At 48.5% G+C, this 60,948-nt stretch overlaps 3 protein-coding genes across 19 annotated transcripts in view; 2 read left to right on the forward strand and 1 right to left on the reverse strand.

Moving 5' to 3' along the window:
* Positions 1–1,166, reverse strand: part of LOC111835413 (GTP-binding protein Rhes-like) — a 7,268-nt gene extending 6,102 nt beyond the window's left edge. For both annotated transcript variants that reach the window (XM_023795704.2, XM_072711783.1), the window contains exon 1: positions 1–1,166. This exon is cut by the window's left edge and continues 1,774 nt beyond it. The gene's annotated coding sequence lies outside the window, so the exon portion shown is untranslated.
* A 104-nt stretch (positions 1,167–1,270) lies between these two features.
* Positions 1,271–24,360, forward strand: mycbpap (mycbp associated protein). 6 transcript variants are annotated; one of them, XM_072711781.1, is made up of 19 exons: positions 1,271–1,590; positions 4,401–4,522; positions 4,974–5,136; positions 5,468–5,574; positions 6,936–7,101; positions 7,470–7,585; positions 7,776–7,926; positions 8,095–8,213; positions 10,903–11,045; positions 12,664–12,772; positions 12,844–13,060; positions 13,512–13,699; positions 14,807–14,953; positions 18,811–19,083; positions 19,491–19,633; positions 20,495–20,610; positions 20,831–20,940; positions 21,496–21,648; positions 24,242–24,360. In XM_072711781.1, exons 1-19 carry the CDS (start codon positions 1,524–1,526, stop codon positions 24,308–24,310), a joined length of 2,679 nt encoding a protein of 892 aa, XP_072567882.1. In that variant the 5' UTR covers positions 1,271–1,523; the 3' UTR covers positions 24,311–24,360. The 6 variants fall into 6 exon arrangements, 5 of the variants coding, with proteins under 5 accessions (XP_072567882.1, XP_072567883.1, XP_072567881.1 ...); XM_072711782.1 differs by having other exon boundaries at positions 4,989–5,136; XM_072711780.1 differs by lacking the exons at positions 1,271–1,590; positions 4,401–4,522 and having other exon boundaries at positions 4,538–5,136.
* Positions 24,361–31,444: 7,084 nt separating this feature from the next.
* On the forward strand, positions 31,445–60,477 carry epn3b (epsin 3b). 11 transcript variants are annotated; one of them, XM_072711787.1, is made up of 11 exons: positions 31,445–31,918; positions 41,374–42,113; positions 49,496–49,614; positions 50,690–50,767; positions 52,486–52,575; positions 53,899–53,985; positions 54,115–54,236; positions 54,568–54,744; positions 54,884–55,020; positions 55,115–55,333; positions 56,712–60,477. In XM_072711787.1, the coding sequence occupies exons 2-11, from the start codon at positions 41,399–41,401 to the stop codon at positions 57,014–57,016; spliced, it is 2,049 nt and encodes a 682-aa protein (XP_072567888.1). In that variant the 5' UTR covers positions 31,445–31,918; positions 41,374–41,398; the 3' UTR covers positions 57,017–60,477. The 11 variants fall into 11 exon arrangements, with proteins under 11 accessions (XP_072567888.1, XP_072567885.1, XP_072567891.1 ...); XM_072711784.1 differs by having other exon boundaries at positions 31,447–31,918; positions 41,208–42,113; XM_072711788.1 differs by having other exon boundaries at positions 31,461–31,918; positions 41,208–42,113; positions 54,115–54,232; positions 54,922–55,020.
* The last annotated feature ends 471 nt before the right edge of the window (positions 60,478–60,948 follow it).

The following is a 60,948-nucleotide window of genomic DNA, read 5'->3' on the forward strand; positions in this document are numbered from 1 at the left end:
AAATCAAGTATATACATAGTTAATTGGAAGATTCAACTTATCGTCAAATCCCAAAACTTCTGAAGTTTCACTCCACGCCTTCTCCTTTCTACTATTATCCTTGTAAAAAGGATGTCTGAGGTAGTACACAATTCCGTGTTTCTCAACCTCCAAAATTAATTTTTCCTCATCCATGATGTGACGGAGAATTGGCGCATGCGCTCTGTGTTGCGTTCTTGATCCGTATCCGTCAAAAATAGACTTGATGCGCATCTCGACGGACTGCCGGACGCGTGACGGAACAGAGACGTAGCGGAGACGCAACGCAGCGGATCTGGTGTAAACTGCTGCATTGACTTTATTGGCGGCGATTGCCTGCGGCTGCCGTGTCGGAAACGCACCGCAGCGGATACGCATCCAGTGTAAATCAGGGATTAGATGCATTGCGACTTCTCACCCGGCTGCACAAACTGGGAACCGTCTCCGTGACGACACACCTTTGCCCTTATTGGCTGAAGAATTTAGTTACACGCATGACGTTTGTATCCCTGGCAGTTCCGATGCGTAATCTGCTATTTCTCCCGAATATCACGTAAAGCAGTGAGAACTGGTTTTCAGTTAATTTACCTGGTAAAATAAAGTTTAAATAAATGACATAAATGCTCTAATAGTACACGTAAGTTAGTGGTTTATTTATTGTTAGTTACTGTAATGTTGCGCTGCTTTATTTGGTTAATCGTCCAGTCTGTGAAGAAGGCATTCAAGTAAGAATTGCATTGTAGTATGACTCATTTCCTGGCGCGTACAATTTATATTAGGTCAGCGTTCATGGTTGGACTTCTGATATTCAGATCGAGTTCTAGGTCAAACTGGTTTGTTCGACTTTCAAGAAATTCGAGTTGTAGTGAGTTCGAGAACCGAGGTACCACTGTATTTTGGATTTTAAACCAGGGAACCCAAAATAAAGTCAGATCAGAGCCAGAGACCCCCGTATTACATAAGTAGCTTAAGTAAAACTAAGAAACGGGCGGGATGGGGGTGATATTTATTTAAATATTTCTTCTCCTTGAATATTTTCAAAAATGTGATTACATGTGGTTAAATAAATCTGATAAAAGTACGTACAGTTTAGTGGGCTGCTGGCACATCATTCACCGTGCACGCGTTTCAACCCGGTTCGGCCGGGAATTCCCAAAACGGTAAACTGGAGAAGGATTAGTACTCAAAGAGAAAGCGCTACCTGACTGGCCGGCGATGATCGTCGCGCTCCGACGCTTTTAGGAAACCCTGCTGGAATTCGCCGCCGCCGCCGATTGTTTGAATCGCACGGCGGAAGCGGTCATCTGGAGGCGGAAGTGAGCGCCGTCGCCATGGATACGACAAAGCGGGAAGGAGCCGCAGTGGACTTCTCAGCACCAAATACATTCGGATAGAAATAAACTTCAGTTTCTCGCTCTAACGTGATCAACGGCTAATCCGAGACATTTATAGTCGTTTTATAATTGGAACAGTAGGCACTCTTTAGCGCAGGGACGTTTTTATAAATGGCTAGCCTAGGTAAATCTACGGGAAAAGTCTCCAGGAAGGAGCTGAGGTCACGGACCCCCACAGGTAGGTGACAATGGGACACATCGGATGGAATGACCCCTTAGCAACAAAAGTCCAGAACCAGAAGAGTATGCATACTTTAAAAGAGCAACAAAGCCTTCAGGATGTGTACCCACAGGTGAAAAGATAAGTCAAATTTTCAGTTGTTTAGGTTTATTAGATACGGTAAAACATTACGGCATCTTAACACAACTAGGAATTGTGACACAACTAGGAATTTAAAAATGTGAAATTTACTGATGCATTAAATTGGTCATGAAGCTACAGGTATATCAGAGTGGTTGTTGGGAATATCAGTAGCTTGCTGTAAAATTTCTAATGTTTTACTGAAGGTGCCTTTTCAGTGAGCAGTGCTGAGAGCACTTTCTGAAGAGGAGACCTTTTATGGTGCTGGGGCAGTGGTGGTGAGGAAGCATGAGAGAACAGCAGCCTCTTTATTAGTGAAGTGAAGTGGGTCCGTATTGTATATACAACCCACAGCATACAGCAGCATGAAATAACATTCCCCAGGACCGCAGTGCAGCATATATACATGAAGTGCAGAGACTGTAAGCAAGACTAAAGCAATACATGGGGGAGAGGGGAAAAGGAGAACAATAGCTCATAAATATAAGTAATAGAGAATATACTTACACTAACACACAGGGGAGCTAGTTTTCCTAGGGGAGCTAGCTGGTTTTCCAATATAACAGATGTGGTGGCTTCTGTCGATATAGTAAATAGATGTAACAATATGGCAGATGGTACTCATGTGTCAGGCCCTGACAGCTTTGGGGAAGAACCTGGTGCAGAACCTGGTGCAGAACCTGGCAGAGGATGCTCGGCTGCTGCTGTACCTTCTGCCAGATGAGAGAGGGACAAAGAGAGATTTATTAATGACTACATTCAGCTCCTGAAGGCTGCAGCTGCAGGTCTGCCCAAATAACTGTCCTTAAAAAGGATCAACTGATTTAAATTAATAAAAGTAGAATTAAAAACTTTTCATCACTGCCTTTTCAGCAGCAGCTAAACCCCAGTCTTCCACCAGTTTGGGGATAGGGTGTTACTGTCACATCCTATGATAACGCTAACCCTACTCTGGGACATTTAGGGTGTTCCCGTGACATCCTGAGCTAAACCTAACCCTACTCTGGGATGTGGAGAGTGTTACTGTTGCATCCTGTGCTAACCTTAACCCTACTCTGGATAGTGTCAGGAGTTACTGTGACAGCCTTTGCTAATTCTAACCCCACTCTGGGACGTTCTGGGCGTTAACATGACATCCTGAACTAAGCCTTCTCTGGGAACTGTGGGATGTAAGAGTGAAATTCACCTCTTTATCAGAGAAAAAGGTATTTTGGGATTCTGTATTCTTGTGATGATCCATGAGGATTTGTTTTGTTGTGCTGAGAATGCCGGAAATGTTTCTAGCAGGGACTGCCTGCAATGAGCCCTTTGATGCCATATGCTGTCTGTCCTTCTAGAAACATCTAAATGTTTATTTCTGTTTTAGCTTCAGATTTTTCTGGGGGTTTATCTTGAAATGTGCTGGCCAGCTAGGTCCTGCTATTGCTATGAATCTTCTTTTTAACTTTTATGTGTATGTGTATTTTAAGGATGACTATTGCAGATGCTGGTGCAGACCCCTTGACTGTGTGGTATAGAGACAGCTCCGCTCCAGTCTCTGCTTAACAAAGGGCGCCACTGTGTTTGAGCCTCAGGTGTGCCAGCAAGATGGGAGACATTGGCAATAAGGACACTCTGACTTCACAGATTGTCGTGTTCTAACAGGGGAGTCCGCTAGATTTGGGCGTGGACCCGTCGTCCCCTCTTGTGTCATGGTGTCAGTAACTGCTGTTCCCCGCTCGCCCTGCGTGGACCCGTCGTCCCCTCTTGTGTCATGGTGTCAGTAACTGCTGTTCCCCGCTCGCTCTGCGTGGACCCGTCGTCCCCTCTTGTGTCATGGTGTCAGTAACTGCTGTTCCCCGCTCGCTCTGCGTGGACCCGTCGTCCCCTCTTGTGTAATGGTGTCAGTAACTGCTGTTCCGCGCTCGCTCTGCGTGGACCCGTCGTCCCCTCTTGTGTCATGGTGTCAGTAACTGCTGTTCCCCGCTCGCTCTGCGTGGACCCGTCGTCCCCTCTTGTGTCATGGTGTCAGTAACTGCTGTTCCCCGCTCGCCCTGCGTGGACCCGTCGTCCCCTCTTGTGTCATGGTGTCAGTAACTGCTGTTCCCCACTCGCCCTGCGTGGACCCGTCGTCCCCTCTTGTGAGATGGTGTCAGTAACTGCTGTTCCCCGCTCTTATTTAAAGGTGTTGCTTCTCTGGGATTCTCACACGAGAAGTCACAAGGGCTCTGGTTACAGCTGGCATCCCTCACTTGGGCTCCTCAGGAGTCTTACTGTGCACTGGCATCATTCTCTTAGACACCATTTTGTTACAGTCTGTTCTGTTTCTTACTGCAAGGAGAGAGAGAGAGAGAAAGATTCTTCAGCAGGTCAAGAGCCATTGAGCTGGCCCATAATTGTCACTGAGAGGTTGGCTACTTCTGGTAGGGGTATTTATTTTAGCTGGACTCACCATGTTTGCCTCATTATTGCTTTGTAATTGTTTAATGACCTGATGAAACTGCTCCTTTTGGTATGGCTACATTCTCTGTGGAAAATCAGCTTCAGGATCCCATAGGTGCTTTAAGGATCTATGGTGGCTGCTTCACACTGCTACCTGGGGCCCATCAAAGTCATTATGAGCGCTTCACACATAATAATAATAATAATAATAATAATAATAATAATAATAATAATAAGCAGCATATTATGCTCATCATGTCTTTTAGAGAAGCAGCAGCTGCAAGGTGGGGCACTGCTTTGCCATGTCTCGGAGGATCAAAGCCAGATCCCCAGCCTCACGGCAGAGGACGTTCAGGTTCTGGCCATCCGCCTGGAGGAGCTGCAGAAGGTGTGACAGGGCAGCTGGGGGCTCGTTCTCATTTGGGTGGAGCTGTGTCCCAAGTGGAGGTGCTTTGAACTCAATACAAGCTGCATTACACATCAGTAACATGGGGCAGGTTACCTTCTCAAGCACATGTCTGTCTTGTGTTCCACTTATCTGGTACAAGGACACGGATCATGTCCATACTGTGCATTCCTGTCTCTGCCTCTGTGTGTCTGTGTTCCCGTCTCTGCCCCTGTGTGTCTGTGTTCCCGTCTCTGCCCCTGTGTGTCTGTGTTCCTCACTGGGTCTCAGGCTGTCTGTATTCTATCTGTGTTTCTGTATGTCTGTGTTCCCCTCTGAGCCTCAGGGTTTCAATCCTCCCATTTGGGCCTCCAGGAGTCTGTGTTCTATCTGTGTTTCTGAATATCTGTGTTGCCATCTCTGCCTTTGTGTGTCTGTGTCCCTGAGTGCACAGCTGCTGCTTCCTCAGACCCCCAAAACGATCCCGAAAGCTTCCCTGATGACCCGGGTCCTGGTGAGGAGGCCCCGCCCCCCAGAGACAGGCAGACAGACGGTCCGGATCACTGTGGCCAGGCCTGTGCCACAGGGGAGCTCCATGCTGCCGCTGGACTCTACAGGTGCAACCAGGAAAAAACAACCAGTCAAGAGCTCTACATGTGCTGTTATTTTCAGGCCATCGCTGGTTGGAGCTGTGTGTGCTGTCAGTCATTGGCTTCACTGCTTCCCATTTCTTTAAATGCTGAGATTTGAGCTGTCTGGTCTATAGAGCAGATTATACGTAGAAAGTGAGCTTCATACTAAAGGCTCTTTTATCATGTACTGCACATCCTGTCATTTCCCTCAGTGCATACTTTGTGGATACAGATACCGGATGATTCTTGGTTTCACCATGTGCTGCTATTGCCTCTCTGTTTCTCTCATGTGTTATAACATCGCTGTGAGCCACAGAAGCTGGCGGTCCTCGTTTTGATACCCGAGGCATGGTCCTGCCACACAGCATCCTAGGAACCCTGGAGAACTTTAAACAGGATATGGAGGCCAGAGGAGAGCTGGAGGTAAATGAGCACATTGGTGTGCATGTTGATGGGCGTGGGGGGTTTCTGTGCTAGGTCTCAGGGGGTCCTGCTATGGGCAGAAGTACAGTGGGGGAGAGCAGGTTGTGGCCCCCAGGGGCCCCTGTGTGGAGGAGAGCAGCTCGCAGCCCCCAGGTGTCTCACAAGAGCTGCTATTTGATTGGACTACAGCGTTGACCCCCTGCTCAGCAGCTTTGTGTGTCCTGCGCCCTGCTCAGTCTTGCCTATATGTGGCTGCCTCACATACGCACTCCCCACATACATGGCCGCCCTTCAGGCATCCCTGACCCCCCTCATACATGCCCCCTTGCCCTCTGTCACAGATGTCCCCCTCTGCATCTCTCCTCACACATTCCTTGCATGCTGGGGGGTTGGGCAGCTGGTTGATCTTGGGTCCCTACAGGTTTATTTTGTCCCTGCTTGAGGTTTTGGTTCCTCTCCCTACCCCATTTTCATCTTTTTTATTGCTAATAGACCACCTTGCATTTCACTGCAGCTTGTAGTCTGACCGTATACCTTGCATGTGACAAATAAAACCCTTGAATCCTCTGTTGTCTCCTGGCATTCTTTTTCCCTTTTCCCTGTTTCATTCACCATTCTAAATTATATGATATAGTAATGATCACCACACACTCTTGTCAAATACCTTGAGGGGATTCTATTGTGAAGTGGTAAATGGCGCATATATTTATATAGTGCATCTTCTACTCCAACGAGCACTCAAAGCACTTTACAATTTAGCCTCACATTCACCATCCACACTCACATTCATACACCAGTGGTGGAGGCTGCCATGCAAGGCGCCAACCTGCACACTGGGAGCAATTTGGGGTTCAGTCTCTTGCTCAAGGACACTTTGATAGGGTCAGGAGGAACCGGGGCTCGGACCTGGAACCCTCCCGTTGCCGAACAGTAGCACTACCTCCTGTGCCAAAAAATCATCAAAATGACCTATACAGAATTTGAACTGAAATTTTCCTTGTTATAAGATTAAAGCGTCTGGTGAAGTAGTTTATGCTGATAGTAACTATTAATGAAAGTTGATTAATTCTCTTCATTTCAGCCTGCAAGGACATGTCAGCATTTTGCTGGTGTCCAGGGAGGTGAGCAGAGTGGTGAAGTTTGCCTGTCGCTTTACTCGTAGGTTAATCTGTCAGTTTATGCGTCACTTCATCTACCTGTTAATTGTTCTTACCGGGGCAGACCCCCCATGTAGTAGCCAGACAATGTTCAAATTAACAGGCGGTTTTGTTATTGCAATTCAGATTCTGGACAAAGTAGTGTGAGACATAACACAACATGTGCCGCCTGTCAAAGTGTGTGTTTTTTTCACCCCAAACCAGCTGGTGAAACGGGTGCCGGCCTCCTTAGGAGTACGCCCCCTGGTGAAAGTGGTGCAGAAAGGCAGCCCCGTTAAGCAGCACTGTCCCCTGGACCCACAGAGCCAAGCCCTGCATCACTGGGAGCATCACATGGTTGAGCGGCGGCGTCAACAAGACTTTCTCTCCCGTGAGGCTACTATCAATGGCACGCATTTTGGACACAGCAGAAAGGCAGTGAACATCAGAACATAAGTAAACTTATTGATAGTTTACTTTGGAAACTCCAAATAAAGGCAGTGAACATGAGGACAGTAACCCACACTGGATGTTGCCAGTTCATCAGCGCCATCCCCAGTGAACATGAGGGCAGTAACTCACACTGGATGTTGCCAGTCCATCAGCGCCATCCCCAGGCACTGGCAGTGCAGCTGCCAGGCTGCAGGCCACTTCGCTCATGTGTGCTGAGATTAGTTGGCTCAGAGTGCTGTTGACTGGACTGGTTCCCCTTAGGGTTCTGGTCACAGTTGTTGGACACTGTGATTTGTGTATCAACAGGACTGCTTCATAAACCAGTGCAGACGCTGTTGATGACCCAGTCTGACTGGTTGAGAGAGACCCAGGAGAGGCGGGAGCTGATCAGCCGTGGGCTGCCTGCCCTGTGCTCTGGCCAGGTGCCTGACTTACACTGTCCCCTGCTGAACTCGTCGCTGCCGCCTAGTGTAGAACTGCTTTCTCTCAATGTGTGTTGTCAAGGGTGTGCTGGCGACCCGGGTCCCCAGACGGATCGCTCTATGTCAGTCTCATATCACGTGTCAGTGTTTTGTGTCTGTCTTTAATGACTGTGCTATTTGGTGTCATCAGGGCTACCATGTGGGCAGTGGGTTCTGGAAGCTTCCTCAGAATATCGGTGATGAGTTTAGTGGTATTACCAGCACCCTGACCCGGAGGGAAAGGGGCTATCCAGAGCCCATCACTCGCATTGGCCAGCCACGGAGGATACGTTTGGAAACAGGTGCATTTCCACCTTAGATAGAGAATTGAAGAGTTGGAGATGGATTCACGTAACGTCCAGTATGTACTCTAGAGAGGAGCAGAGCAGGACTTCTACCTACCTACCTACCTAAGTGTGAGGTGCTCTTAGATGTTTTAACATTTTAGCTTACGTGTTCTCTCCATTCAGGCAACGCACTCCCAGAGGTCTCCCCTCCTGCCTGCCGGACCTGGGCCCACAGCCTGTACCTGCAGCACCGCTGGCAAGAGCTTGGGGAGCTTCTCATGGACCAGGGCTTCACACAGCCAGTGGGTTCCTGCCCCCGGTCACCATTGTGCTTTACCTATCCACTCTCTGCCACACTCACTTCCTGTATTCCGGTCTTGTTTAGTCTCATATTTGCTAGCCAAGGGTCCTGAAGGCCCAAGGAGGAGCATGCGTACCGTACATATCCCGATGCGTCCTGCCAGGCCCACGGGGGAGCATGCGTACCGTACATATCCCGATGCGTCCTGCCAGGCCCACGGGGGAGCATGCGTACCGTACATATCCCGATGCGTCCTGCCAGGCTCGAGGACCGAGGAGGATCATGTGTACCACATGCGCCCCCCGCGCATCCTGCCGGGCTTGAGCGGGAACATGTGAACTGTATGTGGCCCAGTAAGTCCTGCCAAGCCCAAGGGGGAGCATGTGTACTGTAAGCAGCCTGGCACTTGCTGTGCTTCCCCATAATTATTGGACCCCAGTGGGGGGGTCACATAACAAGACGGAGCTGGCATGCTAATTAGCTTGGGCTAATTACTGCTAATTGTTGGCACTCATGAGCACCTTTTCTAAATGAACGGTCTTTTGGGATAATTAGCTCCCTCATTTGTGTGCGCAGCAGTCACACAGAGTGACTATACACAGAAATAAATACAGATCAGCATACATGCAGAAAGCACTTGGTATCCAAGTGTGAACCCCTTGTGATTATTCATAGCTTTGTGATAAAATAACAGGTTTTTATCGCTTTGTGGAGACATTTGGTCCCCACAATGTAAAAAATATATGACCACACACACACACACACAAGCATAAACACTACATAATGGTGTGAGCAGGCTGCCTCCATGTCTGGGAACACGACGTTCTCCAAGGAACACCTGGCTCAGTGTGCTCCAGCGCTCCGGACTGCCACCATTTATTGAGAGTGTGCAAGTCAAAATTCCACCTGGTTGTATATGTGCGTTATAATCATCAGAATGTTTCTTTTTGCTGAATTGGTCTCTCCCTATCTGCACACGTGAGTATATATGTATACACACACTGATGATAATATGTGCAAAACAATCCCTTTAGCTGAAGTATTAGCATGTCCCAAGAATTCAGATTCCTTTCACATTTGCACATTTAACATTGATTTGGATCAAATGTCACAATCTCATCATTTAATACCTAAATATTAGTAATACGTGATATTTGTTTACGTAGCTGCATATTATATTTTTTTATATTAAAGTCTTGACTTGGGTACGTCATGAATCTGTCTTGGTAGCCTCACTCATGTGTTAGCTGTCTTTGTGACTGTGGAATCCCTCGTTTCTAGAAGTAAACATTTCACGGATGTTATTTTAACATCTTTAATAACTGAATAGTCCAAAACGTAGTGCTCCTGTGCATACAATACTAACCTTGTACATACAGGGACAAAATTTAGATGGTTGTATATTTTATAAAAAAGTCTAGTTAGAAAATGACAAAGTATTTTGACATGCAAAATGTAGAGTACAGTTCTGTGTGTTTAGACATTGGTAATAAATAGGCTTTTTATGACTAGCAAACTGTTCTGGGTGGTGGTTAGGGGTCCCCATGTATTAGTCACATTGGTGGAGATCTGCTGCAACCCTCACAAATGTCGAGGTTACTGTAACAAATCTTGAATCACTTTTAATCTTTCCTCGATACACAAACTTGGGTATGCAAGTTAGGACAACTGTTCATCAGCATGCAAGATCATTGATTAATACCAAGTTGCACCAAAAAAAAGGGTGTGACCAACTGAGAAAGGTGGTAACGCTACTGCTACCACTGTGAAAGTGAGTCTGGAGGCCTGTGGCTCCTTCGTCTGGCCTTAGACAACCCTGCTGGGCACCTGTAATGGCAGCGTAATTAACCAGAGAGTGTGTGAAGGTGTCCGAGCACCCAGAGGGACACAGAGACAGAGGAAGGGGAAGCCCCAATGCCAGTCAGATTCTTTGGTGGGTAGACTCAGGGCTCAACTGTCTGAAATGCCCCAAGAGCCCAGGCAGGGCTGCGACAGGTGCCTGCTCTGTCGGCCACACCCTTTAGTGCGTGCCCTCGTCCCAAACGCATGGGCATGTCCACATGCTTATGTGCATATGTGTAACACCATGACAGTACAATGTAATCCGCTATCCCTGACTGTTTTACAGCTGAGAGATATACAGCAAAAGATAGGTCATCTGTGACTGTGACCCTGACTGGCATCCAGCACCGGTTTTTCTCTGGATGCTGTGGTTGGACATGCTCAAGCTGTAATTAACTGCTATTGCCTGAGAATGGTGTGTGGAGTAACCTCAGGCAGATGGAGTGTGTGTGTGTGAGTGAGTCCCTGTTGAGCTTTCTTAACTCTCTCCTCGCCTTCCTGCCCCCTCAAAGCTACATTGTCTTCATCACTCAGGCTGTGGGGCAGGAGTCTCCACACAGATCATTTAATCAGGCCGGTATTCTCAAGTCACTGTTAGTGATTTTGAGAACAGTGTTTCTTTAGCCTGTGAATAGGGGCTTGGTGTATTTCCAGTCACTTTAAAGTCCTTCTGCTTTGTGTGGTAGAATCCGTGCTCTGTGGTCAGCCATGTTCCCTGCACCCCTCCCTAATAGGATATGAAAAAGGTGCAGATAAAGCATCATTTCATCATTTCATTATGATTCCTGTCTTATGTAACAGTCCCCCTCTCTCATCCTCTGTCCCTCCACCTCCATCACTGCCCACAGGAGATAGATGGTCTGGAGGTAATCGGGAGAAATCAGGTGTTCTCTGCTGACACTGCAGAGTGCTGCTCCCTAAATGAAGGCAAGAGGGAGCAGGCAGAGGAGGAGAAAGAAACAGTGAAGAGGGAGAACAGTGCGGAGCTGAAGTAAGTGCATTTTCCCACTTGACAAAACTGGTGGCTGTGTGTTCTTCTGCTTGCCATGGATGGTCAGCACTGTAAGTGGGGTAGTAGCAGCTAAGCTTTAAAAACATTCCCAGTTAATAATCTAGTCCGCTGGGAGAGGAGACGGATGAAGCGTGCCTCCTCCTTTCTTGATATTTGTAAATCTTACTGATATATATGTTTTGATAACAATGGGCCTCATTCACCAATATTTTCTTAAGAATTCTCTGAAATTTGTTCCTACGTTGGATTCATAATGTGTTCTCAAGTAGCAGAATTGTTCGCGCCTTTGTTCTTAAGAATGGTGAATCCCACGTCTTCGTAACTGAAAGTGTGTGCCAATTTGTCCTATTTAGCATAGGGAAACGCCCTGCAATTTCCCATAATAGGGCACGAGACTGTAGGGCCGTGTGCAAGGAATGGCAAAGAGACGCGCAGGCTGTGAGCCCCTTGTCACTAAGAGGAAAAAAAACTTCAGTAATGCTTAAGTAGAAGTATTAATACAGTAAAATCCTGTTATAGTGGACTCGCTTATAACGGAATCTCATCTATAACGGATGAGGTCCGCTGGTCCCGGCCGTGCGCTTTTAAGAACATGCAGAGAAAGCATCGGATATAGCGGACTCACAAATAACGGAATTTCACTTATAACGGACAAACAGTTTAGTCCCCAGGGCTGCTTTTAGCTGTAGTTTTGTTCGGCTATGACAGACATGCAGCTCCGTCTACAAGGCGCTTGGCGTGCAGGTGATATCCAGCGCAGATATGGAGTCGGGATTATTAATAATAACGCATCTGGTCAGGTAAAGTTGGATTACTACATGTACAATATAATAATCTATACCTCAAGTGTGTCTGCTGGGGTGTGGCATGAGTAAATGGTGTCCTGTAGTTGTGTTCTGGGCATACAGAAACTCAGGATATAACGGACTGTTTTGCCAGGTCCCTTGAAGTCCGTTATAACTGGATCTTACTGTACAGGAGGTAAATGCAAATAGACACATGTTATTTAGTAGCGTAACCAGTGGATATATAATTAAGCCCCCAAGAAAGCTGATACATGGAGAGATATCACCTTCTCTGTGAACGCTGTGTGCCTAATAAATCTAAATGATCTTCAAACATGCGTTCCCTTCTCAGAGCACGATTGGCAAGCTCTTCAAGAAGTAACAGAAATGCCATTTTGATAGCAAGGCCAATGCGCAGAAACAGACCTATTTATAATCCTCATGATCGCCGTTACTACCATGAAAATAATTTTTACACTTTAAAATTATTTTTTATATTTTACTTTTATAAATGATTCATATACTATTATTTTATGAACTGTAGAATGAACAAAACTACTATAACCGATTATTTTGAACAAACTGTCATTACTCAAATGTGCGTACGAATGGTCTTGAGTGTGCGTAAATTCTGTTCTTAGCTAAGAACAAATTCAGATAAGAAAACATTGGTGAATGTCAGAATCTTCGTAAAAAAGTGTGTACGTGGGGTTTAAGAACAAATTTGTTCGTAAGAACGGTTGGTGAATGAGGCCCAATGAGCAAAAGAAGACACATCCGTTTGAGCTGCACATTTTGTCCGCTGCTCTCAGGAATCCCCCGGCACAAGATGATGACATCACTCCAGACACGGTGCTTGTTCCAGTACTGCACTTCTGCGGGCACCGTGCCTGCTGGACTGGCAGCTCACCCTCGCACCAGGTACGGCAATCTCCGTGATGCGCAGCCACACAGGGGCACCACCAGGTGCTTTTGCATCACTCTTCCTACAGGGGGCGGTGGGCGTCACTGGCCAGCTCAGCTTCGGAGCACCTATAGGGCAGAAGACCTCCTCCTACCTGGAGCTGCATAATGAGGGCAGTACAGCCATCTACTACTACTGGAGGCGCCAGGCCCTGCGGCACAGCTTCAGGGAGGCTGATGGACATGGCTACAGGGAGACTGGCGGGCATGGGCGTGGGCAGAGCTTCTACTTCAACAGCAACACGGGTAATGCACTGTTTACATGTAGCATGAAGGACACAGAGGGGGACACCTTTTGCAGACACACTATACAGATAGAGCTACAGGTCACACACAGAGTTATATACTTTACGCACATATTATAAACACAGCTACATGAAACTCACAGAATTGTAGATATTACACACGTACACTAAATACATAGAGCTACCGGTCACACAGTAATATGTGTTACCCACACTATATACACAAAGCTACAGGTTACATACAGACTTATGCACGTTACACAGACACAGTCACATCCGCCCAACACACACAATGTATACACAAAGCTACAGTTAACATACAGAGTTATACATGCAGACAGCGGACATGCTGCATACTGACAGATCATGGCCACACACAAAGTCACACGCCTTAAAGTCAGCATTGCTGTGTGTGACCTGCCGTGACCCCACGCCCTGCCCCCTGAGCCCAGGCATCATCCTGCCCGGCGAGATGCAACGGATCCTCTTCACTTTCAAGTCGACCACGGCCGGCATCTTCCATGAGGCGTGGTGCCTGAATACACACCCAGTTCTGCTCAGCGGGGCCTCGCTGCAAGTGACGCTGAGCGGGGTGGCCTTCCACCAGGATGAGAATGTGCAGCAGAGGGCCACTTTAGAGGTGTGTGTCTCTGTCTGTCTGTGTCTGTCTATGTGTGTGTGTCTGTCTGTGTGTGTGTGTCTCTGTCTGTGTCTGTCTGTGTGTGTGTCTCTGTCTGTCTGTGTCTGTCTATGTGTGTCTGTCTTTGTGTGTGTCTTTCTGTGTGTGTGTCTCTGTCTCTGTCTGTGCGTGTGTCTCTGTCTGTCTGTGTGTGTCTCTGTCTGTCTGTGTGTGTGTCTCTGTCTGTGTGTGTGTCTCTGTCTCTGTGTGTCTCTGCCTGTCTGTGTGTCTCTGTCTGTGTGTGTGAATATGTTTGTGTCAGTGCATTTCTGTGTGTCTGCCTGTCTTTATATGTGTCAGTACATTCGTATCTGTCTATGTGTGTGTTTGTTTGTGTCTACGTGTGTCTGCCTGCATCTGTGTGTTTGTGTCTATCTGTCCTTCTGTGTGCCTTTGTGCATATGTGTGTGTGTGTGTGTGTCTCTGTCTGTCTGTCTGTGTCTCCGTCTGTCTGTGTGTCTCTGCCTGTCTGTGTGTGTGTGTGTGTGTCTCTCTCTCTCTGTCTGTCTGTGTGTGTGAATCTGTTTGTGTCAGTGCATTTCTGTGTGTCTGCCTGTCTTTCTGTGTGTCAGTGCATTCGTATCTGTCTGTGTGTGTGTGTTTGTTTCTGTCTACGTGTGTCTGTCTGCGTCTGTGTGTTTGTGTCTATCTGTCCTTCTGTGTGCCTTTGTGCATGTGCATGTGCATGTGTGTGTGTGTCAGTGTGTGTGTTTTTTTGTAGGTCAGATATACATTACATTGTGGGTATATTTGGTCCCCGCAATGTGATAAAAAATCTGTTATTTTGACATTGTGAGGACCATTTTTTCAGTCCCCACAAGGGGAAATTTTATAAAAATCAGTAACTGCAATCAAAAAACTAAAAATGCCAAAAGTCTTGTATTTGCTTGGTTACTTATGGTTAAGGTTAGTGCTGGGTAAGAGATAAGGTTGTCATTATTGGTATTAGGGTTTTGCCCGTAGAAATGAATGGGAAGTCCCCACAAATATTTGAGTACAGGTCTGTGTGTGGGTGTGTGTGCGTGTATGTCTGCATGAGGCTAACCGGCCTGTGTGCATGTGTCACAGCGGGGGCTCCTGCAGAAGGAGGCGGCCTCGGTGTGCAGGCTACTACTGTCTGAGCTCCTGCAGGGGGCGCACTCCCCAGAGAGGCCCGACTCCCCTGCTGAGCACCACCTCACAGAGGAAGGCTGCTTCTGCAGGGCCAACCCTCAGGTACGTCATACCTGCGGCTCGACCCCTGGGCTCTCATCAGCGTCATACCTGCGGCTCGACCCCTGGGCTCTCATCAGCGTCATACCTGCGGCTCGACCCCTGGGCTCTCATCAGCGTCATACCTGCGGCTCGACCCCTGGGCTCTCATCAGCGTCATACCTGCGGCTCGACCCCTGGGCTCTCATCAGCGTCATACCTGCGGCTCGACCCCTGGGCTCTCATCAGCGTCATACCTGCGGCTCGACCCCTGGGCTCTCATCAGCGTCATACCTGCGGCTCGACCCCTGGGCTCTCATCAGCGTCATACCTGAGGCTCGACCCCTGGGCTCTCATCAGCGTCATACCTGCGGCTCGACCCCTGGGCTCTCATCAGCGTCATACCTGCGGCTCGACCCCTGGGCTCTCATCAGCGTCATACCTGCGGCTCGACCCCTGGGCTCTCATCAGCGTCATACCTGCGGCTCGACCCCTGGGCTCTCATCAGCGTCATACCTGAGGCTCGACCCCTGGGCTCTCATCAGCGTCATACCTGCGACTCGACCCCTGGGCTCTCATCAGCGTCATACCTGCGGCTCGACCCCTGGGCTCTCATCAGCGTCATACCTGCGGCTCGACCCCTGGGCTCTCATCAGCGTCATACCTGAGGCTCGACCCCTGGGCTCTCATCAGCGTCATACCTGCGGCTCGAGCCCTGGGCTCTCATCAGCGTCATACCTGCGGCTCGACCCCTGGGCTCTCATCAGCGTCATACCTGCGGCTCGACCCCTGGGCTCTCATCAGCGTCATACCTGTGGCTCGACCCCTGGGCTCTCATCAGCGCTCCAGCATTGTCTTTGTCTATCCCACACAAAGCATTGACCCATGCTTCTGAATGGATTAAGCTGTACTCCTATTCTAGCACCTTGCACTGGGGAGTGATTTTCCTTGCAAAATCCAACCCTAACCCTAACTCTGTCACGTGACCCCTGGCCATCATTCCAGCATCAGCTGCGTTAGGTCAGGCAGCGTCCCTCGTCCTGGGAGAGTCCACCCTCCTCCTTGTCACGTGACCCCTAGCCAGCAAAGTCAAAGTGAACTTTATTGTCATCTCAGCAATATACACGTATAGAGTGAGACGAGACAACGTGGCTCCAGTTCTTACAGAGGATAAAAAAAAAACATAGTGTAAACATATATTAAATAGACTGTAAATATGAGCCTTAAATTAAGTAAAGAATGTGCGATTCAGTTATAGGAGGTATTCAGAATGTGCAAATATTACAGTGGCAGACAAGTAGAAAATTTGTAATTCCATCATCCTGGGAGAGACCGCCCTCCTCCCTGTCATGTGACCCCTGGCCACCATTCCATCATCTTCTGCGTTAAATCTGGCATCGTCCCACACGCTGGGAGAGACCACAATCCTCCCTGTCGCTCGGCTCCTGGACACCATTCCATCATCTGGTGCGATAGGTCTAGCAGCGTCCCTCGTCCTGGGAGAGACTGCGCTCCTCACTGTCATGTGACCCCTGGCCACCATTCCATCATCTGCTGAGTTAGGTCTAGCAGCATCCCTCTTCTTGGGAGAGACCACCCTCCTCCCTGTCATGTGACCCCTTGCCAACATTCCAGCATCTGCTGCGTTAGGTCTAGCGACGTCCCTCATATTATCCCTTCTTGACCTATCAGCAGCATTTGACACGGTTAACCACAAGACTCTCCTGTCCATCCTTAGGAGTCTTGGCATTAGTGGTTTGCTTGGCAATGGCTTGCATCCTACCTCGAAGGCCGATCATACAGAGTGACATGGAAAGGACTCACATCTACCCCACATAGTCTCTTCACCGGTGTCCCTCAGGGCTCGGTTCTTGGCCCACTCCTGTTCTCCCTCTATACCAAATCTCGGTGAGGTCATATCCTCTCATGGCTTCTCTTACCACTGCTATGCAGATGACACTCAACTCATCCTCTCCTTCCGTCCTTCAGACACTCATGTCTCCACTAAGATATCTGCATGTCTAGCAGATATCTCATCTTGGATGACCGCTCACCAACTGAAACTCAACCCTAGTAAAACGGAACTGCTGTACATCCCCGCTGACTCATCCCCCCTCCTGGACCTTGCGATCTTCCACGACAACTCCATGATCCATCCTTCGGTTACTGCTCGCAACCTTGGGGTTACCATGGACAATCGTCTGTCCTTTTCCTCACATATCGCCAACGTTTCCCGCTCTTGTTGGTTTCTCCTGTTTAATATCAGCAGGATACGTCCATTTCTTTCCACACAGGCTACCCAGATACTCGTTCAGTCCCTCGTCATCTCCCGCCTTGACTACTGCAACTCGCTTCTAGCGGGTTTACCACTGAGCGTCATTCGTCCCCTCCAACTGATTCAGAATGAAGCTGCTCGACTTGTTTTCAACCTTCCCAAGTTCTCCCACACCACTCCTTTGCTGCGCTCCCTACACTGGCTTCCTGTGGCTGCCCGCATCAGATTCAAAACACTGATGCTCGCATACAAAGCCAAAAATGATCTGGCTCCATCCTACCTAAAAGACTTCATCACACCCCGCACTGCACCACGATCTCTCCGATCCTCCAGGACTGCTCGACTGGTACCACCACCCCTCAAGGCACAAGGAAGACACACCTCTCGGCTCTTCTCTGCTCTGGCACCAAGTTGGTGGAATGAACTCCCCCTAGATGTCCGAACAGGGGAGAGACCACCCTCCTCCCTGTCACGCCGCCCCTGGCCACCATTCCATCATCTGGTGCGTTAGGTCTAGCAGCGTCCCTCGTCCTGGGAGAGACTGCGCTCCTCACTGTCATGTGACCCCTTGCCAACATTCCATCATCTGCTAAGTTAGGTCTAGCAACGTCCCTTGTACTGGGAGAGACTGTGCTCCTCCCTATCACATGACCACTGGCCACCATTCCAGCATTTGCTGTGTTAAATCTGGCATCGTCCCACATGCTGGGAGAGACCACAATCCTCCCTGTCGCTCGACTCCTGGCCACCATTCCAGCACCTGTGAGACTAGCCTAATTGGACCCATTAGCGCTCTGATTGGATTCTTAGCTGTAATCTGGGGCACCACACAAGGAAGTTCCTAAGAGAGGTGCCCTGTCCCCTGTCACTCACATTTTCCACTGAAAATGTCCTAAAATAGAAAAGATGTACATGCCAGTCATGCACAACTCTGGCTTCACCATCTGCAATAAGGACACAGACACGACTGCACAGGCTGAGATACTGAATCTATAAGAATAAGATGAATCCATTCACATTCACCTCTCCCATGTACCCGCAGTTTTACAGATCGGGGATTTTTTTTTTTTACTGTATTATACATTTTATCTTCCCAGTGTAAAATTCCAGGGTCAGCCCAGCGATGTCACCATTGGCCCCCAGAGCAAGTCCCTTAATCCCCATTTACTCCAGGGACTGTTTGACCCTAGTTTTTCGGTTGTATGTCACTTTGGACAAAAGCATCTCCTAAATATACATATGTGATGTTCTATTAGAGCACAACAGGATCACTTATAAGACCCTATGGGATGGGAGTCCGGCTCAGGGCCAGGATCAGGGTCATTAATGTTTCAGTAACACCGAAGCCTACTATATTTTATGTATGTCAGCTAATGTACGCTGTGCAGCACTGCATTATCTATAGTTATTGTGCTAATTGCACACCTGGCTGCAGCAAAGCGCAGCCTAGGAAATGCTTGCTAAAACGGAATGAACTATGTGATTGACAGCTGTATTACCCGAAGGGGGCCGTGCAGGTGCACTGCATTATTTACAGGGCCATCTCCATGGTTACTGTGCTAACTGTGCACCGGGCTGCAGCTGTAGTAGACTGTGTGATCTGAAGCTGCATTACCAGCAGGGGGCTGTGCAAGCACACTGCAGTTTTTACAGGACTGTCCCCATAGTTACTGTGTTGACTGCACCTGGTTACAGCTGCAGCGAAATGCAGACTAATGAATGCTCACTGAAACGGAGTGGACTGTGTGATCTACAGCTGCATTACCAGCAGGGGGCCGTGCAGATGCTGAGGGAGCTGTGGGAGCAGGTGGCTCCTCGAGGGGGCGACCCCCACCACCACGCCCCGGCTTGGGACCTCTCTGTGCCCAGCCTCAGACAGGTAAATTTATGCCAATGCATGAAACTTTGATGCCACTATAACACCCTGTACCATCAAATACACTTAACTACTTCATATCTCATTGGAAATAGATGAAAGGACCTTTTTCAGCTGCCTTACTGATCAAATTTTCTATTTTTGTTGTCATTAACATTTCCAAGTGCACTTCAGGGCAGACATATTAATCCAGGTTGGACCATCAATCCAGTAAAAGCCCTCATGAGATATGTAACTGACAGCCTTGTTGTGCTTTGATTTGATTGAGTCTTCAGGAACACAAGATTCTTTTCATGAGTCCAGGATCAAAACTAAGGTGGCCATGAGTAAGCTGTAGCCACTCCAGATAGATGTTATACCCATGGCATGACCTCCATGAGGTTCCTCTTGTGTTTCTACGTCCTTCCCAGACCCTGCTGGCTATGCCAGAAGGAGAGAGGGAGGGCACAGTGCAGAGGCACAAGGAGAATGCCCTGGCCTGCTTCAACACCTTGGTACTGGAGCTCCAGCAGTTTCATGAGCGGCCCCAGGCCCTATCGCCATACACCATCGGGTGAGCTCAGAGAAGAATGTGGGGGCTATGTGAGAGGAGGCTGAGTAAGGGGCAGAGCTTTGAGTGACACCCCTGCCTTGCCCGGGGGACACAGCAGGCCGAGAGTCTTTCAGAGGAGTCTCACTGTCTGTGCATGTTCCCCCACGCTAATCAACCAAGCACAGAGCTGTAAATGTGGAGCTGTAATCCTGTAATCAAATCAGTGTGTGAGAGCCGATGTCGGGATCCGTGTGAGATTAGGGTGCGGGAGGCCATCCGCCGGGGGGGGGGGGGGGGGTGGTTCCGGTTGATGGGGCCCTTCGGCCCTGGACCCGCTTTCCTCAGTGGGGGGGTTGTGGGCGGGGCTGGCGCCCCCTTAGTCCCTCGTGGGCTTCCTCTCAGGTCGGGCAGGCGGTTGTATCAGGGACGCGTGGCCGTGGGCCCTTGTGCCATGGGGGCGGTGGGGTGGCCTCGGTTGCCTGTTTCCCCCTGCCTTCTCCTTGGGCCCAGGGGTGGGGGATCTGTAAGTGAGAGCCGATGTTGGGGATCCGCATGTGAGAGCCGATGTTGGGGATCCGCATGTGAGAACCGATGTTGTGGATCCGCGTGTGAGAGCCGATGTTGGGGATATGTTGGGGATCCGCGTGTGAGAGCCGATGTTGGGGATCCGCATGTGAGAGCCGATGTTGGGGATCCGCATGTGAGAGCCGATGTTGGGGATCCGCATGTGAGAGCCGATGTTGGGGATCCGCGTGTGAGAGCCAATGTTGGGGATCCGCATGTGAGAGCCGATGTTGTGGATCGGGGGGTGCGAGACCCGTCGTCAGGATCTGGACGCGAGAGCTGATGTGGTTTTAGCTGACACTGCTGCTGTTGCTGCAGGCTGCAGCTGTGGAGGGAGCTGTTAGACAAAATGGTGAGTGAAGCCTTGTGGCAGAGGCACCTGCTTAAACTTCCATACAGGGACGCCTGGGCAGACAGCAGGCTGGATCCCGCTGGTGAGTGTTACACAGTAAAACACATAGTTACACATTTGACTGTGAACATGTTACATGAACACCCTGCTTACACTCATACTGACATATACAAAACCATTCAGAGTCACACACTCATGTAAAAACACAGTAACAACATACCACTTAAGCTGAACTTGATTATGCCAGTATCAATAACTGCTTAAATATAATTTCCAATACCATTATATTTTCTGTGGCTTAGGCTTCAACGTAAAGAAGGAGGACAATTCAGAAAAGAAAGGAGGGATTTCAGTAGAAGAGGAGGAGAAAAAAGGAGCAATGAAGCAGCCAGGGAATGACAGGCCCACAGAGGTGATGATCAAACACATGCAATGACTGCATTAGTCCAACAGGGGGCAGCAAATACCTGTACAGTATGTGCTTGAACAGTACTCTCAGCCAGCTTTCTGTGTCATGATAGTCAGTGCTTATGTAAATGTAATATAACAGACTATCATTCAGGAGTTTTTTTTTACTTAAACAGAGAATTATAAAAATTTAAGAATTAAACGTATTGATGTGTAGAGTACTGCTCTGGCTGATGGTTTAAAACCCTCACTTTTTATTTGATGTTCATATAATAAAACCAAATGTTGCTCATTTTAGCAATTTTGGTAACAGGAGATTATGAATCATGGTGAGGAAATTTCTTCCAGTGAAGAGCTGTACAAACTAAATTGTTTAAACATCAGCAGACAAGCCAGTGCAGACAGACGTATCGCCAACATATGGACTGTGCTTCGAAGACTCTGTGACCTTGTGCCCACAGCAAAATGTTGCAGGTGGCATTCGAGCACGCTCTGTACCATGGCCCTTCCTCCTGTGGTGGTCATGTGATTGCTAACAAGTCCCCCCCCCCATGCCCAGGAGCAGCTCTCCAGTAAGAGGAAAGGCCGAGATGAGAAGCATCACAGGATGCTGGGTGAGGAGGTGCTGTCAGGAGGAAGAAGCTTGAAGTGTGACCTTGTGGAAAGCCAAGAGGAACTTCAGGAGCAGTACCGCCAAAAACTGTACCAGCAGGTGACAATTCGGCAGTGCACTGCATCACGATGTGCTGTACCACACTGTATTGAATCTCACTGCACCGGATTATACCACACCACACTGCACCAGACTGCTTCTCATTACATTGTACCGCATCGGACCGCACTGGACGATACTGCACTCTACCACTCCCCACTTCACTACAGTACATTACACCAAACTGCACCAGACCACACTATACTGGACTGGACAGCACCATACCACTCAGCATTGTACTTCACCACACTGGATTGCACTGCACTGCATTTCACTGCCCCGTACCACAACTCTCTGGACTGTACTGCACATGCTACCAAACACATGCAATCAGTACAAAATTGTAAGATAAGATATAACAGTCTTTCTAGTCACTAGACAGAGCAGTGAAATGTCATTTATCAGCACTGCAGCTAATAGTACAGCATGTACAGTATGATTAGGACAATAGATATAGAGACATACATGGATAGACATAGAAAAGCACAATAGACAAGAAGTGTGTGACCAAAAATATATGTACAGTGTCATAAATATATGTTCAGTAAGTACAACAGCTGACAATAAATAATAACAAATAAAACACTGTGGCTATAGAGAACAAATGCCTGGCATGCACATATGCAGGGGCTGCCCTGAAGCTACATCGTAGGGTGTGTCAGGCTGTTAATGACACTGGGATTTGCTGGGCAGTTAGCTTTTGTGGCGGAGCATAATGGCCTATGGGATAAAAACAGTCCCAGAATGCCCTGCTCGTGCACCGCCTGGCAGTAGGGTGCAGAGTGGCAGGTAGCTGTGCCGGGTGACCTGATACTGCTACACCTCACACAGTGTGCAGTATAGTGCGCAGCATAGTGCGCAGCATAGTGCAGTATTGAACATGAGACATTGAACATACTGAGAGTGAAAAACAGTGTCTGATTAATATATATATATATTTTTTTTATTTTGTAAGTTGAGTAGAAATAATTTATTCTCTCCTCACATATTTCATATTATTCTGTTTATTTTCAGGAAGTTTATTTTTAAAAAATCAAAATTGCGTTTCGAACGTTGTTGATTTAAAACTTTATAATGTTTATACCATACTGCTCTGTATTTGCTGCCCTTGTGGCCCTCCTGTCTCCTGTAACTGGTGCTGACTGGCCCTCCTGTCTCCTGTAACTGGTGCTGACTGGCCCTCCTGTCTCCTGTAACTGGTGCTGACTGGCCCTCCTGTCTCCTGTAACTGGTGCTGACTGGCCCTCCTGTCTCCTGTAACTGGTGCTGACTGGCCCTCCTGTCTCCTGTAACTGGTGCTGACTGGCCCTCCTGTCTCCTGTCCCTGATGCTGACTGGCCCTCCTGTCTCCTGTCCCTGATGCTGACTGGCCCTCCTGTTTCCTGTAACTGGTGCTGACTGGCCCTCCTGTCTCCTGTCCCTGATGCTGACTGGCCCTCCTGTCTCCTGTAACTGGTGCTGACTGGCCCTCCTGTCTCCTGTAACTGGTGCTGACTGGCCCTCCTGTCTCCTGTCCCTGATGCTGACTGGCCCTCCTGTCTCCTGTAACTGGTGCTGACTGGCCCTCCTGTCTCCTGTAACTGGTGCTGACTGGCCCTCCTGTCTCCTGTAACTGGTGCTGACTGGCCCTCCTGTCTCCTGTAACTGGTGCTGACTGGCCCTCCTGTCTCCTGTAACTGGTGCTGACTGGCCCTCCTGTCTCCTGTCCCTGATGCTGACTGGCCCTCCTGTCTCCTGTAACTGGTGCTGACTGGCCCTCCTGTCTCCTGTAACTGGTGCTGACTGGCCCTCCTGTCTCCTGTAACTGGTGCTGACTGGCCCTCCTGTCTCCTGTAACTGGTGCTGACTGGCCCTCCTGTCTCCTGTAACTGGTGCTGACTGGCCCTCCTGTCTCCTGTAACTGGTGCTGACTGGCCCTCCTGTCTCCTGTCCCTGATGCTGACTGGCCCTCCTGTCTCCTGTAACTGGTGCTGACTGGCCCTCCTGTCTCCTGTCCCTGATGCTGACTGGCCCTCCTGTCTCCTGTAACTGGTGCTGACTGGCCCTCCTGTCTCCTGTAACTGGTGCTGACTGGCCCTCCTGTCTCCTGTAACTGGTGCTGACTGGCCCTCCTGTCTCCTGTAACTGGTGCTGACTGGCCCTCCTGTCTCCTGTAACTGGTGCTGACTGGCCATCCTGTCTCCTGTAACTGGTGCTGACTGGCCCTCCTGTCTCCTGTAACTGGTGCTGACTGGCCCTCCTGTCTCCTGTAACTGGTGCTGACTGGCCCTCCTGTCTCCTGTAACTGGTGCTGACTGGCCATCCTGTCTCCGGTGCTGACTGGCCTTCCTGCCTCCTGTAACTGGTGCTGACTGGCCCTCCTGTCTCCTGTCCCTGATGCTGACTGGCCCTCCTGTCTCCTGTCCCTGATGCTGACTGGCCCTCCTGTCTCCTGTAACTGGTGCTGACTGGCCCTCCTGTCTCCTGTAACTGGTGCTGACTGGCCCTCCTGTCTCCTGTAACTGGTGCTGACTGGCCATCCTGTCTCCGGTGCTGACTGGCCTTCCTGATTTTGTTTTTGGTGTTGACTGGGCCTCCTGTCTCTTGTCTCCAGACCTACTCACTGTTGGAGGAGCTGGTGGACTCTCTGTGTGAGCTACTGGATGAAACACAAAGCTCCTGAGCACAATAAAGTCCTCCTAATAAATCAAGTGTGATTGTCTACAAATAAACATTTGGAATGAAAATACATTAATAATGTATGTGCAGACCAGTTCAATGTGTGCGCATGCGCACATACACACACACTCACACACTGCCAAGGATCTCCTAACCCAAACCCGTCATGTCACATTCCTGTTTAGAGGCAGCCAAGGATCCCCTAACCCAAATCCATCACGTCACATTCCTGTTTAGAGGCTGCCAAGGATCCCCTAACCCAAACCCATCACGTCACATTCCTGTTTAGAGGCTGCCAAGGATCCCCTAACCCAAACCCATCACGTCACATTCCTGTTTAGAGGCAACCAAGGATCCCCTAACCAAAACCCATCACGTCACATTCCTGTTTAGAGGCTGCCAAGGATCCCCTAACCCAAACCCATCACGTCACATTCCTGTTTAGAGACTTCCAAAGATCCCCTAACCTAAACCCATCACATCACATTCCTGTTTAGAGGCTGCCAAGGATCCCCTAACCCAAATCCATCACATCACATTCATGTTTAGAGGCAGCCAAGGATCCCCTAACCCAAATCCATCACGTCATATTCCTGTTTAGAGGCAGCCAAGGATCCCCTAACCCAAATCCATCACGTCACATTCATGTTTAGAGGCAGCCAAGGATCCCCTAACCCAAATCCATCACGTCACATTCCTGTTTAGAGGCTGCCAAGGGACTCCTAACCAAACTCATCACAAGTGTAATCCATGCAACGTCCAGGAACGTCCGTGCATGCAATGTCCAGGAAGCTGTTCACATTCACAGATAAATCCTCCGGTGTCCTGTCATTTGATAGGCACTGTACTGCTCACATGTACCATTGTAGAATGATAAGCCAAAGTAATCAAGGAAGCTATTAGGTTACCCACCACATGGGGCACTATGAGCCTGTTGTTCCATAAAAACAAATCATCATCAGTGTTCCATCAGGCTTTATGTAGTATGATGGGTCTGGTGCCCATGGCAAGAAGTACAGGACATAAAACAGGGAATTGAGTGCTGGTTCATCAAAGGGCACATACTCACAGTCTCATCCTTTGCTTTTGGACAGTGGGAAAATGTGCGAACCACAGAGCCCCATACCACCACACCAAACAAACGGTTCCTTTAAATGAATAAATTATGAGACACTCTTATTCCCCTGTTTATGGCCTTATCACTAAGTCGATGACCTAGCTCGATATTCATACTCTCCATGCCATAAGAATATACCAATACACTATATTTAGACATGCCTTTCCAGTCACTCCAGTATTTTTACTGGAGCCCCATTGGGAGAGAGACTTTTTATGGGAACTGAGTGGGAAGCTGTAAATCGTGGTGCTACAGGGATCTTACAGAATGTGGAAGCCCTTCTGCTCTGCTTCAATGCTGCAGCCCAGGCAGACATCAGCATGCACCTCATTCTGGATTACTGTGTAGAATCAGCGACCTGGCAGAGGGCTGACTTCAGCGTAACGTAATCAGCATGCTTTCATCTACCACTGACTGTAATGGTACACATCTTCGTCATGCATGGTTTCATTACATTGTTTTCAGTTTGGAAAGCACAGTGAAACAAATTAATATATTTCTTGAAACACATGGAACCCAGGGCTAATTTTGTCAATGAAAATTTTGACGATAAATATCCGTAGACGACCTTTTATTTCATGGCTAAACTGTAATGACAACGTAAATGAAAAAAATGTTTGACAATGGAAATTACAGCGAAATCTGCTTTGACGAGTAAAGACGAGACGAAATTGCTGGCTCTGGGCACACAACCTAGATCACAGCAGCCATCTCAAAGCATTGGCTATTATCGTTTTAACCAGTCCTTTAAAGAGCATAAATCTGCAAGTGAACCTACCAGTTCTCACTGTCTCCATGTATCTTTCTCATTGGATGATTTACTTTTCCTGCTTCGTACATGTCAGTGCAAATAGATGGATTGATAGAGATACTTTATTTATCCAGAAGGAAATTTAGGTGCCAGCTTCCAGTATAAATAATGCTAATTGCACAGTACAGTACGTGGTTTTAGCCCCGATTTTCCTTTTTTTTTCTTTCAGTTTTTAGAAATTGCCGGCAAAACCCCCACATTGGAGGAAAATTGGTGTGCGATCAGCATTGGCAAAGCGGCTACTCGATCACTATATGTGTGAACTGACCAAAGACGTGACCCGATGGAGTCACCAATTTGTCACAGACACATGTCAGATACACTATATTGCCAAAAGTATTGAGACACCCCTCCAAATCTTTGCCAATCACTTACCATACCCACAGCTGTATATAATCAAGCACCTAGGCATGCAGACTGCTTCTACAAACATTTAGGAAAGAATGGGTCACTCTCGGGAGCTCAGTGAATTCAAGCATGGTACCGATAGGATGTCACCTTTGCAAGTCCATTTGTGAAATTTCCTTGCTACTATATATTCCACGGTCAACTGTTAGTAGCATTATAACAAAGTGGAAGCAATTGGGAACAACAGCAACCACGTAAAATCACAAAGCGGGGACAACGCATGCTGAGGCGCACAGTGTGCAGAAGTCGCCAACTGTCTGCAGAGTCAATAGCTACAGACCTCCAAACTTTGTGTGGCCTTCAGATTACCTCAAGAACAGTGCTCCCAACTTTGTGGGAACAGTTTGAGGATGGTCCCTTCCTGTTCCAACATGACTGCACACCAGTGCACAATGCAAGGTCCAAAAGGACATAGATGAGCGAGGCTGGTGTGGAGGAACTTGACTGGCCTGCACAGAGCCCTGATCTCAACCCGACAGAACACCTTTGGGATGAATTAGAGCAGAGACTGCGAACCAGGCCTTCTCATCCAGCAACATTGCCTGACCTCACAAATGTTCTCCTGGAAGGATGGCCAAAAATTCCCATAAACACACTCCTCAACCTTGTTGACCGCCTTCCCAGAAGAGCTGAAGCTGTTATAGCTGCAAAGGGTGGGCCAGCTCCATATTAAAGCCTGTGTATTAAGAATGGGATGTCATTAAAGTTCATGTGTGTAAAGGCAGGTGTCCCAATACTTTTGGAAATATAGTGTATCTAGCAGGCTAAATATCTTGACCTGCCGGCAACGCCGAATCCTGTAGGTGTGAACAGTGCTGTGAAGAGCCACAGCCAATGAGAGCACAAGACACGGGGTGAGGCGAAACCTAAGGGAGGAATTTAAAACAGTGTTGAAAGTTCAGTTTGTTTAGGAACTGTTCCTAAACTGTTCAGTTTGTTTAGGAACTGTTCCTAAACTGCACAGTTTGTTTAGGAAATCAAAACCAGCTAATACAACCCCCCCACCCCCCCAATAATCATGCTTTCCCTATAATGGGTGGAAACCTCAATCCCCCCCAATGTTCCAGCCAAAGTTACACCCTTGCCTATGGCATTTAAGGGGCTTTTGCAAGGGAATTCAAACTGGGTTGAAAAATAACCATGGCTATAGGGTGTGCCCCCAAATCAAACCAGTCCAATTATGTTCCAAGATGTGTAGGGTCAGTGTCACTCTGGGGCCCTTGGAATCATCTCAGCTTCACCCTTACCCCTCTCCCCCATAACTTCTTTGATCATCTTGGCGCCCCCTTATGGTCTTGCCTGGTAGTAAGTCATGTCCTGCTCCTACAATAATATAAATATTTAATTTACCAATCCTTATTTTAATGTTACAATTGATTCTCGATATGAAAACACTCATTATATTTCAGTATAAATCAGTTCATCCCTACCATAGGTGTCGCCACCATTAAATCGGAGGGGGACGTGTCCCCCTCACATTTCATAATTATTCGTTTGGACTCCCCCACATTTAACATAAAATATTAGTTAACCCAACGCTGTTTTCCAGTGTGTCCCCCCACATTCAAAATGCTTCTGACGCCCCTGGTCCCTGCTATAGTCATATACTGTGGTCAAGCCATCCACGTACAATTTGCAAATACACAAATGCACATGTGAATGAATAATATGTCTGCATTCCAACTTGGTCTTATTCTACTAGATCTGCCACATACACAAAGTTTCAACCAATCCTATGGTGGAAATTAGGGGTGGGCGATATACCGGTAGACTCGACTAACCGGTAGAAATTTGTCAACCGATAGAGATTTTGGTCTATCGTCTTAATCGCGATTGAGATCACGTGACGTTGCACGTTGGGTAACCACGCAATACACATTCACTTCGACAATGGAAGAAGACGGTGCAGCGGTGAGTTTGCTTACATGTGACGAAACCAACAAGGAGGAGATTGTAAAGAAAAAAGGTGCATCGTCTGTGGTGTGGAACAGAGCATGTGAGCGGAGCGGAGCAGAGCGGGCGGAATTTGGTCAGAGCACGGAGCGGGTTTTCTAATTAAGACTGGAGCGGTCGCTTTGTCTCGCTCCAATTTCGCTCCGATACCGCTCACACTACAATTCTGAGGCGTGCCCAAATCTACGCAGAATTCATCTGTACAATTATCAAGACTGTTACACAAATTGGCCGAGATGGAATTCGCAAAGTATTTCACAAAGGAAACTGATAAATCATACAAGTGTACTATTCTTATCAAACATATAGATGACAAGAATGTACAGCAAGAACAACAATGTGGTGAAACTGTTTCAGTGAGTAAAGATTCACTTTGGAATCACTTTTCTCAGAAACATGAGTGTGCTACGCGAACAAGCGGAAGCCAGAGCAAAACGCGTGCAAGTTTTATATGGTTGTAACTTGTAGCATATCAAGTCTATAAAGTATAAAAGCCTATAAAGTAAATATTGGTAATCAAATAAATTCGTTTTGTCATTCAAAGTAGGTCTAATAAGATTTTTTTTTTATTTCACGTAACGTAAAATTTTATTTTAGAGACGTGCTGCATCAACAGAAAAAAATTGAGGAATTTAAAACGTGTCTGTATATTCTTTAGGCTATTAAACCCACTGATTCCTTTATTTTTAAGCCTATTTTTGTGTGGAATGCCATTTCCAAACCTGTCCGTTGTTGCCGATAGGTTGCTTAAAAATAAATATTTTCTGTTCTGACTGGCAGTGTTGCCGTTGCTCATATTTCTTTATGACATAAGGCTTCGGTTTAAGGTGACATTTGTTAGGCATGCAGATTATTTGTCCCTCTTTTAAATTGGAGCGAGCGTGGAGCGATTTGACTGGAGCTGGAGGACATTTTAGTGGAGCGAGGAGCGGTGTTGAGCGGAGCGGCGTAGTGCGAATTAGAGCGGAGGAGCGGGCGGAGCCAACAGCCTCGTGAGCGAGGAGCGGAAATTCTCACCGCTCCGCTCCGCTCACATGCTCTGGTGTGGAATTGGTTTGAGTATAGGAAAAGTGAATACGAATGAGACGAACGTGATTTGCAAGGTATGCAAGAGCACTGTTTTAGCAAGCGGTGGAAACACGTCAAACCTTTTCTATCATCTCAAATCCAAGCATCCAAACGAATATGTCAAAAAATGCAGTACAATACATTGCAGTAAACAGTATGGTTGTTTTTTTACTTAAAGTAATGCTGCAATTTTAAATAAAATTACATTATATAAAACAGTTTCTTTGTGTTTGAATTTTTATTTATGCATTTCCAGATACAAATTGCTATATTGTGATATATATCGTTATCGAGGTAGAAAATTGCTTCTACCGTGATAGATGATTTTGGTTACAGTATATCGCCCACCCCTAGTGGAAATTAAGGGTTATGATCATTCGAATTTATACACTGTAATCACAAAAACGTAACCATTGAGTTTGAATCTTTATAATAATGTATAATATGTTTCCATTTCCAAGTTTCAGTTTTCTTTTATATCTTCCAAGTAGCCACACAAAGTTTCACCCAATTCTATTGTGGAAATCAGGGATTATGGTAAACCTGTAATCACAAATAAATTTGTATATACCACTCAGCCGGTATCATTATAAGTAAGGGATAAACCACGAGAAGACCTTTTAACCATTTAAGTTGCTAGCACATATATGATAAACCTGTTATTAGCGTGTTCCGATAATTGTTGATACGTTAGGTAGCATGTTCAATACACCGATTAAAACTATAATTGGTTATTATTAGTTAATAAGAAAATAAACGAAATGTAATTGTTCAATGACGTGTAATGTGCAATTGAGCAAAAATTCAGTGCGCTGTATTTAAAAATAAAGATATCTGATCATAAAAAAATTTATTTATATTACTTTCAAAAAAATTAAATATGTGATAATTAACAAACAAATCTAAACTATCAAATTTCTAATCATATTTTTTTACCGAGGTGGCCAATCAATTTAATTAACGTCACTGATTAACCTATGATGCGATTATATATTATTGCGTAATGACATAATCATGTAATGACAATTAACGTCATTACCAACAAATAGACCCCCCCCCCTTTACCAACTTCCCCTGAAAATTAGTTGGCAACACTAGCAGTATTGTATCTATATAATATCGCCGAAGCCTAAATTCCAGCCTGTATATAACGAGATAGCGCCAAAGCCTCCGTTCCACCCATACTGAAAAATATCATGTATGATTATGGCCCATTTTATATATGATTCACACATGATATGTGATCTGGGATGATACTGATGGTAATATTTATGACCACATATGGATAGTATATGTATATCTTGGTACAACACATTAAACGTATATGGTCAATGTAAGACAAATAAAAGTCATATGGGAATATGATCCACACGCCCACCTCCAATATTAAGCCGCCCCCGATCAACTCCGTCTGACTCAAACCAATTCCTTGAAGCTGGTAGCGCTCGGCGACCCCTGTCATGCACTGGTGCATGTGCTGGGCAGTATGTACGCATGATCCAGCCCGCAAGTGAGAGCTGATCATCTCCTACTATCCTGTGAGGTCTAACAAGCTGAAATCAAACCGCAGCCGAGATGAGATGAGACGGAGGGAATGGGAAGCTAGAACAGATTCGAAATGAGGCCACAGTCAATTCACTCGAAAACCTAAATCTAAATGTCGGGTATGGAGTGTGGGGGCACCCTGCGCACGGTGGAGCTGAACATTATAGATCTCTTAGGCTCTTGTCCCCGTTAAACTCGAACAGGTCGGTTAAAGTTTGACGTCGACAAGAGTCCAAGAGCTTAAATCATTAGGAGGTGGCGGACTCGGCCTGGCTTCGGGGGCAGGAGAGTTAATAGCGGACTCGGTTGGGTTTTGGGGAGGGGGCGGTTACAGGCAGACTTGGCTGGGCTTCGGGAGGCAGCGGGTTAAAAGCTGATCGGCGTGTACCTCTCCCCGCCTCCCTCCTGCTTTCCTATCTGCCTTTGACTTTTCGCCTCTTATGTGCGGACGTCTGTTTTGCACAGTGACGCGTACGATTGCCAACTTTACCCGGACTGCAAGCATCACAGCAGCGGAGGATATAATGTTCAAAAATCGGCTTTACAACCCCTGCTGGGAATATGATGATCCTTTATTTTTGAACCTACTTGCCATTTGATTCCCGTCTTTCTTTCTTTAGTACAAAGTGAGCATTTGTGGGAACGCTAAAGAAAAGTGCAGTGTACGAAATGGTGCAGAAGTAGAAAGCGAACGATGTGTGATGCGGGAGGTAAGGGGACGCCGTGCGGGATCGGGGCGTGAGGTATGCGGGGCTTTCAGGCGTCCGAGCTGAGTCACGGTGCGCCGCCTGCCGACGGCTTTTGCTTCTTCGTCCCCGCATCGCTCTCATTCCCCGCAGCGATCGCGGTAACATCCGCAATGGGATTGCAGGCTCGGGCGGTGCAGGTCGAAAGGCTGTGCTTTACCTTCGTCGAGGGAAGCGATATGGAGGGGCGGAGGTGCGTCCCAAAGCCGGAGTGTAGTACTGGCTATTCGTTCATCAGCATTTTATTATTTCCATTTACTTTGGATGCTGTTAAAGGTGCAGTGTGTAACGTCTCCCAAAGTGCTGCAGGGGTGGTGGAGAGAATCCTCGGCGTGCTTTTATACGGCGCCTGAAGGTGATGGTGCTGATGATTTGAATTATTTTTCCTCTTACCAAATGTTGCGTTTATCCATGTATGCGAGCGGCTTTCACTAAAAGCCAGGTTTTATTTCAGTGCTATGCTTTACACTTGTGTAGTGAAATGAAATCGTTAATTTTGTCACGTAAATGTGTTATTCATTACCCATAAAGAAGAAGTTTTATATTTCTTACTCAATGAATTCGTCCTTTCAAAGTTTGACTTTACAGTGTGGAAATATCCCCTCATTCTCTGCTGTTACTTTCTTGCAGTATCGATACAAAGCTGCTTGTGTGTCTGTCCCAGTACCTCTGAGATACTAGTTTTGTACCAGTGCCAGTTGTGAAACGATGCTGTTTCTGTGCTTCTAGTCGTGATACAGTACTGGTTTTGAACCCATCCCGATGCTGTATGGGGCCCCTCAGTATCAAGGTCAGAAGATCAGCCATGCATCACGCTGGAGGCTGCCACTGCACACATCCCCTTAGCCGACACGTGGTCTGTGAGATGGCCTGCAGACCTGGGGTCACTCGCTGTACTGGCTTTCTGTAGTCAGAATAATGTTTCTCCAGGCTCATTTTCATTGCCATTGGGTGGAAAATGGCTCCCGGGAAGTTCACTGAACCCAAAGTTAACAGGAGTGTGTTAAGTGATGGGTAGAGAGGAGTGACCATCAGCTGAGTCCTGGCTCTCAGGGGTGGTTCGGTAAAGCCCAACATGGCTGCTTCTCACACTATCGAGACATTTTTGTAAGCTTTCAGGTCAAATTGTCAGATAAAGTGTTCGATATAACTGCTGAGACATGCGCTTAATTGGGGCCCTGTTACGGATTTCGGAGAGTAGTAACTAGGCCAGGACCCACTTTACAGCTTCACCCCCCACCCTGAAGTTTATTTCTGGGCCCCCAGCCTCTGCCACAGATCCACGAGTCATTGCTATGCTTTGCGCATGAAGGTATAGTGAAACACTGTAGATAGTCAGGGATGTTTGGCTGATTAAAAAGAAAGAGGGGGGAGGGTGGGCTGAGGAGTGATGATGTGAGGGAGGAGGGAGAATAGGAGGGCAAAGTGACAGAAAGGAGTGATGATGTGAGGGAGGAGGGAGAATAGGAGGGCAAAGTGACAGAAAGGAGTGATAATGGGAGGGAGGAGGAGGAAAGGACAACTGGGAACTATTGTGTGCATATGTCATTTCCACCAGCATCTGAAGGTTTGCTCATTTATCTGAAATAAGCTAGAAAGTTTGTGTTTCTCCTTGCCAGAGGAGGCTGGCCTGGGAGGTCATGGGAGCCATTCCTGTTCCTCGCTGGAGGAGGTCTAGCCTAGGAGGTCAGGGGAGCTGTTCCTGCTCCTTGCTGGAGGAAGCCGGCCTTCGAGGTCAGGGAACTGTTCTTGCTCCTCACTGGACGACCCCGGTCTGGGAGTTTGGGGGAGTCATTCCTGCTTCACACTGCAGGAGACTGGTCCGGGAGGTTGGGGGAGGTGTTCCTTTTCCTTGGTGGAGGAGGCTGGTCTGGGAGGTCAGGAAAGCCATTCCTGTTCCTTGCTGGAGGAGTACCGTGCTGGGTGGTTGGGGGAGCCATCCTACTCCTCGCTAGAGGAGGCCAATTTTCGGAGGTAGTGGGAGCTGTGGATCCACTGAGTCAGCGACACTCTCTAGCTTTTGTCCACAGAGTGTTTTCCACACTTCCAGCACCTTATTGCAGCACCTTCCTCAGGGGTGGTTGAGTAGGGATTGGGGAGTTATGGGGGCTTCACCACCTACATTTGATTCCTCTTTCCCATTGCTATGTATCATCCCACATAAATGGGTGAACTAGATGTGCTTTGAGCAGGTTGAAGTGGCTCTGTGCTGCTTCACTCTCGAGACGCCATGGAGCCACTGGCCTTCCCCGGGAGAATGGTACTGCCCATAGCTCATTGTGTGAGGACCTGTGTGAGCACCCTTCTGGAGTGGCTGAATGCCAGCGTGTGGGAGGCTCAACTTTGGGAGGCTCAGCCCTGGTCTCCATGCGTGAGGAGCAGGCGTGTCTCAAGCTGCTCCTGGGGAAGGCAGAGTCCTGCTTCATGAAAAGCTACACTGTGTCAGCCCTCCTGCGTGGAGAATGCACTGCCACCTCCTGTGAACTGATGCTTTTGTCAGAAGGTGAAATTTTATGACATGCAGACTCCCCACTGCCCCCATGTGGGGCTCCTGGATGCTGCAGCCTCCAGTTTAGCTCCTGTGCTGTCAGCACGTGTTGTCTTACCTCCAACCTTTACAGCTGTTGTGCCTGCAAAGTGATTGTTCAGCATCAATTAGGGATCAGAGAGAAGAGCTGCCAGTGTGGCTGCATGACCTACAGCTGTGTCAGCATGACAACTGACCTCCTGTCCTATTGCTGTCAGGTCACCCCTCCCTACTCCTGTAAGGTCCTGAAAGGTCACGGAGTCTGCAGGATCCTGTACTGTAACGGTGTCTGTAGGGTCCTGAAAGGTCACGGTGTCTGCAGGATCCTGTACTGTAACGGTGTCTGTAGGGTCCTGAAAGGTCACGGTGTCTGCAGGATCCTGTTCTGTAACGGTGTCTGTAGGGTCCTGAAAGGTCACGGTGTCTGCAGGATCCTGCACTGTAACGGTGTCTGTAGGGTCCTGAAAGGTCACGGTGTCTGCAGGATCCTGTACTGTAACGGTGTCTGTAGGGTCCTGAAAGGTCACGGTGTCTGCAGGATCCTGTACTGTAACGGTTTCTGTAGGGTCCTGAAAGGTCACGGTGTCTGCAGGATCCTGTACTGTAATGGTGTCTGTAGGGTCCTGAAAGGTCACGGTGTCTGCAGGATCCTGTACCGTAATGGTGTCTGTAGGGTCCTGAAAGGTCACTGTGTCTGCAGGATCCTGTACCGTAATGGTGTCTGTAGGGTCCTGAAAGGTCACTGTGTCTGCAGGATCCTGTACCGTAATGGTGTCTGTAGGGTCCTGAAAGGTCACGGTGTCTGCAGGATCCTGTACCGTAATGGTGTCTGTAGGGTCCTGAAAGGTCACGGTGTCTGCAGGATCCTGTACCGTAATGGTGTCTGTAGGGTCCTGAAAGGTCACGGTGTCTGCAGGATCCTGTACCGTAATGGTGTCTGTAGGGTCCTGAAAGGTCACGGTGTCTGCAGGATCCTGTACCGTAATGGTGTCTGTAGGGTCCTGAAAGGTCACGGTGTCTGCAGGATCCTGTACTGTAATGGTGTCTGTGGGGTCCTGTAAGGTCACAGTGTCTGTAGGGTCCTGAAAGGTCACAGTTTCTGTGGAGACCTATTAGGTCACTGTGTCTGCGGGATCCTGTACAGTAAGGATGTCTGCAGGACCTGTAAGGTCACGGTGTCTGTAGGGTCCTGAAAGGTCACGGTTTCTGTGGAGACCTATATGGTCACGGTGTCTGTAGGGTCCTGAAAGGTCACGGTTTCTGTGGAGACCTATAAGGTCACGGTGTCTGCAGGTCCTGTAAGGTCACAGTGTCTGTAGGATCCTGAAAGGTCATGGTTTCTGTGGAGACCTATAAGGTCACGGTGTCTGCAGGTCCTGTAAGGTCACAGTGTCTGTAGGGTCAGGAATTATCACAGTGGATGAGGCCATCCTTTTAATGAGTTCAGGTTTCCCAAAATATCTTTTCTTGTCAGAAAGCCAGTACGGATCAGGGTGCAGATCAGAACCCCAGGCTGTCCTGCCTGGCTCAGCCCACACTTTCCAAATGGGTCAGAACCGCACTTGCAGCAGTTCTGTGGTGTCTGGCTGATGTGGCAGTAAGGGGGGGGGGGGGTTCTTGGTGAAAGGAGACGAAGCATCAGCAGAAGCTCCTGATTATTACAGCGACTCTGTGCTACTCTGTGCTGTTTGTGATACTCCCCCTCACTTCCATCCCATGGACACAGTTGCCATGGTGATGTCGTGCAGTCAGAGGAGCTGGCCGGCAGCCTCGTTGCCACGCAGTGATAAAGCACATGACAACCATGGAGGCCAGGAGGCAGGACTTAGCTTGGGCTTTCCTGAACAGGGAACAGCATTACATCACTTCCTGAACACACTCTCCGGAATTTGAACCATGGTAAAAATAAGGCAGCAGGATTGGCTGATTACTAGTTTCCCTCAAAGTGCTTGCTGCACACTGGCCCTGCAGTGGACATGGGTAAATCCTGTGCAAAGCAGATAATATGATGTCTTGGTTAGCAAATATTATATAAATTTTTCAGAAGAATTATGTTTAGTTCCTGGTTTGGATTCATTGACTGGGGTTGTAGAATCAGGATTCAAGAGTTTGTCATCATAAGAACATAAGAACATAAGAAATTTACAAACGAGAGGAGGCCATTCGGCCCATCAAGCTCGTTTGGGGAGAACTTAGCTAATATCTCAGAGTTGTTAAAATCTTATCTAGCTCTGATTTAAAGGAACCCATGGTTTTAGCTTCCACTACAATAGCAGGAAGACTATTCCATACTCTGACTACACGCTGTGTAAAGAAGTGCTTCCTCAAATTTGTTTTAAAATGTTCTCCCGCATAAACAGTTCGTCAGTCAGCAACCATGAACCACAAATCACAATTTAAATTATGGTGCTTAAAGTAAGACAATAAATACAAGAACACATAAACACGGCACAATGTAAATATAGTAAGTGTATAAGAGGTGGGTGACTGTCCAGTCCTGTGTCTGGACTAATCTTCAGTTTAACACGTGAAAATATGCAGCACATTTGTGTGTAAGTGAATAAATCCATTAATAAATCCACGTCACCCTCAGACTGCTCTAGGAAGAGAACATAAGGAGGCCCACAAGTCAGCAGAAGAATGTGCATAAAACACGGTTTCAAGGGATCGACAATGGGCTTCCTAATAAGTGTCGAGGATGTGGGTTTGAGTTTTGTCAAATTTTAAGCAAGTAAGGTTAAATTTTGAACAGCAGGGACTGCATTTGTGTTTATATGGTGCTGGGGGACCCTGAGCCTGGGGCTCCTTCCTGTAAAATCAGTGCCAGCGGCAGATGGACAACGATCAGCCTCTCCCCAGGAAGACAGACAGACAGGTAATTAGAGAGACAGCCAGAAAATCAGGCAGACAGACAGATGGGCAGGCAGGCAGAGAGACAGACAGGCAGGTGGGGACTGACAGACAGTTAAGCAGGCAGGCAGAGAGACAGGCAGGTGGGGACAGACAGATAGTTAAGCAAGCAGGCAGAGAGGCAGACAGGCAGGTGGGGACAGACAGATAGTTAAGCAGGCAGGCAGAGAGACAGGCAGGTGGGGACAGACAGATAGTTAAGCAAGCAGGCAGAGAGGCAGACAGGCAGGTGGGGACAGACAGATAGTTAAGCAGGCAGGCAGAGAGACAGGCAGGTGGGGACAGACAGATAGTTAAGCAAGCAGGCAGAGAGGCAGACAGGCAGGTGGGGACAGACAGATAGTTAAGCAGGCAGGCAGAGAGACAGACAGGCAGTTAAGCAGGCAGGCAGAGAGACAGAAATACCAGCAAATAGACATAAACATACAGTGCAGCCAAAATGTATTTGTGCACTTTGGAAAAAATGGTCAAAAATGCAAATAAAATTTAGGATATTTTAGAACAAATTTTAAAAAACTGTTATAATTATGTAAACAAACAAGAAAAACTTTTATTCAAAACATATTCTGGAATTATTTTCAAATTATGAAATGTATTGTCTTCAAACAATTACATTTACACCTGGCCATTGGATTTTTCTCACAGTCCTGCTCCGTATCTGGTCGGCCCTCCTTTGGCTGTAACAGCATACAGCCTCCCGGGTAGCAGTGTCTGGGTCACGGCTCTCCCCTGTGCGCCGGAGCATGTCCTTCAACTTCTGTTTGTTGCTTTGTGGATCTGCTGGGCAGTTCCTCTCCATCTCAACCTAGAGGTGCTCAGTAGGATTGAGATCCGGACCTTGTGGGGGCCACTCAAGGACTTTCACCTTCTTGGTGAGAAAGTTCTCACATGCTTTGCAGTGTCCCTGGGGTTGTTAATCTTGTTGGAAAATGTAGCGACGTCCAAGCAGTTTAGCAGCAGATAGGATCATCTGAGTAGATCATCTCCTCATACACCTCAGAGTGCATGATGCCTTCAAAAAAATTGTGAACACCGGAAGCTGCCATGCACCCCCAAACCAACACGCTCCCACCACCGTGCTTGACAGTCGCATTTCAGCACTGGGGTCTGTCCGCCTCCTTTGAGTTGCGCCACACTCTCTGACGACCATCTGATCCAAACATGTTAAATTTCGATTCATCAGACTGTACAATTGATTTCCAGAAGCTGATAGGCTTCTCAACATGTTCTTTGGCAAATACCAGATGTTTCAGTTTGTTATTTTTACTTATAAATGGCTTCTTACGAGGATCCCTGCCATACAACGACGTTTATTCAGCACCCTCTTTATTGTTTGTGTGCAAACCTGAATTCCAGTAGCCTCCTTAAGTTGCTTTGCAATTTGTGTAGCAGACAACTTTCGGTTTTTCATGGCAAGCTCTTTGATGTACCTGTCTGTCCTTGGACTGGTCCTTCTTTTTCTCTTTCTTCCCTCCAGAGTAATGATTTCACCAGTCATCTTGAATTTCTGAATGATGTAGTGCATGGTAGTGTGCCTCATATCAAGTCTGGTGGCAAACCCTGACTATGAAAATTTATGATTCTTTCCCTCGATGCATTGGGTATTTCACAGCTTTAGCCGTGTTGGGAAAATGGACTAACTCTACAAATACCTCAAAAAGCATTTTGCGGTGCAAGAAATGCCAAAATTCTTGTTTATTTTTCAGTTAGTTATGGTTAAGGTTTGGGTTGTGTAGGGGTTAGGTTAGGGGTTAGGTTAGCCGAGCTCCCCTTAGCTCCCCCGTAATTTGAACCATGGAATGTACTTACATACTATGGTACGGCATATTATTTACTGTAAATATTTTCCTTTTGATTAAGTGAAAAAGAATACACTGTAACATGCCTGTAAAAATACAGTATAGTAAATGCATAAACCGGAAACATAGTTGTTTATTATTATCATCCCCATTTGCACGCGGGAGCAGAAATATGCCCTCACAAGGATGGTTTTCCACTTGCCAATGTTGTTCTGTGAGCTCTTGTCACCTACACCTGCATGGGTTTTATGTGTCAGGGTTTTCAGAGTAATTAAACACCAGTTTGGCAAATTCGCTTCGGCTCACACTTCTGCTTCTGCGTGAAAGTATGTTGGACATGGGTGTGGTTTTCATGTTACAGAAGGGCTGGGTTGGATGTGGACCAGGTGGGATGTCCAGCGCCACCTTCCCGCAGGATGTAGCCATAGGCTTCTCGAAAAGTGGCCAGGCAAAGAGACAGGCATGCAGGTAGACACACGAAGGCAGACAGAGAGACAGAAAGACGGTCAGACACAGACAGACAAAGACAAGCAGACAGGCATGCAGGTAGACACACGAAGGCAGACAGAGAGACAGACACAGACAGACAAAGACAAGCAGACAGGCATGCAGGTAGGCACACAAAGGCAGACAGAGAGACAGACAGACGGGCAGACAAAGACAGACAAAGACAAGCGGACAGGCATGCAGGTAGACACACGAAGGCAGACAGAGAGATAGACAGACGGGCAGACACAGGCAGATAAAGACAAGCAGACAGGCATGCAGGTAGTCACATGAAGGCAGACAGAGAGACAGACAGATGGGCAGACACAGACAGACAAAGACAAGCAGAAAGGCATGCAGGTAGACACACGAAGGCAGACAGAGAGACAGACAGATGGGCAGACACAGACAGACAAAGACAAGCAGAAAGGCATGCAGGTAGACACACGAAGGCAGACAGAGAGACAGACAGACGGGCAGACACAGACAGACAAAGACAAGCAGACAGGCATGCAGGTAGACACATGAAGGCAGACAGAGAGACAGACAGATGGGCAGACACAGACAGACAAAGACAAGCAGACAGGCATGCAGGTAGACACTGGAAGGCAGACAGAGAGTCAGACAGATGGGCAGACACAGACAAAGACAAGCAGACAGGCATGCAGGTAGACACACGAAGGCAGACAGAGACAGACCGACGGGCAGACACAGACAAAGAAAAGCAGACAAGCATGCAGGTAGACACACGAAGGCAGACAGAGAGACAGACAGACGGGCAGACACAGACAGACAAAGACAAGCAGCCAGGCATGCAGGTAGACACACGAAGGCAGACAGACAGACGGGTAGACACAGACAGACAAAGACAAGCAGACAGGCATGCAGGAAGACACACGAAGGCAGGCAAAGAGACAGTGATTGGGAGACACAGACAGAGAGAGAGAAAGACAGGCAAATAGACATAGGCAAAAAAAAACAGACAGGCAGGCAGAGACAGGCTGGTAGGTAGGTAGACACCGGAAGGCAGGCAAACAGACAAGCATGCAAGTACACATAGGAAGGCAGGCAAAGTGACAGAGGCAGGGAGACAGACTGAGACAAAGACAATCATACAGGCAGACAGGCAGTGAGACAAGTCTTGTCTATCAGATTTAAGGCTTGCCATAACTGGTTTAGCCTGCTAATGCATCTATGGCCATTGGCTCCACCTGCTGAGGCAGAAGGCCTATGAAACATTTTCTGAGAAACCCCCAGGAAAACCCTGTCCCACCCCACTCAGGCGGATTGAGGAAAGTTCCTGGCTCACAGGCTGGGGGTGGCAGGCACCACTCGCTGCACTCGCAGTAATGTTTGGTCTGTTTCATTCATTGCAAGGTCATTGCACCTTCTCCTGTTTCACTGGAAATGTCCTTAGGCCCCTTCTCTTCTAATATTTTTATTATTGTTCTGGTCTTTTTTGTAAAGGAAAGTCTGTGTGCCACCCTTAAACAAATCCCAACCCTCATAGCCCTCTCTCCTATCCCCACAGCGTGCCTGTCGCCCCTAAGCCCTGCACACAGGAAGCCAGCACACACACGCTCCCTTGTGGACTGCTGTCCCAATTCAACCTATAGGACTGTCCTCATCCTCCTCTTCCTCCTTCCAAGCTGAGGTGTGGGAACAACCTAGATTTACCCCCTCCTATTCCCGATCAGGTAAACCTCCAGCACCATTATCACCATGACAACTTCAGCCCTGCGCCGGCAGGTGAAGAATATCGTGCACAACTACTCTGAGGCAGAGATCAAAGTGCGGGAAGCAACCTCCAATGACCCATGGGGGCCACCTAGCTCGCTCATGTCCGAGATCTCGGACATGACCTTCAACGTAGTGGCCTTCACTGAGGTCATGGGCATGATCTGGAAGCGCCTGAACGATCATGGCAAGAACTGGCGGCACGTGTACAAGGCTCTGACACTGCTTGACTACCTGATGAAGACGGGCTCGGAGCGCGTGGCACAGCAGTGCCGTGAGAACGCCTTCACCATTCAGACGCTCAGGGACTTCCAATACGTGGACCGCGATGGCAAGGACCAGGGTGTCAATGTTCGCGAGAAGGCCAAGCAGCTGGTGGCTCTCATGCGGGACGAGGAACGGTTACGGACAGAGAGGGCCCAGGCGCTCAAGACTAAGGAGCGCATGGCGGGGGCCACGTCAGGCATGGGCTCGGGCTCGGGCTCGGGCTCGGGCTCGGGCTCGGGCTTGGGCTCGGGCTTGGGCTCGGGCTTGGGCTCAGGCTCAGGTTCAGGCTTGGGCTTGGGCTCGGGCTTGGGCTCGGGCTCGGGCTCCGCCGCCCTGCCCTCCTACCCCAGCCGGCGCACAAGCCAGCCCAGCATGGCTGCCCTCTACGGGGAGGAGTTCAGCCGCTCCCGGGGCTCCCCCTCCTCTTTCAACTGTGAGTACTATACCCACCCCCCCCCCAAGTATACTGACACACAGCGACACTCACATCCTCACAGACACACAGCTGGTGGGTAGCAGCTTATATTGTTGTACTGATAGACACACTGATACCGACGCCTCAGTCCTCACTGTCAGCTGACTGACCGTTACGAGTGAATGCTTGGACTGCACCCACTCATATAAAGAAATATGGGCCTCCCACATGCAGGCGCCCGGCCTCCCCCATTGACCTGGATTACACAAGCCGGTCCCAGTGTCAGTGACCTCAGTATCCATGGTCCCTGAATCCCTACCCTCTACTTTGGCCCCAACGTCAATGATCCTTGCATCCATGTCCCCTGTGTTCATGACCTTAGTGTCCATGATACCTGTGTCTGCGCCCTAAGCCTCTGTGGTCCCTGTGTCTGTGGTCCCTGTGTCGCCCTAAGCCTCCGTGGTCCCTGTGTCTGTGGTCCTTTTGTCCATGACCTCAGTGTCCATAGACCCTGTGTATGTGACCTCAGTGTCTGTGATCCCTGTGTCTGCACCCTAAGCCTCTATGATCCCTGTGTCTGCACCCTAAGCCTCCGTGGTCCCTGTGTCTGTGGTCCCTGTGTCTGCTCCCTAAGCCTCCATGGTCCCTGTGTCTGTGGTCCTTTTGTCCATGACCTCAGTGTCCATAGAACCTGTGTATGTGACCTCAGTGTCTGTGATCCCTGTGTCTGCGCCCTAAGCCACCTGGGTCCCTGTGTCTGTGGTCCCTGTGTCTGCGCCCTAAGCCTCCGTGGTCCCTGTGTCCGTGGACTCAGTGTCCGTGGTCCGTGTTTCTGTGGCCTTACCCGTCATGGTCCCTGTTACTATGCCCTTATCATCTGTGGTCCCTGTGTTTGTGTCCTCAGCGTCTGTGGTCCGTGTTTCTGTAGCCTTAGCCTTCGTGGTTCCTATATCTGTGGTCCCTGTTTCTATGATCTTAGCATCTGTGGTCCCTGTGTCTCTGTGTTTGTGACCTCAGCTTCCATGGTCCCTGTGTCTGTGGCCTTAGCCTCTCTGGTTCCTATTAGGGCTGCACGATATATCGTTTCAGCATCGTCATCGCGATGTGCGCATGTGCAATAGTCACATCGCAGAACGTGCAATGTTAAGTAACGCAAATTAAATTAAGTGTAGTGGACACCGCTGTTGGTGTTTTTGCTAAACTAACAAATGTCACGCTGTTCTTATTCTTAAACAATCCACAAAAGTCTGTCATATAATTTAGGCTAATTTAAAGGTTTTTGGATGCAAGGCCAACACGCAGCTTTGCACCGGCAGCTAACAAACGTCGATCACAGAACGAACCACCAATCACAAACATTCTCGATCCCAGCGCTAACCATTTAACCCAGCGCTATTTTGTCACTCATGTTAACTCCCATATGCGATAAGCTTTCTTAGTTTAATGCTCATGCATTGTTTAGTACCAATTAAGTAATCATTACCATTATATTTGGGCAAAATCAGCTCAATCTTTCTAGAATCATCAATTATACCAATAGAGCAGAGGTCACTAACAGGCGGACCGCGGTCGGGGTCCAGACCCAGAAGCTGTCCCATACAGACCCAGACCAATAGCCAAAACAGAAAGTTATGATTTAAAACCTGACAGGACGCTTCTATTTTAACCAGCACAGCGTTTGTAGTCTTTTCGGTAGTGGTTTAGCAAATGCTTTTAACCGCGTAGTTTGGCGTATGCAGCCCTTTGTCCGTCATAATGTGCCAGTAGTGTTGATATCAGCAGCAAAGCAACCAAAAAGCCGTAATGTTCCTAATAGAGTAGCTGCTTAATAACAGCAGCAAAGCGACCAAAAAGCCGTAATGTTCCTAACAGAGTAGCTGCTTAATAACAGCAGCAAAGCGACCAAAAAGCCGTAATGTTCCTAACAGAGTAGCTGCTTAATAACAGCAGCAAAGCGACCAAAAAGCCGTAATGTTCCTAACAGAGTAGCTGCTTAATAACAGCAGCAAAGCGACCAAAAAGCCGTAATGTTCCTAACAGAGTAGCTGCTTAATAACAGCAGCAAAGCGACCAAAAAGCCGTAATGTTCCTAACAGAGTAGCTGCTTAATAACAGCAGCAAAGCGACCAAAAAGCCGTAATGTTCCTAACAGAGTAGCTGCTTAATAACAGCAGCAAAGCGACCAAAAAGCCGTAATGTTCCTAACAGAGTAGCTGCTTAATAACAGCAGCAAAGCGACCAAAAAGCCGTAATGTTCCTAACAGAGTAGCTGCTTAATAACAGCAGCAAAGCGACCAAAAAGCCGTAATGTTCCTAACAGAGTAGTACAGATACACAGTACGTATTATATAACATGTTGGATAAATAGACATAGTTTATTGGTGATTTCATGTTCGTGGAAGTTTCCGCTTTTTAACAACTGTATAAAGTAATGTTATCTGTTACATAAATCAACTCAGGTGAAACAAAAATTGTACATTTTCAGCATTTGGCATGCCACTCACGATTATAGACTCGCACAGGAAATCTTACGGCAAATCTACATTATTCCATTATAAACCTAAAATAAGGCACGTCAAAAGTATATTTACACGGTTAAATACAAAAGCAGACTATTTACAAGGCAAGAATTATTACATATCTATGCAGAAATCTTGAATTGAATTGTACTGAATTAACTTGACAGTGAGATACTGATTACATGCAATGTTGATACAACCGATAGGCTACTTAAATATACATCACACTAAATAGTTAGACATTATGATCTTCCGGACCTTTGCTTCAAGAAATTTTCAGTAACTGGACCTCTTTAAATTTTAGCTGAATTCCCCTGCAATACAGCTATTAAACTAATTAGATTTTTTTAAATCCCGATATCGCAATATATATCGGAAAAAGAATAAATATTGCAATGTGATTTTTTTCCCCAATATTGTGCAGCCCTAGTTCCTATGTCTATGGTCCCTGTGTTTGTGGTCCCTTGTGTCTGTGACCTTGGCTTCTGTGGTCCCCTGTGTCTGTGACCTTGGCGTCCGTGGTCCCCTGTGTCTGTGACCTTGGCGTCCGTGGTCCCCTGTGTCCGTGACCTTGGCGTCCGTGGTCCCCTGTGTCTGTGACCTTGGCGTCCGTGGTCCCCTGTGTCTGTGACCTTGGCGTCCGTGGTCCCCTGTGTCTGTGACCTTGGCGTCCGTGGTCCCTTGTGTCCGTGACCTTGGCGTCCGTGGTCCCCTGTGTCTGTGACTTCTGATGCGGCCAATCTGCTGCTGTGCCCCCTTCTTTATTCTTCATTTCCCTGGGGATTCACACGTGTGCCTGTGATCTGCTTCAGCACCTCTCCTGCTTAAACACACACATAGGTGTGCAGGGTAACTGTCTGACTTCATCTAAGTTACACACACATCTCCACAGGGAGCTGCTGGGACCTATAGGTTCTATGAGGCCTACGGGCTGATGTCTGAGCCTACTAGAAGCACTCCCAGCATGTGCATTGGAGGAAATGCATCTTCTCTGACAGGATTAGCTGGAGGCATGGATGGCCATTCCCTGGATATTTTTAGTTTATCATGTTTTAGTGCTTCCTCCATATCCTTGGTGTTGAAGGTTCTTCTCAGTTTGCATGAATGTAGTTTGTCCCCATTCCGACAGAGTCACAGGAAGAGTGGAGTGCTTGCACAATGACAGCTCTGAAAAACGTGTTCTTCACATACTACTCTGTGGGGCGCTGTGATCAGCATCAACGGTCTGTCCCTCTTCACATACTACTCTGTGGGGCGCTGTGATCAGCATCACCGGCCTGTACATCTTCACATACTCCTCTGTGGGGCGCTGTGATCAGCATCACCGGTCTGTCCCTCTTCACATACTACTCTGTGGGGCGCTGTGATCAGCATCACCGGTCTGTCCCTCTTCACATACTCCTCTGTGGGGCGCTGTGATCAGCATCACCGGTCTGTCCCTCTTCACATACTACTCTGTGGGGCGCTGTGATCAGCATCACCGGTCTGTCCCTCTTCACATACTCCTCTGTGGGGCGCTGTGATCAGCATCACCGGTCTGTCCCTCTTCACATACTCCTCTGTGGGGCGCTGTGATCAGCATCACCGGTCTGTCCCTCTTCACATACTCCTCTGTGGGGCGCTGTGATCAGCATCACCGGTCTGTCCCTCTTCACATACTACTCTTTGGGGCGCTGTGATCAGCATCACCGGTCTGTCCCTCTTCACATACTACTCTTTGGGGCGCTGTGATCAGCATCACCGGTCTGTCCCTCTTCACATACTACTCTGTGGGGGGCTGTGATCAGCATCACCGGTCTGTCCCTCTTCACATACTACTCTGTGGGGCGCTGTGATCAGCATCACCGGTCTGTCCCTCATCACATACTCCTCTGTGGGGCGCTGTGATCAGCATCACCGGTCTGACCCTCTTCACATACTCCTCTGTGGGGCGCTGTGATCAGCATCACCGGCCTGTACATCTTCACATACTACTCTGTGGGGCGCTGTGATCAGCATCACCGGTCTGTCCCTCTTCACATACTACTCTGTGGGGCGCTGTGATCAGCATCACCGGTCTGTCCCTCTTCACATACTCCTCTGTGGGGCGCTGTGATCAGCATCACCGGCCTGTCCCTCTTCACATACTCCTCTGTGGGGTGCTGTGATCAGCATCACCGGTCTGACCCTCTTCACATACTCCTCTGTGGGGCGCTGTGATCAGCATCACCGGCCTGTACATCTTCACATACTCCTCTGTGGGGCGCTGTGATCAGCATCACCGGTCTGTCCCTCTTCACATACTACTCTGTGGGGCGCTGTGATCAGCATCACCGGTCTGTCCCTCTTCACATACTCCTCTGTGGGGCGCTGTGATCAGCATCACCGGCCTGTCCATCTTCACATACTACTCTGTGGGGCGCTGTGATCAGCATCACCGGTCTGTCCCTCTTCACATACTCCTCTGTGGGGCGCTGTGATCAGCATCACCGGCCTGTACATCTTCACATACTCCTCTGTGGGGCGCTGTGATCAGCATCACCGGCCTGTACATCTTCACATACTCCTCTGTGGGGCGCTGTGATCAGCATCACTGGCCTGTACATCTTCACATACTACTCTGTGGGGCGCTGTGATCAGCATCACCGGCCTGTACATCTTCACATACTCCTCTGTGGGGCGCTGTGATCAGCATCACCGGCCTGTACATCTTCACATACTCCTCTGTGGGGCGCTGTGATCAGCATCACCGGTCTGTCCCTCTTCACATACTCCTCTGTGGGGCGCTGTGATCAGCATCACCGGTCTGTCCCTCTTCACATACTCCTCTGTGGGGCGCTGTGATCAGCATCACCGGTCTGTCCCTCTTCACATACTCCTCTGTGGGGCGCTGTGATCAGCATCACCGGTCTGTCCCTCTTCACATACTACTCTGTGGGGCGCTGTGATCAGCATCACCGGTCTGTCCCTCTTCACATACTACTCTGTGGGGCGCTGTGATCAGCATCACCGGTCTGTCCCTCTTCACATACTCCTCTGTGGGGCGCTGTGATCAGCATCACCGGCCTGTACATCTTCACATACTCCTCTGTGGGGCGCTGTGATCAGCATCACCGGCCTGTACATCTTCACATACTCCTCTGTGGGGCGCTGTGATCAGCATCACTGGCCTGTACATCTTCACATACTACTCTGTGGGGCGCTGTGATCAGCATCACCGGTCATTCCCTCTTCACATACTACTCTGTGGGGCGCTGTGATCAGCTAGCAAATGAAGATTATGAAGGGTCATGATGCAGATCGTTTGAAAGCTGGGCTGCTCTGTCGAAGTTGTTTTGGAGTCCTTGCTAATGTTAATCTCTGCTCTGGACAGGCTGGACCTTAACAGCCAACTGGCCAGTGATACAGGGCTGACATCTGAGGAAACCTGTCGGCGGACAGCATCTACCTCATTGGTCGATGAATTTGGATAATCCCATGTTTGGACAACTCCTCTTCGTGCCTTTATATCTTCTGAAATAGCAAATTTGATTTTAAAAAATTGTAAGGAAGTAAATCTTTAGTAAAAATAGGTATTCTTAATGACAGAGTCAGTGGTGTGGCGTGGCCTGTTATTTTCATCAGAGGCTGCCTGTTTGCAGGAGTTATTTCAGTAAGCTGCCCTCACACACTGCTGCTGTCTGCAGCTGTTTGCCAGGCCCTGCTCTCTCCGGCACTGTGTCCCCTCACATGCATGGCACTCCTGCTGGACTCCGCTTCTCTCCATTGACCTGTCGTTGGTAAATCATCTCTGATTCTGGGCTTTGAATGACCACAAAAACCCACAGTAAATCAGCGCAGCCCCCAGTGGCAGCTCCACCTTAGGGGGGCAGCTCGGGGGGGTGGGGGTACTCGTCCAAAATTAAATGAGAAGTCAGACTGCAGCCCCATCTGCCATTTAATCGCTCATCCAGGGTTGATGGGATATTTTTGACAGGGAATCTAAAATGGGAACTTGGAGCTGACTTGGGAATGCAAACAGAACTTCTCAGAGATCTCAGAAAGAGAATGTGCATTTATCTGCCGTGTGAGCTGGATCGGCGCCGCTCCGCGGCTTTCACTGGGCTTGCCGATGCCCCCCTGGATGGACCAGTCATCCTACGCGTTTATGTACCATGTCAGCAGGATGATTGCTGCTCTGTGCCCATCTGTGACTTTTCTGGGGTGCAGTGCTGCCCCCCACTGGACGTAGCTACCTCTCTGTGGAACACGTGGCTGCTTAAGCCCCCACACTGCCTGCAGGCTCATGGAGGAGGAGCGAGGTGGATTTGTGGGGGAGGAGTGCTGTGTGCAGGAATGCGTGTACCAAGCCGGCTGCCCATCTGCCAAAATGTGCTGGCTTGGCAGAGGGCTGTGCAGTTGCCCTACTGTTTGCCCGAGACAGGCAGTGAGACAGCAGCAGCTTCAGCTGCTAGTGTCCTGTCCAGCCAGTGGCTGACTGTGGGACTGGCATTTTTATTTATGTGTGCCTGTGTATGTCTGTGTATTTGGCAGCTGGCACAGTGTGTCAGGGGGTGAAGGGGGGATTCTCATGCCAGATTACATTGCCCTCAGTGCCCTTCAGCCACAAAGCAAAATACACACAGACACACACACACAGACAGACAGACAGGCACACACACACACACACACAGACTGCCCTACAGACTGAACACATAAATCATGACACATGTACTCGGCGTGTAGGATGTACTGCTGAGGGTGACATTAACCATAATTTTTCTGTCCCTCAACCCTGTTCTTTAACTTTTTCTTTTAATTCCTAGTTTATTTATTCACTTCCTCATTTTTTTACCTGTTCCTCTCTTGTTTGCTCCCTCCTTTCTTCACTTATCTCTCGCTCCATCCCTCTGCCCTCCCCAGCCTCCTCATCCTCTCCACGAGTCCCATCTGACCTGGAGCAGTCTCGCCCTCAGACCAGCGGGGAGGAGGAGCTGCAGCTACAGCTGGCATTGGCTATGAGTCGGGAGGAGAATGAGAAGGTGAGACAGGTCCCGCTGGACCTCCTATGCACATTGAACACACTGATACACAGCCTGACACACACAGCAGGTGCTGGCTATGATTTGGGAGGAGAATGAGAAGGTGAGACAGATCCTGTTGGTGGGCTTTATGTATAATTTATGTTTATATACACACGTCACACATATTTTATCTTTGTGTGGATGGGTGTATAATTCTTGAATGCGTTTTAACAGACCCAGGTGCCAGTACTCACACTCACATACTATGCTATACTACACTTCTAATGTCTACCCACAGGGGGCGCTGTGTTTACACAGAGCCATCAGGTCATGCTTGATTGACCTGTCTGGAGCATTTGAGGAAGCAAGCATTGGGATTGGCTACTGGGCTGGGAACTGGTTACATGGCTAGTAATTCCCCTCCTACTAGCAGCAGTCTCATCCTGCACCACAGCATCTCCCAGTGGCTAGAATAGCATATAAACTGATCGGGGTTAGGGTTGGGGTTGGGGGTGGGGTGCGGCAGAGAAACTTTTTGTAATTGACTCCCCCTCTCCTGTCGTAACTTACCCGCCATTCCCTAAATGACCCAAGCAACCTGGGATAAGCTTCCAAGTGCAGAATATTCATGTCCCATGAGTGGCACATTACGGCCTGACTCATTAATCTCATGGCCGTTTGTGAATCTGAGATGGCTCAAGTCCTCCTCACATATCGGGTTATGCTGTACAGAAGGCAGTTACACAGTACTGTCATGCAGAATATAATATCCAAAAGCCATTCTAGCACTATTTTAGTAAAACCGCCACTGTAGATGTCTCTGTTATTGGAGAGTAATCTAATTTACTTGGGAAAGATCTCTGAGACTGCTGACACCGCTGGTGGTACCTGAATTCTAGCAGAAAATAGTAACAGGAAAATAATATCCTCCAGTCCATGTGCAGAAATGGCTCCCTCAACAAATGACACTTGTTTTTGTCTCATTACAACACATGAACACAATGGGCACAGTTGGGTTTCACTGCCACCATGTGAGTGTAGAGTGTGAGTGCAGCTCTGTGTGCTGAGTCACCCTGCATGCCCTCACATGCAGCCCTCCCGCTGTGTGGACGTCGACGAGCAGACCCAGCTGCAGATAGCTCTGTGCCTCAGCCAGGAGGAGCAACCTCAGGTACGGGCTGTGAACCCTAACCCTAACCCAGCTGCAGATCGCTCTGTGCCTCAGCCAGAAGGAGCAGCCTCAGGTACGGGCTGTGAACCTTAACCCTAACCCAGCTGCAGATAGCTCTGGGCCTCAGCCAGAAGGAGCAGCCTCAGGTATGGGCTGTGAACCCTAACCCAGCTGCAGATAGCTCTGTGCCTGAGCCAGGAGGACCAACCTCAGGTACGGGCTGTGAACCCTAACCCAGCTGCAGATTGCTCTGTGCCTCAGCCAGAAGGAGCAGCCTCAGGTACGGACTGTGAACCCTAACCTAGCTGCAGATAGCTCTGGGCCTCAGCCAGAAGGAGCAGCCTCAGGTACGGGCTGTGAACCCTAACCTAGCTGCAGATAGCTCTGGGCCTCAGCCAGAAGGAGCAGCCTCAGGTACGGGCTGTGAACCCTAACCCTAACCCAGCTGCAGATCGCTCTGGGCCTCAGCCAGAAGGAGCAGCCTCAGGTACGGGCTGTGAACCCTAACCCTAACCCAGCTGCAGATTGCTCTGGGCCTCAGCCAGAAGGAGCAGCCTCAGGTATGGGCTGTGAACCCTAACCCTAACCCAGCTGCAGATCGCTCTGTGCCTCAGCCAGAAGGAGCAGCCTCAGGTATGGGCTATGAACCCTAACCCAGCTGCAGATTGCTCTGTGCCTCAGCCAGAAGGAGCAGCCTCAGGTACGGGCTGTGAACCCTAACCCAGCTGCAGATAGCTCTGGGCCTCAGCCAGAAGGAGCAGCCTCAGGTACGGGCTGTGAACCCTAACCCAGCTGCAGATAGCTCTGGGCCTCAGCCAGAAGGAGCAGCCTCAGGTACGGGCTGTGAACCCTAACCCAGCTGCAGATAGCTCTGTGCCTCAGCCAGAAGGAGCAGCCTCAGGTACGGGCTGTGAAACCTAACCCAGCTGCAGATTGCTCTGTGCCTCAGCCAGAAGGAGCAGCCTCAGGTATGGGCTATGAACCCTAACCCTAACCCAGCTGCAGATCGCTCTGTGCCTCAGCCAGAAGGAGCAGCCTCAGGTATGGGCTATGAACCCTAACCCTAACCCAGCTGCAGATTGCTCTGTGCCTCAGCCAGAAGGAGCAGCCTCAGGTACGGGCTGTGAACCCTAACCCAGCTGCAGATAGCTCTATGCCTCAGCCAGAAGGAGCAGCCTCAGGTACAGGCTGTGAACCCTAACCCAGCTGCAGATAGCTCTGTGCCTCAGCCAGAAGGAGCAGCCTCAGGTACGGGCTGTGAACCCTAACCCAGCTGCAGATAGCTCTGTGCCTCAGCCAGAAGGAGCAGCCTCAGGTACAGGCTGTGAACCCTAACCCTAACCCAGCTGCAGATAGCTCTGGGCCTCAGCCAGGCTGCTCAACACCCACCTGCCCTGCCAGGCACCTTTCCCTCAAGTCTCACCTCCTCAACCTCCATCCTGACTGACCTCACAGGGGCCCCTCCTCTTCTTCCACTAACACCTTCTTTATCTCTCCAGCCAGATACGCATTTGTCCAACTAACCCACGATATTTCATCTATCGTTTCTGCCAGGACAGCAGCATGGGAGGATGTCTGCTTTCCCCTGTAGGCCGTAAGATGCAATGAATAGCTTTCTGTGTGATTCTGTACCTGTGCTCCATTCTGAGGCTGTCAGTCAGACTGTAACCACCAGCAGTTGGCTGTACTGGTGCAGCACCCTTTTTCCCCCATTCTAGCCAGGCCCCGCCCCCTCTGTTGCCTTGGAAATGGATGAAGAAGCACAGCTTCAGATTGCATTGAGTCTAAGCAAAGAGGAACATGACCAGGTATCATTCTCATTGTGGGGAGGGGACTAATATATACAGTTCCTGCTATCTTTCTAACATACACAGTCCTGTCTCTCTCTCTCTCTCTCCTGTATCTAATACATACATACAGGTCCCACTATCTTTCTAACATACACAGTCCTGTCTCTCTCTCTCTCCTGTATCTAATACATACATACAGGTCCCGCTATCTTTCTAACTTACACAGTCCTGTCTCTCTCTCTCTCCTGTATCTAATACATACATACAGGTCCCGCTATCTTTCTAACATACACAGTCCTGTCTCTCTCTCTCTCCTGTATCTAATACATACATACAGGTCCCACTAACTTCCTAACATACACAGTCCTGTCTCTCTCTCTCTCCTGTATCTAATACATACATACAGGTCCCACTATCTTTCTAACATACACAGTCCTGTCTCTCTCTCTCCTGTATCTAATACATACATACAGGTCCCGCTATCTTTCTAACATACACAGCCATGTCTCTCTCTCTCCTGTATCTAATACACATACAGGTCCCGCTCTTTTTATATCTTTGCTGCTGGTACTCACTCTCGGAACTTGCACTTTTAGCCGCTGCTGTTCTGACATACAGTTGTGCAATATTGTACATTACTATTACAGAGGTTTTATTTTTTATTTTTTAGTCTTTTTTTTAGTGTATTTTAAACCTTGTTTTGATATTTTATTCTAGTATTTTATTATTTACTACGCACACCGAGAGCTGAGAACCTGTGTTTCGTTCTTATCATGGCAAGTAGTTTTAATGGCAATAAAGTTGATTCTGATGCTTCTGATGCTGATGCTAGCAATCACAGACCTGTCTCACTCACCCACGTGGTATCCTTCTTTCCTTTCTGGTATCACAATTGGCTCCTGATTTTTCCAAGTCCATCCAGCAGGTTCTTTATCCTATCCCTGTGACTCTTCAGCATCCGTCTTCCTTGTTTAAATGCAGCCCCTTCCCACCAATAGCATTTCTCTGTTAGGTATCTGCGGATCAGGTTCGTCTCAAATGCAGGTTGCTTCTTCTCTTGTTGTGGCTTTAGTCTTTCCTCTCCCTCAATCCTGACTCTCAAACTAATCTTGTCTGTCCTTTCTGGGTGGCAGAATCAGTCTGGCAGCCTTTGATGTTCTCTAACCTACAAAGCAGCACTCTTTCTGGCTCCTTCCTCTTTGGCAGTCATCCTGCCCCTCCTGCAGCTGATGGAGCTTCTCTTTGCCCTTGGCTCAAGGCCTTGTGTTGAGAGCAGGGTGCCTGTGAATGTACCAGCAGGAGTGCCACTCATCGCGATTAGTGCCCTCTATGTGTCAATAGGAGCAGCGCACCCGCCAGGGAGATGAGTCCTTACTTCAGAAGGCGCTAGAAGCCAGCCGGCGGGAGAGCGAGTCGGGGACAAGGGAGGTGAAGAAGCCTGCGCCCCCCTCATGTTCACGCAAGTGCACGGGCCGTGTTTGAGTTTGTCATACATGGTCCATTACTCTAATCACTACAGTGCTTTCCAGTGACTCTCGTTCTTTGACCTTTTACCAGTCGGCAATGATGGACCTGGTGGATATTTTTGGACCAGTTTCTGCTGTCCCTGTGGACAGCGAGCCCTGGGATTCTCAGGCCGTCAGCCTACCAACCTCTGATCCCTGGGATTCTGTTAGTGCGTGAGCTGCTTCTTTGATGCCACTTGGCTGTTTTAGTGTTCTGGGCCCTTTGGTGTTGCTTAACATGTGGATAAGTGTGGGGTACGAGAGAGAGGGAGACACAGTGTCTTCCCTGAGCCAGAGAGCTGTTACTACTATTTGTGGGCACTGTTTTGTTTTGTGCTGAAATAGCATCAAATACTCACTGCGCTAATGTGTGAATCAGGCATGAGACAGCGATGTCCAGTGGTGAACATTCAGTGAAAATCCATCTTGGCAGCTTGCTCTTTGTGATCTGAGTAGCTGCCGTTGCAGAGCTCCCTGACAGCCCTTCCTCCTATCGTACCTTTAGCGGTTGTGCGCTCCACCACGCCTGTCTTTGGCAGCCCCTGGATGGCACCGCCTCTGTCCAGCAGCCCCTCTCAGGCTTGGGTCCCCAGATATTCTCCTCCGGACCCCTGGGAGGCCCAGCCCACTGCCCCCAGTCCCAATCCCATCAGCCATGCCTGGAGTTCGCCTGCTCACACCGGTAGGACTTTTGTACTGCTACTCAATGCTCAGCTATCATGCGGGAACAGAGCTCGTGTACATGTTTGATACAAGTACAGACACTATGGTCTCTATATATAGACTCAAATCGTGTCTCTTGACCCTGACTCTGCATGCAGCAGTAAAGCAGCCTCATCCCAGCCGACTTTTGCTGCAGGTGCCTCTGGTCTGGACCCCTTCTCAGTTCCCATGGAGGTCCCTAAAGAGCCAGAAGCCCCCCCGCAGTTGTTTCTCCCCCGCCCTGGAAGTCCTGGAGGTAAGCATCCCCCTCCTCCTCCTCTTCTTCCCCTTCTCTTTTTCCTCTTTTCTCCTTCCTGCTTCCTTGGATGCGTTCACTCTTATGCCGTCAGGTGTGGAGAGGGTGTCCGGGGGTCAGATGAATGGGAGGGGCGGTGGCAGCCCAGAGCTCTTTGACCTGTCCCGACTCGGGGACACCCTGGGCAACCCGAGCCCCCGGAGCTGCCACACTCCAGAGGCATTCCTGGGCCCCACGGCAGCCTCACTGGTCAACCTGGACACACTGATCCCCTCCAACCCCACATCGAAGAATAAGAACCCTTTCTTATCGGGTGAGTGCAAATTCCCTGAACAGTAGCAGAGAAGGAGTTTAGGAAGCCACACGGTTTATGGAAACAGCGTGACTGACATTGCCCGACGAATAACAGCGACCGGCAGGGGCGTGAGCAGTAGAGTAGAGTACAGTAGAGTCGAGTAGAGTAGAATAGAGTCGAGTAGAGTAGAATAGAGTAGAGTAGAATAGAATAGAGTAGAGTAGAATAGAATATAATAGAGTAGAATAGAATAGAGTATAATACAATAAAATAGAATAGAGTAGAATACAGTAGAATAGAATAGAATAGAATAGAATAGAATAGAATAGAATACCTGTTATTGTCATCGCACGAATGTACAATGAAATTAGGTGTGTCCTCGAAACAGATTCAACACAAAAAATTAAGCTACATTCATAAAAGTAAAATCACGAGCAATACAGGCTAATAAACTTTAAGTGTTTCTGTGTGCGAACATATATACAAGGTGGGAGTATAGAAATAGTATTAGAGTGATTCTATTTACAATAATTGCAATGAGTCCCCGGATATTGCACTTTTGTGCCATTGATGCCCTGGGTGACAGTGAAAGAAATGAGACGCAATGTTATTTAACAAAGTTCAGTTCTTTGATGATGCTCGGGTACAAGCTTTTCAGTGGTCTGCAAGTGCACATCTTAATAGACCTGTAATGCCTTCCAGAGGGCAGCAGAGTGCAGAGGTGGGGGCCTGGGTGAGATGGGTCCCTGGTGATTCTTGTGCCCTTCCAGAAGGCAGCAGAGGTGGGGGCCTGGGTGAGATGGGTCCCTGGTGATTCTCCTGGCCAGTCAGACACCAGGTTCTGTATATGTCCTCTAGTGAAGGCAGCTGGGTGTCGGTCATTTTTTGTGCTGATTTGAAGACTTCCTGGAGGGTCTTTTGAAGCACGGAGCAGCTAGCATACCATAGCAGGATACCACAGGTGAGTGTGCTTTCCACAGAGCAGCGATAGGAACCCAGCAGCTGCTTGTACAGGTTAGCCTTCCTCAGTATCCTTAAGAGCTAGAACCACCTCTGTGCCTTCTTCACTAGAGTGGTTTTGTTGAGAGACCATGTGAGGTCTGCTGCTGTGGGATGACCGTGTCTTTGAGATGGGGGGCGTGAGCATTACTGCTGTTGGACGACAGTGTCTTTGAGAGGGGGGGCGTGACTTTCAATATTATTGGGGTACATGTCTTTCAATATTATTTCCGTTCCACAATTGTTCCACACCCGGATCATATGCACCCCCTTGGTAACTTTTCTATGCCCTCCTGGGGGGAATCTTTGATGTTAAACTCCTCTGCCAGTTGTCATGGCTCGCACCCCCTTGCTCTGTTAGCCCCAGGTCATACGCCGCTTCTGTTTCCACCCCCAGGACTGAGCGCCCCCTCGCCCACCAACCCCTTCCACAGTGACCAGCCTCGGCTCACCCTTAACCAGATGCGCCCAAGCTCCACGTCGCCACTGCCTGGCCCCGCCTTGCCCTACAGCGCCTCCCTGCCCCTGCCTTTGAGCCGCCAGTCCCCAGCACTGACCTCCTCCTTCACCCAGCCGCCCACCTTGGCGGCCGTGGGGCCTCCGGGCCTCCTGGAAGTGCCTGGGAACCTGCCCCAGCCCCTGCTGCCCCTGTCCCCTGCAGCCGCACCGGGAGACCACCTCAGCGGGAACCCCTTCCTGTGAGTCGGACCTGAGGCTTCTGTGGTGCTCCTCCATTGCCGGACTCACTGAGTTTCTTTTCACTGGAGTCTCTCTTCGGCTTGGCCCCTGCTCCCCCCAGGTCGCTCTGGGATTAGGGTTAGGGTTAGGTTTAGGGTTAGGGTTATGTGGTTACCTGAGTGCGTGTGCCTGTGGGTTTGCTGCTTGACAGCTGCTAAGCCTTCATTTCTAAACGCCTTAGTCAAATAATCCTGTAAGATAAATGCTCTCCAGTGTTTTATGAGGATAACCAAAAGAACAGGATCATTGTTTTTCATTAGTTATTCCACTAATATTCTATTTCATAGAAATTCAAAAATTTGGCATGTGCAGAAATAAGTGATCATGGAGATTTGTAAGCAGATGTTTCCAGTAGATTCGACATTTCTGCTTACTTAAAGATAAGATACTTTCTCATACATGGAATGCTTAGAAGAGTTTCTCAAACACTGACCTACTATCCAGCTCGTCATTCTGGAGACATGTAGGTCCCTGCAGATCTTTGTTTCTGGGCTTCTGCTTGGCATCCAGTCTAGATTTTTCAGTCCCTCTCTGGATGGTTTCGAAGGACATCCACACTGTCACACACTGCTCTACAGTGTTGTCCAGTGTGGAATGTGACTTTTACACTGGATTGATGAACCTTCTGGAATGACTGTGTAAGCAGCAGACATGACATACCTCTGCGGGCTGGCATTATGAGTTACACTAATGAGTGCGGCTAATCTGACCACATTTCAGATAAGCACCCAAACTCGTGCAGATAATTGGCCCTTGATTACCCTGGTACGCAATTATTTATCCATTTTTACATTTAACATATAAATGTGCTAATTAATGCGTCTCATTTATTTCTGCACTTGCATTGATTCTTATGTAAATACGGTAAAAATGTGACATTTCCAAAGCTACATCAGAGGCTCATAAACTGTTAATTAGGACAGCATGGCTCGTGTGTGTGCATGCGTGTGTACGTATGCGTGTGTGCGCATGCGTGTGTATGCGGGGGCGAGCGCAGTTGGCAGGGTGCAGTGCTTTGCACACCCTGAGGTGGGTAACTTGGAGCTGAGCAGCTGAGCTGCACACCGACTAACATGATCCATCAGACCCCAGGCAAGTATGCAGAACTAGTCCAAACCTGAATCACAAACACCCACAATGCACTGGGCAGTAGCTACCCACAAGTACCTTGCCCAGCTGTTACAGTACGTCTCACCAGTTAACCCAGAAACCCAGTCAGTGGACTGCTTTACGGGGACTTACACACTACAGCGCCATCCTACTTATAAACAGCTGACAGCTTGGGGAGGAGCTGGGGACAGAGCGAGAGAGAGAGCGAGAGAGAGAGCGAGAGAGAGGGAGAGAGCGAGAGACTTTGCACCAGCCTTTATTAAGTCAGTCAACAACAGAAAAAAACCCCTACTGCAACTTCAAATCGCAAGATGGGTCGTTATCACAAAATCAGACAAACGGAAAACAAAGTAAACAATCAACCACAAAAAAACAGGAGAAAATAACCAGGGCAGCAAACAAAAAAAGGAAAAAAAGAAAAACAATACAATGGGCCCAAAAAAAAAACATACGACGGGCCAAGGAAATAATCGACACCTTCAAGATAATATTAAAACTTCAAGATTAAGTCCCCATCATGGGTCAAGTCACATAGAACCCCACCATAACCCCACACCTCCGAAAAAGTCACAAGGTTGTGAGTCACCCCGAACAAAGCATGTTCAATTCTCATGCGGGCTGCCACCAAGCCCTTCATCATGAGGGTAGGATTCGTCGATCCTGCCCCCTTCATTCTGTTCCTCCGGGTCAGCCAGAGACTCATCTTAGCCTGACCCAGCACGAAGTTCAGCAGACACGGCTTAGCCTTCTGGGAACTACAGTATTTTGGTCCATAAATGAAGAGCTGAACAGAAAAAACCTCCCCAAAACCGACACACCACTCCTCCAGGACCTCAAACAAATCATAAAGCCGATTGCACCTCAGAAACAGATGCTCCATCGTTTCCTCCGCAGAACAAAAAGGGCAATCCCTCCCAACTGTGGAATCAATGTGCGACACGTGTCTGTTCGTAGCCACTGCCCCATGCACAATCCGCCACTGAAAATCCACTGTGCGCTTCTCAATGGGGGGCTTGTACAGGGACCTCCAACGTCCTTGTGGGGAAGATCCAGGCCCCAACAAACCTGAGCACCTGGAAACCGTGAGTTCACTCAGCGCCTGAAAATGCAGCACTTTAACACAGGCTTGATACAGAGCTTTCTTGGACAGATGGACACGAAAGAAAGCAGCAACCCCACCTCCTCCCGATGACCCTCTACAGCAGGAGAGACCCTGATCAGGGGAGAAAAAGAAAGGGGACCACTGCTCCCTCCTGACTTAAGCACCATCCTTGCTGCCTCTGGTAGCGCACAGACAATGTCCTCCAGAGCTTTCCGAAGAAGTCGGCCAGACTGAACCCCAGTCACAGCCCGCAGGTTATCCAATGTCCTCCAGGAGCCACCGACCCTGAGGCACCCCAGCTTCGTCAGAGAAAGAGAAAGGGAGAGAGAGAGAGAGAGAGAGAGCACCCCCAAATGTTAGTTCTGCTCTATCTCAGTCGGCCAACTTAGTGTTTCTTTGCTTTTTGTTTTTTGCAGAAAGAGGATTTAAAACTGTCAGTGTTTGGATTCAGCATTACAAGACCCACATATTGAAAGAATGTATTGAACTGAAGTGGTGTTACCAGGAAATAACCAGAAATTGTCAATTAAATATGAATATATAAACACATAAATTCCATTTGCATTTTATTGCAGTGCTTCTTAACCAAGCCAGTCACTGATTGCTCAGCCATTGCAATTCGCTGTGTGCGGTTAATGTTTCAAAAATATCACGACTAGTGTATAATTTTTTAGTTGTTTTTTGAACATTTTGCACAAACATGAACCGTATGTAAAGTATCACTAGTGCAAAATGCCTTCTAAATGCCCATTTGTGCCCCCCTCAGACTAACAGTGGTACTGCAGTAGGACAGGTGGGGTGACGGTGCTGAGTGAGATGAGCAGCTGCCTGGTTCTGCCGTCGCTCCTTGTGTGTTTGTGTGCTGATTTTATTTCCCATGCAGGTAGTGTTGTTGTGTGGAGTAGAGCAAGAAATGCCCGCTTCCATTCTGTCATCACACCATCATATTGAATCTCTGCCCTGGTATTGGGTAAGAGACTCTCCAGAACATTACAGGAAATGATGGGGGCAGCATGATGTCAGTACTTCACAGAAAGCAGGCTTCCCAGAACTCCCATTGCCTGGAAAGGTAGGGGCTGATGTAATGGACTCCACGCCCACACCTTCCCAACGGCAAACGCCATCAGTTACGCATATGACTGTATGTGTGTCTCTATGTGCTGTTCGATGTTTTTTGTTTTATTATGAAAATAGAGTTTCAGTTATGGTGTTACACCTGCTATCCTGGCCTTACTGCGCACATGTGGAGTCTGCTTGTTCTTCCTGTTGTGTGTGGGTTTCTCCTGCATGCTCCGCTCTCCTCCCTCCATCCCAAAAAGTGATTCGGTGGATCCCTCAAGTGGCTTCATGTGTCTGTCTTGTGATGGAGTGGATCCCTCCTTTGGCTCTCTGCAGCTACATGCTGAAGATTGGCTTGGAAAATTGATAGGTGGATGAATATAACCTTTACACAACCAGTAATAAAATACCATGGAAATCTTTTGTAAGTAGCCTTGACCAGTAGAGGGCGATATTGTATTTGCAACCAGAAAACTTCATGCTAAGTACATACTGACAATGGTGGGTGATAGTTATGTCATTAAAAAATTAAGACCCATCAGCATATATGGCTCGGGATATGGCAGTAAATTCTTATTTGAATACAATATCAGGTGAGTGATGTGAACATACTGAGAGCTGTGGA

The sequence above is a fragment of the Paramormyrops kingsleyae genome, chromosome 5, assembly GCF_048594095.1.
Source record: "Paramormyrops kingsleyae isolate MSU_618 chromosome 5, PKINGS_0.4, whole genome shotgun sequence".
Classification (NCBI taxonomy): domain Eukaryota; kingdom Metazoa; phylum Chordata; class Actinopteri; order Osteoglossiformes; family Mormyridae; genus Paramormyrops; species Paramormyrops kingsleyae.

Excerpts from the sequence above, each read along its gene's own strand:
- epn3b (XM_072711787.1), top strand. The coding sequence starts at position 41,399 with ATGACAACTTCAGCCCTGCGCCGGCAGGTGAAGAATATCGTGCACAAC. Across the intron at positions 50,768-52,485 it reads GCCAGGAGGAGCAACCTCAG|CCAGGCCCCGCCCCCTCTGT; the intron begins GTACGGGCTGTG and ends CCCCCATTCTAG. Across the intron at positions 55,334-56,711 it reads TAAGAACCCTTTCTTATCGG|GACTGAGCGCCCCCTCGCCC; the intron begins GTGAGTGCAAAT and ends TTCCACCCCCAG.
- mycbpap (XM_072711780.1), top strand. The coding sequence starts at position 4,623 with ATGGGGCAGGTTACCTTCTCAAGCACATGTCTGTCTTGTGTTCCACTT. Across the intron at positions 5,575-6,935 it reads AGGCCAGAGGAGAGCTGGAG|CTGGTGAAACGGGTGCCGGC; the intron begins GTAAATGAGCAC and ends ACCCCAAACCAG. Across the intron at positions 7,102-7,469 it reads TCAACAAGACTTTCTCTCCC|GACTGCTTCATAAACCAGTG; the intron begins GTGAGGCTACTA and ends GTGTATCAACAG.